The sequence below is a fragment of the Helianthus annuus genome, chromosome 4 (genome assembly GCF_002127325.2).
Source record: "Helianthus annuus cultivar XRQ/B chromosome 4, HanXRQr2.0-SUNRISE, whole genome shotgun sequence".
Lineage (NCBI taxonomy): Eukaryota > Viridiplantae > Streptophyta > Magnoliopsida > Asterales > Asteraceae > Helianthus > Helianthus annuus.
Window position 1 is genome coordinate 27,900,776 of NC_035436.2, and position 64,467 is coordinate 27,965,242.

General features: G+C 37.7%; 4 protein-coding genes and 2 long non-coding RNA genes across 6 annotated transcripts; all 6 read left to right on the top strand.

Moving 5' to 3' along the window:
* Positions 1–240: 240 nt before the first annotated feature.
* LOC110926743 (protein STABILIZED1) lies at positions 241–1,131 on the top strand. Its single transcript, XM_022170444.1, has one exon. The coding sequence runs from the start codon at positions 241–243 to the stop codon at positions 1,129–1,131; it is 891 nt and encodes a 296-aa protein (XP_022026136.1).
* A 3,560-nt stretch (positions 1,132–4,691) lies between these two features.
* Positions 4,692–5,389, top strand: LOC110926744 (3-hydroxy-3-methylglutaryl coenzyme A reductase 2-B-like). The gene is made up of 2 exons (XM_022170445.2): positions 4,692–4,983; positions 5,122–5,389. Exons 1-2 carry the CDS (start codon positions 4,742–4,744, stop codon positions 5,387–5,389), a joined length of 510 nt encoding a protein of 169 aa, XP_022026137.1. The 5' UTR covers positions 4,692–4,741.
* A 29,011-nt stretch (positions 5,390–34,400) lies between these two features.
* On the top strand, positions 34,401–35,132 carry LOC110902294 (protein STABILIZED1). Its single transcript, XM_022148994.1, has one exon. The coding sequence runs from the start codon at positions 34,401–34,403 to the stop codon at positions 35,130–35,132; it is 732 nt and encodes a 243-aa protein (XP_022004686.1).
* A 4,893-nt stretch (positions 35,133–40,025) lies between these two features.
* On the top strand, positions 40,026–41,206 carry LOC110903542. The gene is made up of 3 exons (XR_002572045.2): positions 40,026–40,900; positions 40,998–41,065; positions 41,148–41,206. It is a non-coding gene; the product is annotated as an uncharacterized LOC110903542 (long non-coding RNA).
* Positions 41,207–41,284: 78 nt separating this feature from the next.
* On the top strand, positions 41,285–41,740 carry LOC110903543. Its single transcript, XR_002572046.2, has 3 exons — positions 41,285–41,434; positions 41,532–41,599; positions 41,682–41,740. It is a non-coding gene; the product is annotated as an uncharacterized LOC110903543 (long non-coding RNA).
* A 19,637-nt stretch (positions 41,741–61,377) lies between these two features.
* LOC110902295 (3-hydroxy-3-methylglutaryl coenzyme A reductase 2-B-like) lies at positions 61,378–62,085 on the top strand. The gene is made up of 2 exons (XM_022148995.2): positions 61,378–61,680; positions 61,818–62,085. The coding sequence occupies exons 1-2, from the start codon at positions 61,439–61,441 to the stop codon at positions 62,083–62,085; spliced, it is 510 nt and encodes a 169-aa protein (XP_022004687.1). The 5' UTR covers positions 61,378–61,438.
* The last annotated feature ends 2,382 nt before the right edge of the window (positions 62,086–64,467 follow it).

The following is a 64,467-nucleotide window of genomic DNA, read 5'->3' on the forward strand; positions in this document are numbered from 1 at the left end:
TAAATCCTTATCTATTATAACCACTTTTTCAGTATTCTTTTTTTTTTAATTATCACATCACCGACTTTGCATGAAACTATATGAAACCTTCTATCATGCATTCGATCAACTCCCAAATTACGAACCACTAAGTCATATTCATAGGTTTTATATCGTTTTAAAAATATTGTTCTTCTACAATCATCAAACTCCCATTACAAATTTCAATTTAGATTATAAGTTTCCATATTATTATCAATCATGCAACCACTTGCACCGAAGAATCGATTAAACTTAGTCAATACAAAGCCTCCGTCTAATTGCGTAGCCAGTTTTAGTCGTGGTGCAACCACTCACTCAGATATCGGCCATGCCCGTGTTGCGCCTGACCTTCTTGACTTTGAATCTGTGATGCTGAATATGATGAGGAAGATAAAGAGGCTGATGTTGTTGAAGTCTGTGATTCGAACAAATCCAAAGGGTTGGATTGAAGCTGCGAGATTAGAGGAAGATACTGGAAATATTCGGAAAGCAAGAGAGTTGATAAGAAAAGGTTGTGAAGAATTTCCAAAGAATGAGGATGTATGGATCGAGGCATGTCGGTTGGCGAATCCGGATGAAGCTAAGGGTGTTATAGCAAAGGGTGTTAACACGATTCCCAATTCGGTAAAACTTTGGATACAGGCTGCAAGATTGGAACATGATGATTACAACAAACGTAGGGTTTTGAGAAAGGGTCTTGAAAAGATACCAGATTCTGTGAGGCTATGGAAAGCACTTGTGGAACTTGCTAATGAGGATGAGGCAAAGCGTTTGCTTCAGAGAGCGGTGGAATGTTGCCCGTTGCATGTTGAGTTATGGCTTGCTTTAGCTCGGTTGGAAAAGTATGATGCGGCTAAGAAAGTGTTAAACAAGGCGAGAGAGAAGCTTACTAAAAAACGAGCGATTTGGATCGCTGAAGCTAAACTGGAAGAAGCTTTCGGAAACACATTTATGGTTGGGAAGGTAATAGAAAGGGGTATTCGGGCTTTACAGAGAGAAGGGGTGGAGATTGATCGAGAAGCTTGGATGAAAGAGGCTGAAGCTGCTGAATGGGCTGGTTACGTGTGGACATGTAATGCTATCATTAGTAACACAAAGGGGTTCCACTGAAACTGCTAGAGCAATTTATGGCAAAGCGGCCCAACTTGAAGGCTCATGACTGATAAATATTTTGACAGTTTATTTTTCATGTTTTAAATTTTGGGGACCAAAATCTATATGAATATTTTGTAAAGGGTGTGTGTTTATGATCATCTTTCGAGATCCGTTCCCTCTCTACTTTCTCGTTGAGTGATTTCGTAATTAAACTACAGATTTGATATCATATTGCCAATTATATTGAACTTCATAGTTTAAACATAAAGTTTTGCTAGTGTAAAAATTTTAGTAAAATTGAGAATATGACTTCTGGTAGTACAATTCTTTATCTCGGAGCTTTGAATCCAACGCTTAGCTTTCAGTGATGTAATATCTGTTAGATAATTGTGTGTGGAATTGGGTAATTATCCAAGACAAACTCAGATAAAATTTTGAATCGCTTGGCTTGGTTCGAGCCTATAGTTTATAACTGAGCTCAGCTTGTTTGTTTGTTGAGTGTAAACGAGGTAAAGCTTGGATCAAGCTAGGCTTTTAAGTAGTATTAATCTAAGGTTGTATGTTTACTTAGTGCTCCTTAGTTATGAACTAGTTTAAAATGGTAAATGACACTTAAGAAAAACGATTTGAATTTTGGTGGATCATGACAGTAAGGCAACTTGGGTTGCTGATGCAATGCCGTGTTGTTCCCTGATTCCTATTGGAATATGGTGTCGTCTCTAAACCACCGCCAAAAGTTGCTGCTAATGACTTCAATATCCTCAAAGTTGCTACCTCTAAACAAGATACAAGCGGTCCTCTTGGTTTATTTGAGTGTTGCATCAGTGGGCTAACTAAACAAGCAACACACAATGGTTTTATTGGATTACATTGTTTGACTCAACCCAACCAGGTAGGCGATCTCTTTCACCTTGACATTGTGAATTTCAAAGAAGTAATGTTACGAATCATCCATGGCAGGGGCAGAAGTAGTGTATTAGGAGCCCACTTGCGTAGATATCCACTGGCACGGGCAGGTGTAGATATCTTATCGTATAGAACGGGTTTCTAAACTCGTTTTATTTAACAGAAACTGTCTTGGTATACCTACCTCACATAGTTTTTTTTTTGTTATTACTTGTGTACTCTATCCAACTCACGCCTACTTGCGGGGGGACCATATGCACGACACTACAACATCAATTTCTTGATAACCGCACCATAACCGCTATTAACCAATACTTTAACCAAAAGTGTAGTATTGGTTATCTTGTAAGCCCAAACCATGCATGCCCCAAATGCACACCCCTATTTATTTCAAATGTTGCTTGGTTAATTAACTGAAATTAACCATAACTGAAGCTAGCCGTTATGGTTATTGGTTAAATAAAGATGTGAGTATGGTAATGTATATTGTTAATAAAATCGTATTCTTCGTTTTTTATAATTAGACGTGGCACACTATAACAGTATAACAGTAATAAGAACGAAATACATCAATGAATAAATAATACAAACATTACACTATTACATTAATTACAAAATCAATTTCATCTAAGAAAATCTTTGTATCTTGAATCTCTCTTAAGTTCATTCCTAAGTAATCCTGGATAATCTAGGGTTAATGGATTTAAACACCCCCAACTATTGTCATTTGGCCGCTGGCACTCTCAACTTTGACTTTGGCTCACACCACTCCCAACTTGGCATATTGTTTGTAATGGCACCCCTTCGTTAAATAATCACTAACCTGGTTATTAAAATTAGCCCACGTGTCAATTTAAGCTGATGTCGCATGTCCTACGTGTCATTTAAACTGATTCATCTTTAAAACCCCCAATCCCTAACAACAGAACTTCATATCAAAAATGAGTAAACTGCAATTTTACCCCCTGGGGTTTAGGCCAATTGGCACTCTGACCCCCCTAACGAAATAATTGCAATTTTACCCCCCAACGTTTGGTGTTATGTCGCAAGTTTACCCCCGGGCGTCAATTTTGTTAACAAATCTGTTAACTATAACTCGAAATAATTATAATGCCCTTTCATATTACCCTCTGTGTTTTGTTCTACCCATAATATTACCCCCTGGGTCTCTTGTAACCTTTTCAGGCTTACCATCCTCTGTCTTGTTCTTCCCACCAATAAAAGTAGGCAATCTACTAAACACCTGCCCTAATTTGTTATGAAACTGATCCATGTTTGGCAGGTTTTTAGCCTCTTTGACCCATATATCCAAATTCCCATGTAGCAACAGAACTTTGAGAGATCAAATCGCCATGCGGTGATCCACCATCATATCCCACTTCACACTTCAGCCATATCACACTTTTACCATGCTGTGATCTTGTTAGAGGTCTTGAATGGAATAACTTGCACACTTTGACCATGCCGTGATCCACCATCATATCCCACTTCAGCCATATCACAGCAACAAGATCAGACAATCAAATAACCTAGATTCGATAAATTCAATGGTTTTATAACACAATCGAATCTGAATTACAAGATCAAATCGCCTTAACCAATACCCACTTCACAAGATAGCTAAAAAACAAGTTTTTCAAAACCTTTACTTTACGGAGGCATTTAATTAAACACCTGGTGGTCAAGTTTTCTTTCACAAAAGAACACGTTTACAGAGTGAATCAAACGCTACCCAGATGAGAATAGCAATCTGTATAGAGATATAATGGGTAGAAGAATTGAAAAGGTGGGTCTTTGCGTGTCGGCGGGTGGTATACCCAGATATTTTAACATTAAGCACGTAGACCAAAGTTGAATTTGGGAAATGTAGGAGAAAAATGGTGGTGAAGAAAGAAGATTAGGGTGCCATTTATTACTTTATATCAGGAGACTGATTCCTGTTAAAAGTCTTTGTATTCTAATAGGTCTGCCAAATTTAATAAAAAAAAGTGTTCTAATAATGCAGGCGAAGTTGATGTAACGGCAGCGTATTTGGAAGTTTATTTGGTTGTTGTTCGTTCAATCGGATTTTACCCCCAACATGATTTGAGATTTTGTTAATAAACCATGATTTCATCGATTATATGAACAGGATTTGAGATTTCATCAACAACAATAGGGCTTTGAACAACTGAACAGGTACGTTTGATCGCCACGAGCAAATACAACTTTGAGAAGCAGTTTTATGGTGGCTGGAGGTGGCAGTGGTGGTTGTGGTGGTGAATGGCGGTGACAGTGGTGGCAGGGGGTAATATCATAGAGTGGAACAAAACACAGGGGGTAATATGAAAGGGCATTATAGTCATTTCAAGTTATAGTTAACAGATCTGTTAACAAAATTGACGCCGGGGGGTAAACTTGCGACATAACACCAAACGTTGGGGGGTAAAATTGCAATTATTTCGTTAGGGGGGGGGGGGGGGGCTCAGAGTGCCAATTGGCCTAAACCCCAGGGGGTAAAATTGCAGTTTACTCTATCAAAAACCGTATAACTCAGTTAACAATTTGTTAGACGCACCTTGGAGCACAACACCTCAACATACGATCCGGCCGAAGATGCCAGATACATAAGTCGCTTGACGGTTTGCCTCTAGAGGGGTTTGATTACGAGTCAATATTGGGACAATGTTATGAAATGCCGGTTGGTTATGTTTAGATACCCGTGGGTATTGCAGGCCCGATGTTGTTGGATGGAAAGGAGTTCTCGGTGCCTATGGCCACCACTGAAGGTTGTCTTGTTGCTAGCACTAATCGGGGTTGTAAGGCGATTTATGTATCTGGTGGTGCTACCAGTGTATTACTCAAGGATGGGATGACTCTAGCTCCCGTGGTTAGGTTTGGAACCGTAAAGAGAGCTGCTGAGTTGAAGTTGTTCTTGGAGGAACCACTCAACTTTGATACTCTTGCTTCCGTTTTTAACAAGTAACACTTCTCCTTTCCACTACCTCTTATTTAAAAAAAAAACTACTTAATTTTATCATCTAACATTTTCTATACGGTGTTCTAAAATACCTTTTGCATAACAGTTTGAATAAGTTTATATGAATGCCATCATTGCAGATCAAGCCGGTTCGGGAGGCTTCAAAGAATCCAAAGTGTGATTGCTGGGAAAAATCTTTACATAAGGTTCACTTGCAGCACAGGTGATGCAATGGGGATGAACATGGTTTCCAAAGGTGTTCAAAATGTTTTGGACTATCTGCAGCTTGACTTCCCGGATATGGATGTTCTTGGCATCTCCGACAACTATCGTTCTGACAAGAAACCGACAACCGTCAATTGGATAGAAGGAAGAGCACAACACCTAATTTTGTTAACTGATTTCTAGGGTTTTTGATATGAAGTTTCTGTTGTTAGGGATTGGGGGTTTAAAAGATGATGAATCTGTTTAAGTGACACGTAGGACATGCCACATCAGCTTACATTGACACGTAGGCTAATTTTACTAACCAGATTAGTGATTATTTAACGAGGGGGTGCCATGACAAATAATGTGTCAAGTTGGGAGTGGTGTGAGCCAAAGTCAAAGTTGAGAGTGCCAGCGGCCAAATGACAATATTTAGGGGTGTTTAAATCCATTAACCCAATAATCTATGGGACAACTATATATATATATATATATATATATATATATATATATATATATATATATATATATATATATATATATATATATAGGATTAGGTTAATCTTAACCCTTGATCATTTTTTAGATTAAAAGGGTAAGAATGACATTAACTAAGTATGTTTAATGAAAATCTCTTAATTTTCTCATATCTTAACTCTCTCTCATTTTTAATTATTTCTCCATTATTTTAATTATAAGAAATTGAATGTCTTTAAATTTTGGTAGACCATCATGGATTACGGCATTATCATATCACATATGTGTATACAGGTCAGTATATACAAGATTTATACACTTGTGTATTATTACATCTTATTCCCATAGGTCGGTATAAACCAGATTTATACATATGTGTATTATTCAAGTACATATATGTATACAGGTCGGTATATACCAAACGTATACACCTGTGTATTATTCAAGTACATAGTGTATACAAGTCGGTATATACCAGATTTATACACTTGTGTCTTATTACATCTTGTTTCCACTATGCATCTTTTCATCAAACATTGATCTAATACATATATGTATAGAGAATGTAATTAAATATTTTTAATTATGTTCTAGATGGAACAATATTTGATAATGTTTGTATTTTTTTTTTAAATTATCAATGGGGTAGGCTAAATATACCCCCCTTTTATTACTTTTTATACCCCATTTCTATAAAATCACATTAAAACTTTTAATATTTACCCCCTATACAAATCATCATATTAAAAAATATTCTTTTTGTTACAAAACAAATTCAAAAGTGTAAAAAAAGATTACTGACGTTTTTTTAAATATTTATTTTTTAATTTTTGTTTAAATCATATTTTTTAAAAGTTTTCTTATATTGTTTCTAAAGACACTTTCTCAAATGGTATTTTGATTATGTTTTTTATTGAACATCTTTACAAATAAATAATAACATTTTTTCTTATAAAAATAATAAAAAAGGTTTTGAACTTTCTTTTAAAAAAAAGTCTATATTATGTTTTTTCCTCGTCTAGTTTGTATTTTAAAGGTCTTACTTTTATATTTTTAATACTTTAGACGTGTTTATAAAATAATTAACAATTTTTATTTACCAAAAAAGTAAAAAAAATCTTTTAAAATAGCGTTTACAACCCATCTATGTATGTAAGTGAACAAATAAACAATAGATACTAAAATTATTTTATCAAACTATAAATTAACAGTCTATATAAATTCAAATTTAATTAGTGTAAAGAATATGTTATAAACAAGTTAAAACCAGTTTAAGACTTGGATCGAAGTGAACACTTTTCTAAAGCAAAACAAATGGATAAGGTTGATTCACAAATATTTTTCTCTTCTTCATTTAAAAAATATATCAAACTAGTTGATTTAAAAAAATATATGTGGATTTTCTTGTAATGAAAAGTAGGTCATTCGAAACCAAAAGTCACGTAAAAGCATAAACTTAATTACGAATAATCATCGGCTTTCGACCATGCATCAGATACCCACTTCAAGTCGTTCAAAAATAAAAAAAAAACATTTTAAAATATTAAAAATAATAAATATAAGACATTTAAAATACAAACTAGGCGAGGAAAAAAATATAATGTAGACTTTTCTCAAAAATAAAATTCAAAACTTTTTTATTATTGTTTTTATATGAAAAACGTTATTAGTAATTTGTAAAGATGTTCAATAAAAGAAAACATAATCAAAATACTATTTGAGAAAGTGTAAAAAAATATCTGAAAACCTTTTAAAAAAATATGATTTTTTAAATAAACATTTAAAAAAATCTATAATATATTTTTATACTTTTGAATTTGTTTTGTAACAAAAAAGAATACTTAAAAAATATAACTTGTTTATTGGGGCAAATATGACAAGTTTAAATGTGATTTTATGTAAAGGAGGTATAAAAAGTAACAAGTGGAGGTACGTTTAGTAGCCCCCTCATCAAACATTAAGTTAGGTAATTTGTGAGAGAAAAAAAATATAGAGAATGTTATTAATTACTGTTTTAATTGGAAAGAGAAATCAGGAGAGAGAGAGTGAGGGAGAGAAAAATTAATTAATTAAATAAAAAGAGAAAAATACAATTATACTCTTTTGTTTATTAAAATACATGTAAGTTACAAAAGTTAATTACAATCTTACCACTAAAGAAAAAATCTAGATCTACAAAATCAGTGGTTAGGATAAGTTCATTTTGTTTACAAATAAATCATTGTTCACACATGAACCGTATATATATACGGGGTGTAAAAAACGGCTCGTAAAAAAATCGGATGATAAAAAGACGAGTAAATACGGGGGCGTAAAACGGCGCGTAAAAATGAGGCGTAAAAAACGGCTCGTAAAAAACCGGCTCGTAAAAACGTTTTTTGTAAAAAAATCCAAACAAAAATTGTTTTTTGTAAAAAATCATATTTTAAAATGTTTTTTAATTAAAAAAATCTGATTTTAATAAAAAACAATTAATTTAATAAGACAAAAAGGTACTAATAAAAACAAGGCAAATTGGATTTAAATAATCCCAACTCACTGTTATTGGCCAATAATAATCCTAACTCATTTAATCACCAATAATAATCCGAACTATTCACTTTTTTTTGTAAAATACTCCCAGTTAAAAAAACACTAACTAGGTTAAAAATTGCTGACGTGGCATGTGACGTGGCATGCCACATCAGCAAATTTGCTGACGTGGCTGTTGATGTGACATTTTTTGATGATATGGCAGCTGATGTGGCTGTCTATGTGGCATTTTTGATGACGTGGCAACTGATGTGGCAGGTGACGTGGCATGCCACATCAGCAATTTTTAACCTAGTTAGTGTTTTTTTAACTGGGAGTATTTTACAAATAAAAGTGAATAGTTCGGATTATTATTGGTGATTAAATGAGTTGGGATTATTATTGGCCAATAATAGTGAGTTGAGATTATTTAAATCCAATTTGCCTAAAAACAATATATACAATAAGACAAAATAAGCAAATTTACTAAACTGCCTTTTTAACATTAAAATATTAAAAACATAATAAGATAAAAAGAATTTAATATTGGTTTTATAACTTTTTATCTTATCCATCCATCTTCAAAGATCAATGGTTCTCAATTTGTCCGGTAAACTACTAGGGGCCCCCATGGTTTATTAAAAGGGAGGGGAGATTTGCTCCTCATCCGGGGTTTCATTTCATTCATTATGCACTCAAAAGTGAAGGTCTTAAAAACTTCATAGAATTCATGATCGACCATTCCATTTGTGCTTTCAGCAAGTAGGCGACGCGAATCCATTTCTATGCTTCAATCGGATACCAGGAAAGTGATTCTCCGGTTTTCATTTTAGGGTCCTTAATATAATAAATAGATTAAATTCTTATCTATTATAACTATTTTTTCGGTATTCTTTTTTTTTTAAATCATCACATCACCGACTTTGCATGAAACTATATGAAACCTTCTATCCGCATCGTACCATTGCGTTCGATCAACTCCCAAATTAACGAACTAGTAAGTCATATTCACACTCTAGGTTTTATATCGTTTTAAAATATTGTTATTCTACAATCATCAAACTCCCATTCCAAATTTCAATTCAGATTATAAGTTTCCATATTATTATCAATCATGCAACCACTTGCACCGAAGAATCGATTAAACTTAGTCAATACAAAGCCTCCGTCTAATTGCGTAGCCAGTTTTAGTCGTGGTGCAACCACTCACTCAGATATCGGCCATGCCCGTGTTGCGCCTGACCTTCTTGACTTTGAATCTGTGATGCAGAAATGATGAGGAAGATAAAGAGGCTGATGTTGTTGAAGTCTGTGATTCGAACAAACCTAAAGGGTTGGATTGAAGCTGCGAGATTAGAGGAAGATACTGGAAATATTCGGAAAGCAAGAGAGTTGATAAGAAAAGGTTGTGAAGAATTTGCAAAGAATGAGGATGTATGGATCGAGGCATGTCGGTTGGTGAATCCGGATGAAGCTTGTAGGTCCCTCTCGGAGGATCGAGAACAAACCTAAACCTTGTTATACAAACTCACTAGCGAGTGCGGAATCCAAGCTAGCGAGCAAACCGGGATAATGCAAGAACAAACACAAGAATACACAAGACTCAACGATTAACACCACTTGTATTAATGCGTAGAAAGTTTCCGGTTACAAGCACAATGTTTACAATCAGTTTGCAAACTCTCAAAGTGTGTGTGTGTGTTTCGGACAGAATGCTCTCAACTTCCTAACTTTCTGTCTATGTGTGTCTCTCTTCAAACACAATACACTGCATGGGTATTTATACCCAGCCCATGATGTCTGGTCCGAAGGATCCGATAGATGGTCCGAAGGATCATCTTTCGGATATAATGCTTTCGAAGGATCAGCAAGGACCTCGAAAGATCACCTTTCGAGGTCTATCATTCGAAACATATCTTTCGATGAGATCGAAGGATCCACATTATCCTTCGATCTCCTATCCTTCGAGTCAGACAAACAACAAACATATTCTAACCGTTGGCCAAGTCAATCCGGAGGATGGTTGACTTGGTCAACTTACAGGCTACCAAGGACATCGTTTACATACAGACCGAATACAGACAAAGTACAGACACAAGTGCACCAACAAACTCCCCCTTGGCTGTAGCTTTGTCTTTATCTTCTATAGTTGTAGACTCGTCTCGAACTTCGACGGTCTTTGGTCTTCGAGTTACCAAAACTCTGATGTCCTTTCAAGTCTTCAATGTCGGAGGATCTTTAAAGTCTTCACGTCTTGAAAGCAGAGAGTGTATCAACAAACTGCCCGTATCATGTAGGAAGTGTGTTGACAAACTCCCCCTTAACATAAGCTCCCCCTTGAGCTGTGCTCGTGAATGACTTGATCTTTATGAAGTGAGATCCTTGTGGTGTTGATGATGGTCAGCGGCTACTCGATCATCTTCATCTTTTGAGCGCCTTCTCGTCGTGTCTTCATTCCAAAGCTTGTCATCGACCATGTTCTCCTAGCCTTTAGAATCTGCACATGCAAGAAATCTAAACGCGTAATGAGAACAACTGCTTGGAACATAGTATAAGCAAATGACACACGAATGACCATGTCACAATCAAACACCGTCCGACAGTTTGAAAGATTAATAAATTTGTCAATTTTAGATTTAACTTTCAAAACTTGCAAATTTTGACCGTTTATGAAGATTTAGTCAATTCGGTTTTCGTTCAGGTTTCAGGTAACGAAGACTCGAGCTCCAACATCGTACGATCGAAAATAAAGAAGAAATAAAATCTTTTTGGCTTTTATAAAGTTTATATTAAAACACGCCTAAAATCTTTTTGGTATTTTTGAAATTAAAAGACAACAATTTAAAATCCTTTGAGTGTTATCAAACGACATCACCGCTAATGTCGTGCTGATATGCACCAAACGACGAAACTGTTTAACAGAAAGACAATAAAAGTTAAGCAGTAAATAAATAAATATATACAAACATTCTTTTTGCGAGTTTCGAGGGTAAGAGAATCATATCAGTGTACGGTCATGCCAAAACACTCTTGTTGTTCAGTTAGTTAACATTAAGATAAGCATCCTATAACAATTATCGGTATTGTTGTCCACTTAAGCTCAACTTATCAGATGTAATCATGGCGAGGGGATACGTTAAGGTATGATTTATACTTACCGACCGGTGTTCATCCACATCACGACACATTCCCGTATCAAGGTATGCACGAGGGTTCATCTTACCGGTGAGTATACCGATTATCATCTGTTTGACCGTATAAGCTGTGAGATACTCACTTATTTTGATTTGAAAACAAGCCCTATGTGATATAATCACTTATTGATGAGGAACTTGATTTTCGTATGCATGAGGGCACAGGTGCAAGTCCGTGAACAGGTCAGTACTTCCGTACAGCAGAGAGACGAACTTGACACCCGGATAAATGTGATATTTTTATCACTTATTTGTTTTGGACATGTGATTGTTTATCACTTATTGAGGTCGAATGCAGTATGTAATATGTACACGTATGTATAGTATCATGGAAGATCTAGACTTGCGTCCCCGTTATTTTTCGGTAAAAGATACAACCATGATACCCAGATGATAAGCAGCATAAAGACCGAATATCTCAGAACCTCGGCAATCTATCAAACGAAATTTCGGTACTAAGACCATATGCCAATGAATGGTTCCCACCTGATCTTCAGTCGATTAAGATTTATATCACCCTGCACACTTTAAAATGATTGTGAGCCTACCGATACATCTTATATAGAGCTGCTTATCGTTTTTCATTTAAGGTTTAAAGAGGTTTGGATAGACCACTGATGTACTATCATTTTCTCTTTTGCTCGCCAGGAAACTCATTTTTGTTTTTCTATGTTTTTGTGTTTTTGAAATTTTTCAATGTTTTTGGATTTTCAGATTTTCGGATTTACTCCCCCTAAAATCAATAAACTAAGATAAATTTAAAACACAAAGATATTTACAAAAATGATTTTCCGATGTTGGTTTTACTCTTGCTTGACCTTAATGCCGTTTACCAATAATAAGAAGTCAAATCTGGATTTGTCAAAAGCTTTGGTAAATAAGTCGGCACGTTGGTCATCGGTGTGGACCTTAACAACATCGATTAGCCTTTTCTCAAAGCAATCACGTATGAAGTGATATTTGATTTCGATGTGTTTGGTCTTTGAATGCTGCACAGGATTTTTAGTGATATCTAAAGCAGCAGAATTATCAACGTAAATAGGAGTAGTTAGGAATTCAAAACCGTAGTCCCGCAATTGTTGTTGGATCCAAAGAACTTGTGAGCAACAACTTGAGGCAGCAATGTATTCAGCTTCGCATGTTGATGTAGCTACACACGTCTGCTTCTTGCACTGCCATGTGACTAGGCGATTTCCTAAAAACTGACATCCAGCCGTTGTTGATTTGCCGTCGATTTTGCATCCGCCAAAATCAGAATCACTGAATGCGACCAAGTCAAAGTTATTATCCCTAGGATACCACAGACCGGTGTCGGGGTAAGCCTTCAAATAACGAAAAATCCTTTTGACAGCTGCGAGATGTGAGGCCTTCGGGTTAACTTGATATCTGGCAAGCAGGCACGTTGGGTACATTATGTCTGGCCTTGATGCTGTGAGGTACATAAGAGATCCGATCATCGCGCGATAGTATGAAGGGCTAACAGGTTCACCCTTCAAGTCTGGAGTAATTCCGTGATTAGTTGGCAGTGGGGTACCAATGGGCGTTGCATCGGACATCTGGAACCGGCTCAAGATGTCACCAACATATTTAGTCTGATGGATGAATATCCCAGACTCCGTTTGTTGTACTTGTAGGCCCAAGAAGAAATTCATTTCCCCCATAGCACTCATCTCGAACTTATCCTGCATGATGCGCTCGAAATTCCTACACAAAACATCATTAGTAGAACCAAAAATAATATCATCAACATATACCTGTACCAGAAGAAGATCTCCATCTTGTTCTTTGATGAAGAGAGTACAATCGATAAGACCTCTTCGAAAACCGTTCTCCAGCAGATATGTAGATAAGGTTGCATACCAAGCTCGTGGCGCTTGATGAAGACCATAGAGAGCTTTGTTGAGCAACCAAACCCGATCGGGATGAACAGGATCTTCAAAACCTGGAGGCTGTTCGACATATACCTCTTCTTCAACCACACCATGTAGAAATGCACTTTTGACGTCCATCTGGTAAACCTTGAATCCTTTGAATGAGGCATAAGCCAAAAAGATCCGAATAGCTTCCAGACGTGCAACTGGTGCATAGACTTCGTTGTAGTCGATCCCCTCTATCTGACGAAAACCTTGAACGACTAAACGAGCTTTGTTTCGAATAACCACTCCACGGTCATCTTTCTTGCATTTGAAGACCCATCGAGTGCCAATCTTCTTGTAATTCTCAGGCTTTTCAACAAGCTTCCAAACACCAAGCTTGTGAAATTGCTGTAATTCTTCCTGCATGGCTTCAACCCAAGCACTGTCTTTCAATGCTTCTTTCCACGACTTTGGTTCTTCTTGTGACACGTAACACGCGAAGGACCAGTCATTTTGTTGACCAGATTCTCTTATAGCTGAATACAAACCAGCATTCCGGTTGTTTCTCAGCTGATTACGCGTCTGCACACCGCGATGGACATCTCCTACTATGTTCTGCTGGGGATGGGTATCGTGAATCCTCATTTCAGGATTATCTGGCACACGAGCGTTGATACCCAAGTTGGTAAGATTAAGATCAACAACCAACTCCACACCAGGAATGTGTGTAGAGGTGGATGCATTCCCTTCAGCAGTGTCTACATTCTGCGTATGAGGTGTATCTACAGAAGCACCTTGAACAGGAGCAGCTGGAGCTGAAGATCCTTCGGCTGCATCATGATATTCATCATCTTCAGAAGAGTCATTATAATCAGCAGCATCTTCATAAACCTCATTTTGAACCATATTGTTGACTGACGAAGAAGCTTGAGGGTCAACAACAATAGGTCTAACCAATGGCGAGACAGCAGCGTTGTCACTTTCCAACAACATCCGAGCCGCTGCTGATTCTTCGTCAAAGGTTGGCAGATTGAAGGACTCAAATAGCCCATCATAATCGAACATCCACGGATCACCCGGAGCCCTAACAGGACTCGTGTACCTTTGAACCCTAACTTCGCTCCATAGCTCAATCTTCTTGGTAGCTAGATTCCAAACACGAAAATTTGGAGTAGCATATCCAAGGAAGAAACCCTCGATAGCTCTTGCACCAAACTTTCCATCTGGCTCAATCATAGTACACGGAGCACCAAACGGTTCAAGGTAAGAAAGATCCGGTTTCCTTTTCTGAAGAAGTTCGAAGCAAGTCTTGCCATGTCTCTTAACTGTAAGAACTCTGTTCAACGTGTAGCAAGCAGCCGATACAGCCTCTCCCCAGAATTGAATAGGGAGTTCCGACTCTACTAACATTGTTCTTGCAGTTTCTATAATCGTCCGATTCTTCCTCTCAGCGACACCATTTTGTTGTGGAGTATAACGAGAACTGTACTCATGAAGAATCCCTTTAGAAGTACAAAACTCATCCATAACTTGATTCTTGAATTCGGTTCCATTGTCGCTTCGGATCCTTTTTACTTTCAACGAATAGAGATTCTCTAACATTGTAAGAAGATCCTTGAGGATGCCAGGAGTTTCACTCTTGTGTGCCATAAAAGATACCCAAGAAAATCTAGAGTAGTCATCAGTAACTACTAAACAATAAGCATCACCAAACGTTGTCTTGTGCTTCATAGGTCCAAAAAGGTCCATATGAAGACGTTCGAGAGGCATGCTGACAGTGTTGATTTTCTTCAAAGGGTGAGACTTCTTTGTTTGCTTCCCCTTTTGGCACGAGACACAGATATCTTGCAAATGAAAACTTCTTACAGGCACACCATTCACAAGATTATTTTTCACCAAATGGTTCATCTTTCTCAAGTGAATGTGTCCCATTCTTCTGTGCCAAGATATAGACTCCTTTTCCGTGGCTTTTGAGACAAAGCAAGTGACTTGTGCAGATGTAGTAATCGCCTGGCTCATATCGAGAATATAAAGATCATTAACTCTCGGAGCCGATAAGAGAATCCATTCTTGTGGAATTTTGAATCCAGGTTTCAGCACATAGCAGCCAGCGTCATCAAAAATCACTGAGAACTTTTTATCGCAGATTTGCGACACACTCAGAAGATTGTGATCAATTTGCTTCACATAATTGATCTTATCAAAGCACACGATACCATTGGAGATACTTCCTTCTCCAGTGATGTACCCACCTTTATCACCCGCAAAAGCAACATACCCTCCTCTAATATTTCTCACGTCGTATAGGAGCCGTAAGTCGCCAGTCATGTGCCTGGATGCTCCACTATCAACAATCCAATGACTATTAATAGTTCCTCCTAGAACATCCTGCACATGTCAATTAAACACATCAGTTGAGAATGGGGACCCAAGCCTTAGTGGTCTTGGGTCGTCCCTTAGCATCACGAAACGTGAGCTCGATCTCTTGATGATTTTCAAGAACAACTGCTCCCCCTGAATTGTCACCCGGGGTTGTCTTGCTACCAGTTTTTGAAGATTCTGGTTTTACAGGTTGTGACACACTTGGTACCTTTTGCACTGTTTTAACTTCAGATTTTAAAGCTTTTTCAACAGTTTTCATGTTTTTACGTCGTTGTTTAGTTTCTTGTTCTTTTACAGTTCGTTTATCATGTTTAGGTGAAACTGACCGACGTTGAGGGTGAACTGTTTCAGGTGGAGCTTTTTCAACAAATTTCTTCTTTGGAGCATTTGGGCAGTTTCTGATAATGTGCCCAATTTCTCCACATTTGAAACAAGTTCTCCTTTCAACAGACTTAGGAGAACTTGATCGACTACCAGATGTTGAACCTGTAGAACCTGAGGTACTTGCTCTTTCATCACACCCGTTTGTGTGTTGGGTGTAATTGTTATCACTGTTACGTTTCAAAATCTTGACTTGTTGTACAAAATCAGTGTTTGATTTGTTTTCAAAAGTCTCAATTTTATCTGTACCTTTTGATGCTACAAATTGAACATCTTTTCCTTTCTTCGTGTAACGAGCTCCTTTTGATTCAACCTTAGCCTTAGGCTTTGGAGCTCGTTGTAGTTGTTTACCCTTAGAAGCAGTAGGTTGTTGAGTGGTTGGAGATTTTTGATTACCAAACTGTTTTCTAATCTCAGCCTTAGGAATTGGATCACATTGTGTTACCACAATTCCCGGAAGTGTTTTTCCCAAAAATTTGTTTGTATTGTCTTCAAAGACTTTGTCAATCAAAGATTTATTTACATTTTTAATTGGAAAAACATGATCTGAGTAGATTTTATTATCTCCAACCAAAGTGTACAACACATTACTGCTTTTAACAGTAGACACACCTGTCTTATCAACTTTGACAGGATCAATCACTTGCCTCTTGACAAAAGGAACCTCAGGAGTATCAGGATCACAAAGGATGTGATTCTCTCGTGGAATATCTACTCCTTTCATCTTGCTAAGTGATTTATCCTGATCACTTACAGCCACTTCTGATTCATCATCCGATGTCTCATAGTCCTCGATAATTGGAGGACTTTGCTTCATGGATGGTGAAGTTTCTTGTTCCTTAGAGGCTGTGTTTGAAGAATTGTCCGGTTTGAACCCAAGGCCAGTAGCAAACTCCTCAACATCAAGAGGCACACCGGGTTCATACCGAGGCATTTCCTCCTCATCAGGCATCTTGGTATAGTTGTTCATCAAGGGGGGCGGACATTTATTATACCCTATGCCTTTCTGATTTCCCTTTAGTTGTTGAACATCGATGATGTGATCAAGCACAAATTGGGAGTTAGAATAACTATCCAATTTCTGTTTGATCGCATCATGTTCGCATTGGGCAATGGCTAATTGCTTTTTAGTTTCTTCCACAATGTTAATATATTCATTTATACTCACTTGCTTGTGGTAAACTACTTTGTTAACCTCGGACACATTTTTCTTTAATGTTTCTATTACAGATTTAAATTCTTTTTCATTCCGGGTTAAAGCCATGTTTGCCTCTTTGCATTCCGACAGTTCAATAACCAAATTCTGGTTATGACTATGAAGCTTTTCTGATTCAAGCTTCATCTCAGCACATGAGCTACAAATACTAGGAGCAGGAGGTTCAGAATTTACCTGACTAGTAGAGGCTGAGCCGTTTGCCATAAAGGCAGTTTGAAAAGAAAAAGCTCCATCTTCAGAAAATAGCTTCTCCATTTCCTTTGATGCAGTAGCAGCCTTCCTAATCAGAATTGATTTCTGACATTTAAGCTCATCAGCTTCATTCAGTAGATCCTGAATATCATCATCTCCTTCTTCCTTCACATCAGGCTCTGAGTGATTATCCCCAGAAACAGAGCCTTCTTCATCCGAACTTCCAGAATAACCAGAACTGTCATCACTCCCAGAAGATTCTTCTTTATGAACCTGCTCGATGACCTTAGCATACAAAGCAGTTCCACTTCCCTGATCACCTTCACCAAACTGCACTGACCAGTCACATCCTTCATCAGCTTGAACAGCCAAAGCCCGATTGTGATTTGTAGTTCCAGGCTGTCCCTGATTATTATTCACTGCCACCATCCTCCTCTCACGGTTTTCTTGTTGGGCATTCACATTCGTCTGGTTTCTGAAAGGGTTGTGATTGCCGTGTTTTGTTGGTCGAGTGCACTCACGTTTAAAGTGCCCTTTCTCGCCACAGTTAAAGCATGTGACAGCATTAATATCAAACCCATACTTCGTGTTTTTCTTTCCTTCCAACGAAGTTCTTCCAGTTCGAGCCATAAAATCTTTCGCCCTTCTAACCGCACTAGCAAAAGCCCATTTAATATCCATCAACTCCATTTCTTCCTTGTCGATCTGATCATAATCTTCATTGGTCATGTTGATGTTTCCAAGCTGACCTGCTACCAAACCACAGTAAGCACTGATCATGGTGTTGATAATTTCCATGTGTTCCTTAGCAACTTCAATGCTAAGGTGTGAAAGATTTGAGTTGTCGACTCGGATTGTGTTAGGATTTTGGGGTTGAGGTTGAGAATTGCTTGTATAATGAGCTTGCTGTTGTTGTTGTTGTTGAGGTTGTGGTTGTGGCTGTGTTGGGACAGGGATGTAAGACCTCGGATCAAATTGAGGTTGAGGTTGTGGTGGAGCAGCTGTTGACTGAGGAAATGGAAAGGAACTTGTGTTGGAGACAAATGCAGTCTGCAGTTTGGGTTGCTGGGCTGCAGCTGCTCTAGCTAGAGCATCGAAACCCGGAAGATACATTTCTGTATTTTGAGGGGCGGGGGCTCTCTTGGCTTTCCTGATTTCTTCATCATTCTTGTGTTCCAGCTTTTGAATGAACTCGTAGATATTAACCGTGTCTAGAGTTCCAGTGTGCTTCAACAACTCAATGAAAGAGCTCCACTTTGGAGGTAAGGCGTCAGCAAACCTACTCACCATGTCTTGTTGAGTAGAGACAACTCCATAAGCACACATTTCACTAATCAAATGATAGAAACGTGTGATCATATCATTCAGAGTCTCGTTTTCCAAAAACTGAAAAGATTCAAACTCTTTCTTCAACAAATCATGCCGAGACTTTCGAGCAGCTGCATTGCCTTCTCCTCTAGCTACTAAACAATCCCACAATGCTTTCGTAGTCTTGCAGTATGAGAACTGATGGTAGATGTCTTTGTTGAGTGCTTGAGTAAGTGTGGCAAAGGCCTTTTTCTCCAATTCATAAGCCTTCTTGTCTTTTTCAAGCATATTGGCATAACCCTCAGAAGTGGACGCAGCAGTCTCCAGATTTTCATTGAATGCATTGATGAAACACGTCCAAAGATCGGTGCTTTGTCCTTGGACATACGTGTGAAAACGGTTTTTCCATGATGGAAACTCATTCATATGATTTAGCTTTGGTGGACGATTGTTACTGCCCGTTTCGCTTTCACTGATCAAAAGGTTTTGAATACTTTGACTTTGATTGGATACCAAAGCCCATTGACTTGGACTGATTGATGATTGAGGAAGCATACTCTTTGCCCAATCTGCAGCAGTGACTAGCTCTTGATTGGATCGTGAGTCCAAACTCCAATCCCATGGACTTGTACAACTCATTTTTAATCAGATACTAATAGAAGAGCTGAAAAACCACAAACTGTTAGAAAAACACAAGCAAATAAGAATCGAAAGATACTGACTTGTTCGAAAGATCAATGCTTGTTCGAATGATCAACAAGGTTCGAAAGATCCCTGTTGAGTTTCGAACAAAGACTTCGAAGGATTGATTTCGAAAGATTGATCACACGAAGGATCCTTATCTGTCGAAAGATGATTTCGAAAGATTCTCCTTATGTTTCGAACACAGATCTCTAAAGATTCACCAACACGAAGGATCCTTATCTTTCGTAGAGAAACAGTAGCTCGAAAGATGTATCCTACGACAAGATTCCTTGGCTCGAAAGATAGAACACAGGCTTCGAAGGATATTCGAAGGATGGGTATCTGTCGAGCTTCCTTGATCGAAAGATGATCTGTCGAGGTCGAAGGATATCTTTCGGAAACTTCTGACACTACTGACACAAAGTTGACTGGTAGGTGAAAAAGGTGATGGGTTGGTGCACAACTTTCGGCAGAAGGTATGTGCAGACACAACCTTTTCAACAACTTTGAAAAGTTTACCCAAAATGGACACAACCTTATCCAAACCAGTCACCGGAGATATGACCGGAAAAATGGCCGGAAAACACAAAGTTTCACAAAAACAAAATTTTATGTTACCCAAACCGACCTTGAACACTCCCGAAAGGTTTAGAACGCGTTTTTATGCAGAAAACTACCAAAAACGGGTGCTAAACCAAGTGTCCAAACACACCAAGAACTTGAACAAAACCCGGTTTTAAACAAGGTAAAGAGCCAAAGCTCTGATACCACTTGTAGGTCCCTCTCGGAGGATCGAGAACAAACCTAAACCTTGTTATACAAACTCACTAGCGAGTGCGGAATCCAAGCTAGCGAGCAAACCGGGATAATGCAAGAACAAACACAAGAACACACAAGACTCAACGATTAACACCACTTGTATTAATGCGTAGAAAGTTTCCGGTTACAAGCACAATGTTTACAATCAGTTTGCAAACTCTCAAAGTGTGTGTGTGTGTTTCGGACAGAATGCTCTCAACTTCCTAACTTTCTGTCTATGTGTGTCTCTCTTCAAACACAATACACTGCATGGGTATTTATACCCAGCCCATGATGTCTGGTCCGAAGGATCCGATAGATGGTCCGAAGGATCATCTTTCGGATATAATGCTTTCGAAGGATCAGCAAGGACCTCGAAAGATCACCTTTCGAGGTCTATCATTCGAAACATATCTTTCGATGAGATCGAAGGATCCACATTATCCTTCGATCTCCTATCCTTCGAGTCAGACAAACAACAAACATATTCTAACCGTTGGCCAAGTCAATCCGGAGGATGGTTGACTTGGTCAACTTACAGGCTACCAAGGACATCGTTTACATACAGACCGAATACAGACAAAGTACAGACACAAGTGCACCAACAAAGCTAAGGGTGTTATAGCAAAGGGTGTTAACGCGATTCCCAGTTGGGTAAAACTTTGGATACAGGCTGCAAGATTGGAACATGATGATTACAATAAACGTAGGGTTTTGAGAATGGGTCTTGAAAAGATACCAGATTCTGTGAGGCTATGGAAAGCACTTGTGGAACTCGCTAATGAGGATGATGCAAAGCGTTTGCTTCAGAGAGCGGTGGAATGTTGCCCGTTGTATGTTGAGTTATGGCTTGCTTTAGCTCGGTTGGAAAAGTATGATGCGGCTAAGAAAGTGTTAAACAAGGCGAGAGAGAAACTTCCTAAAGAACGAGCAATTTGGATCGCTGAAGCTAAACTGGAAGAAGCTTTTGGAAACACATTTATGGTTGGGAAGGTGATCGAAAAGGGTATTCGGGCTTTACATAGAGAAGGGGTGGAGATTGATCGAGAAGCTTGGATGAAAGAGGCTGAAGCCGCTGAATGGGCTGGTTACGTGTGGACATGTAATGCTATTGACGAGGTGTGACCCGCATCGGTCAATCCGACCCGGTTACAACCTATTATTTTAATATAAATATCTCATCAGCTATCATTAGTAACACAAAGGGGTTCCATTGAAACTGCTAGAGCAATTTATGGCAAAGCGGCCCAACTTGAGAAGGCTCATGACTGCTGATAAATATTTTGACAGTTTATTTTTCATGTTTTAACTTTTGGGGACCAAAATCTATATGAATATTCCCACAAGATGGTGCAATATCTTGTTGATAATGTTTTATTTTGAGTAAAAGCTTTGACGAGAAGGTTAGTTTGTCAAATGGTAATGCATGCTTGGAGTTACTAGCGAAGTAGCTGAGCATTGTAGAATTCGTTAATTATTTTCAAACAGTTAATATCAAATTATATAAACAATTACATATCATCCAATATCTGATCCAAGCACTTGTTAAAATCTATAAAAAGACCAATTACTTTTTAAATCAACTCCATTTTCATTTTTATGCTCACGAGCACAAGTTATTTGAGAAAAAATCACGTTAGATACAATAATAAAAATTAAAAAAAATTGTCTAAGTGTCCATGATTTCATTGGCTGACTTATTAAAAAAAAATCAATCTTTCTTATCTCTTTCGGTCTCTCCTCGACGATGTTACTCCATCCACGTACACGCATTTAACGATCACACGACGCACCATCGACTTGATGTGCTATGATTGTGGTGCCTAGGTGACAAGGTAGGATTGGATTCCCTCACATTCACGGACCACAACAAATGGTCTAAACTACAACTTTTAAAACCTATTTATTAGGATAACATAATAAACTAGGATTCATATAGACACACGTCTAATAGATAAGATATTGGTTACGTTACATGTCACAACTATGTGAGCACACATTTTTTTTTCAGCTTCCCTTGTTTTGCTAATTCGTATTCTATTTTTTTTATTTTAAATTCTAACTAAAAAATTGTAACGACACATAATATTTTAAATCACATTTATAATTCCTGAAAATACTTATTACTAACGATTTTTAACTTAATCTCTCTCTACATCTATGCTATATTATAATGCATAAGAGAGGGGTATTTTAAGATACCCAAAAAATAAGAATTTCTTCCCTCTTTATTTATAAAACCACCCTTAAAATGAGGGTAAATTGGTATTTTAAACACTATTTGTATTATAGTCTCTTATTACACTTAAATCCCTTTATTTTAACAAAATTATGGTTACTTAGTTACACTTTTCCCCCTCCACACAAACTTATAATTCTTTTACATATTATTGTCATATCTTATAAACTATACTCTTTAAAAAAAATCCACAGGTACCAGGTACCATGATGACTTACTCATTTTTGTCGACGTTTCGATAGTTGTCTTGGTCAGTATTGTCGTGCGGATTAAAATGTACAAGTAGATGATGCATTAGTGTACAAATGATTAAAGCAATGTTTGGTCAGTATTGTCATGCAGATTAAAATGAACAAGTAGATGATGCATTAGCGTACAAATGATTAAAGTAACGTGTCCTATCACATTTCAAATGCTCAAGACCCTCTACATTGTTGTCATTATTATCAATTTAATAATATTCCAACCATTTTCACTCCGATTTTCGTTTAATTAAGATTGTTCACCAATGTGTTCAGGCGACTAGATAAAATTTCGAAACCTTGCACATACAGGTTTGATGTAAGCTTGGTTCGTATTCTGTATGTTTGTGTATTTACTTGATTAAGTGCACACACTTACATGGGTTAGCAGGTAGTAAATTGACATCAAACAAGCTCACTTGTTTTATTTAATTGGTTATATTAAAATAACGTTTTATTAGTTTCTCCATCTAATAATGTTTTATACCTAATGAACTGGTATGTGGCCGTAATGAAAAAGAGAACCTTTAATAGGCTAAAACACACTTGTTTGAATTAGATGATGTCCCCTAAATAATATAATAACCTTTTTTTGTCGATTTTAGCAGGTTATTTGCATTGCGATTTTTTAGTCGAAGATCCACATGTGTATGCAAAAAATATTGTTATATGTCCATAATATTTTATTTTAAAGGATAAGCATGTGGAACAGAAGTGTTGCAGCCCCCGACCCCTACCCCGGGAGCGGGCGGCCGCGAGGACAGTATCAGTGGTGTATCAGTGTTTATTAATTTGGCAGCGGAAATTAACATCAGTGCCGTAGTTAGGAAATAGTTTATCAGAGTTAAACACCAAACTTTTATAATAATAAATTCATGGGAAAAAACCCAAGTTTACATTACAATATGTTTATAGGGATAAATCCTAATTTATTAATATAAAACTTTTTTATTATTTAGGTAACTTTTATAGCCACTTTTTCAAGTCTCAGTGCTCTCCAGCTGGCTTCTATTTGGCTTTCACATTTTGTTACCTGAAACACGTTTTAAAAAGTTTATCAGCAAGAAATACTGGCGAGTGCATTTCAGTTTAATCAAGTCAGGATTTTATACTTTTACAGTATTGAGAGCGATTAAAATGTTTATATCTACCCAATTACCACCCACGGTACTGTCAATCCTGACTTGTGATCATGCTACTACTCAGAGTGTAGTAACAATTAATGTATACAAAACCCCAACTTACCGACAGTACTTGTAGAATACATAGACTCAATCACTCCTAAAAATACTTTAAAACAATTAAGGTTTTTTTTTTTTTTAAAAAAAACAGTTTACAAAAAGTGAATGTACTCACATTGCTATTTTAGACAATACTACTGCTTTCTGGTGACTTCCTGATTATAATCTATTAAAATTAAACAATGCAAACGTGTTAGTAAGATAACCCAATTTACATTAGCTATACCCTCGAGACAGAATTCCAACGACTGAGTCAGGCAGAGCCTTGACATGCGTTACGGAGCTCTAGATCAATCTGGCAGAGTAACTAATACGTAACCGAGGGTTATAATACTTACAACGAGGCAGAGCTTCGCTTTTTAGGGGGTATAATACTCGAGCAATATTACAATATATGTGTCGAGAGAGAAAAGAAATTGAGCGAATGCCCACTGAGGCCGATTGCCTCCATTTATAGGCTGGAAACAGGGGGCCTCGCGGCCCGCGACCCATCCTTCTATCTCTCTCGCGGCCTGCGAGGGACCTAGACTAGGTTTTAGCTTTGGCCAGTCACGAGTGTAGGTTGTCTAGGTGTCGTGCCACATGGCACACTGTGGTTTCGCCAGGTTATACTTGGTCGCCCCCCGCGAAGCAAAGGGTGAACCCTATCGCGGCTTAATAATATAAAAGTATATTACATATCATCTGATATTTCCAAGCACGTGTTAAAACCGATAACAAGAACAATTATTTTTTAAATCAACTCCATTTTCATTAAAATTAATGTCGGAATGTTAAGGAAAAAAAGCAAGATTGTGTATTTAGTTTGTTTTATGCTCACTAACACAAGTCATTTGAGAAAAATCACATTAGTTCCTATAACAAAATAAAAAAAAAAGGGGCAATTACATGTATCCCTCTACAAACTTCATAAATTACATATTTACCCAACCTAAAAATTAAATTACATATTTCCCCTTACCAAAACATAAAAATATCATATATACCCATTTTTCTTAAAATGGATTAGAGTATGACTATTTTACCCTTTAATTTACTAATTCATAAAATTCTCAAACCTAGTGAGAGTAATTTTTGAACCAGATTTGTTTTTTTTTTTTCATTGTTGAACCATTAAATTCAACTTAGATATGGACAATTTCCAATACTCCATCGTTGAACTGTTGAAGTAATTCAAACGAGAAAAAAAAAAGCAAACTATTTATCAATTTTAAATTGTTAACGACTCTTCATCTCTCTCACAGATTCCATTTATATAATATTAATTTCAAATAATTCAATATTGATTTATGCATCCATGTCTTTAAAGAACCTACAGATTTTGAAAAGAGAAACCACACATGTTCTCTTCTCCGTTACGGTTATTGTTACGGTTCTGAATTCTCTGAATACGATGGTTTATTGCCGTTTATCATCGCCGATTCTCTTCCCCTTGTCGGTTCTTATCACTGCATCTTATTGTCGATTAAGATTGGTTGTTCATTTAACTATCATTGTCTCCAGAGAGGGTGGGAAGAAAGGTTGTAGGTTTTTATGTTTGGAAGGGTATTTGTGTCATTTTGCTACAAGAAGGGGAAATATGTAATTTAATTTTTAGGTTGGGTAAATATGTAATTAAGATTTAAAATAGGAGGATATATGTAATTAAGATTTAAAATAGGGGGATATATGCAATTTTTGTCTAAGGGTCCATAAATAGATAAGATATTGGTTATGTTACATGTCACAACTTAAACTTATGTGAGCACACAATTTTTTTTAAAGCTTCCTTGTTTCGCTAAGTCGTATTCTATTTTTTTTTATTTTTGTAGGTCCGGCTAGGAGGATCTAGTCGCCTAATCCTTGTGTACAAACCAACCCGGTTGTGCGGAATCCAACCGGAAAGGCAAACCGAGATAGAACACGCAAATACACGACACGCAATATTCACCGATTAACACCTCTGTATTAATACGTATGAAAGGTTCAGTTACAAAGCAATGTTTACAAATATATTTTGCAAACTCTCTCAAACTCTCGTGTGTGTGTGTTTGCTCTCTGTGTGCTCTCTGTGTTCTCTTGTCTGATATCAGACTATTTATAGCACTACACACTACGAGACAGAACTATCTTGGCAAAACAAGACCAAACTCGATGAAACACATTTGATATTGACGAAACACAGTTGAGGTTGACGAAACAGACTTGTTTCGTCAACTATACACATGTTTCGCCAATGTTGGGCTTGGGCCCAAGTGTGTTTCGCCAAAAGTGTGACAAGCCCATGTCTTGATTTGTTTGTTTTAGCCGATTGTTTAGCCCAAAGATCATGTTCACAGCCTTTATGTCTTCTTGGCCCGATATTCGATCTTTTACACGACGGAGGAAAGCCGTTGCTAAACCGAATTACGTCGCGTCGAGTAGCGTCCACAAACATGTATCAACAAACTCCCCCTTGGACGCTACTCACGTGATTCGCCTTTAATGTCTTCTATGTCGGAGGATCTTCAAAGTCTTCACGTCTTGAAAGCAGAAAGTGTATCAACAAACTACCCGTTTCATGTAGGAAGTGTGTTGACAAACTCTCCCTTAACATAAGCTCCCCCTTGAGTTATGCTCGTGAATGACTTGATCATTAGTACTTGAGATCCTTGTGGTGTTGATGGTGGTCAGCGGCAACTCAATCATCTTCATCATTTGAGTGCCTTCACGTCGTGTCTTCATTCCGAAGCTTGTCATCAACTATGTTCTCCTTGCCTTTAGAATCTGCACATGCAAGAAATCTAAACGCGTAATGAGAACAACTGCTTGGAATATAGTTAGTATAAACAAATGACACACGTATGACCATGTTTCAATCAAACACCGTCCGATAGTTTGAAAGTTTAACAAATTTTTCAATTTTAGTTTTCAACTTTCAAAACTTGCAAATTTCGACCGTTTATGAAGATTTAATCAATTTGGTTTTCTTTCAGGTTTCAGGTAACGAAGACTCGAGATCCAACATCGTACGATCGAAAATAAGATAGAAATAAAATCTTTTTGTCTTTTATAAAGTTTATATTAAAACACACCTAAAATCTTTTTGGTATTTTTGAATATTTTGAAATGTAAAGACTGAAAGCAGTAAATAAATATTTACAGACATTCTTTTTGCGAGTTTCGAGGGTAAGAGAATCATATCAGTGTACGGTCATACCAAGACACTCTCGTTGTTCAGTTAGTTAACATTATGATAAGCATCCTATAACAATTATCGGTATTGTTATCCACATAAGCTCAACTTATCAGATGTAATCATGGCGAGGGGATACGTTAAGGTATGATTTATACTTACCGACCGGTGTTCATCCACATCACGACACATTCCCGTATCAAGGTATGCACGAGGGTTCATCTTACCGGTGAGTATACCGATTATCATCTGTTTGACCGTATATGATGTGAGATTCTCACTTATTTTGATTTGAAAACAAGCCCTATGTGATAGAATCACTTATTGATGAGGAACTTGATTTTCATATGCATGAGGGCACAGGAGCATGTCCGTGAACAGGTCAGTACTTTCGTACAGCAGAGAGACGAACTTGACTCCCGGATAAATGTGATATTTTATCACTTATTTGTTTGGACATGTGATTGTTTATCACTTATTGAGGTCGAATGCAATATGTACACGTATGTATAGTATCATGGAAGATCTAGACTTGCGTCCCCGTTATTTTTCGGTAAAAGATACAACCATGATACCCAGATGATAAGCAGCATAAAGACCGAATATCTCAGAACCTCGGCAATCTCTCAAACGAAATTTCGGTACTAAGACCATATGCCAATGAATGGTTCCCACCTGGTCTTCAGTCGATTTAAGATTTATATCACCCTGCACACTTTCAAATGATTGTGAGCCTACCGATACATCTTATATAGAGCTGCTTATTGTTTTTCATTTAAGGTTTAAAGAGGTTTGGATAGACCACTGATGTACTATCATTTTCTCTTTTGCTCGCCAGGAAACTCATTTTTGTTTTTCTATTGTTTTTGTGTTTTTGAAATTTTTTGATGTTTTTGGATTTTCAAGTTTGGATTTACTCCCCCTAAAATCAACAAACTAAGATAAAATTTAAAAGACATAAAGAGATGAACAAAAATGATTTTCCGATGTTGGTTTAACTCATGTTTTACCTCAATGCCGTTAACCAAAATTAATTTTAATCAGAAATGATTTATCGAATTTTGGAACAATGAGTTGGCACGTCGGTAAGCGGTGCGGACCATGACAACATTGACGAGTTTCATAGTGAAACAATCACGTGTAAGGTGATATTCGAGATCAACGTGTCAGGCCAAAAAGTGCTGTACGAGATGATATAGTTCATAAAGCAGCTTAAACATCGACAAGTATAGGAGAGAATAGAAATTCAAAACCGTATCCTGCAACTGCTTCATGCATTGCAAGGAACCTGAGTGCTCTCCAAAACTGGATATCCACCCGGTGTGGACTTGAAAGCCGATTTTTGTAGCTACTGAGAAATCTCTTCACAGCAACAAGATCAAACACCTCCGGGTCCGGCTGGTCTTCCATATTGCACCAGCGAAGGTCTTTGTCTTTCTCTTTCAGAAGTGGTGTGCGGATGTTCAATCCACGCCAAGGCATCTGCACACATTTCATTGTATTCTTTCCTGAGGACCCGATCAAAAACCACAACAACCAAATTTTGGCACATTTTTCATCTGTTCGAATTTTGCAACTTCATTCAACCACATTCTTTCACCAACATATTCTTCTTCATTTCTTTTTATCTCTCTCTCTCCATCAATGGCAACAACATTCTCCTAGATGTAACAATAGTTCGGAGCCTTTTGTCGCCGATCTTGTGCATGGACGCTCCACTATCAACAATCCTAAGACTATCAATAGTTCCTCCTGGAACATCCTGCACACTCATTCAGAGATTAGTTGGAGAGGGGGACCCAAGCTATTGTGGTCTTGGGTCTTCCATTTTCATCAACAACAATAACTTCTATTCTTTGATGATTCGTAAATTGTGATGGTCCCCCTGATTCGACAACCGTTTTTGGTTTCCAGGTCTGTTTTGTTTTACCAGTGTTATTCTTTAAAATCTTAACTTCATGGTTGTCTGAAGTTTTTGAATTGTCTGGTTTGACAGAAACAGATGTTTTGTTAACCACATCGGTTTTAATCGCCTTTTCAATTTCCTTGACCTGTTGGCGTTTCTGTTTCTTCTCCCTTTCTTTTACAAGACGGGGATCTTGTTTTACAGAAACAGATCGCTTACGGTCAGTTTGGTCACTGGGAACATCAACTTTGCCTTTTAGTTTATGAAGATATGGACAATTTCGAATTACATGTCCAATTGTACCACATTCAAAACATGATCTTCGTTCAACAAACCCCAAAGTATCATGTGATCGTCTTGCTGATGATGATGAACTTTGTGATCCCGAGGTACTAGGTTTCGAACTGTTTGATTCATTTCTTTTCAACACAGTTGCTTTCTTAACAAAATCCAAGTTAGATTTGTTAAGAGGTATATCCTCTTCTTTGAATATGATTCTCAAGAGGTATATCCTCTTCTTTGATTTCCGCATCAGACTTTGCTGGGTTAGTATCATCGGATTCATCATCAGAAGAATCAGCATCCTCAATAATAACTGGAGGATCCTGATTCAGTTCAGCAGAAGACACACATGCATCTGCTGACACATCTGAATCGGATGATACTTCTTTCTTGTATCCGAGTCCTGTTGCAAATTCCTTGATGTCTAAAGGAACAGATGGTTCAAAGAAAGTTCTATCCTCCTCGTCAGGCATGGCATCATAATTGTGTCTCACTGGTGGTGGACATTTCTTGTAACCTATGCATGTGACATACCGTTTCTCTTTCTGAACGTCGATGATGTGATCCAACACATAGCTAGAGCTCAAATAACTGTCTAGCTTGAGCTGGATCGCCTCACTTTCCGTTTTCACACAAGCCATTTCTTTTTGCATAATCTCAAGGCGAGTTATATACAAATTAATGTCAGTTTGTTTTCTGGAAACCATTTTAGTTAATTCGGTTTTATCTTTCTTTAATTTCTCAATTATCGATTTAAACTCCTTTTCATGGTTTTCATAAAACATGTTGGCTTCAGTGCACTTTGAAAGATCCACGGTCAACTTCTGGTTGTGGATAAACGTCACATCATATTTTTCTTGCAAAGCCTCGTGTTTGCTTTGCAACTCACACCACTTATCATTCAATGCAACATGTTTGTCTTGCAAATCAAACAAACTAGCTTGTAAAGCATCATGTTTGCCTTGCAACTCAGACATGTTTGCCTCTAAATCAGCATATTTAACACGCAAACTATCACACTTATCACAATTAACAGCAGTGGGTTCATCGACACATACCTAACTTGATGAACTGTCGACATTCGCCATAAAGGCTGAATGGAGAGAAGACGAAGAATAAGCAGCTTGATCCACCAAAATAGATCTTCTGTTTGTTCCTGCTGCAGCTTCCTCCAAAAGCTCATCAATATCTGCATCAATATCTGCATCAGCTGACGCACTAGACGTCTCACCCACATGATCATCGCCTGAACTCGAGGATTCTTCATCTGAACTCCTACTATAACCAGAAGAGTCTTCATCCTCAGAAGATTCACCACCATTGGCGAAAGATTCTCCACCACTGGTGTGAATTAAATCCTTCACAACTTCAGCAAAACAGGCTGTTCCATCTGGAGCATCACCACTCAACTGGATTGACCAGTCACAACCTTCATCTACTTGAACCACAAGTGCCTGGTTGGCATTTGATGGTCCTGCTTGGCTTTGGTTGTTGACAGGTATCAAGGTACGCTCATTGTTCCTGTTCTGGTTCTGCTGATTGCCTTGATTTCTGAAGGGATTCTGGTTCCCATGTTGTGCTGGCCTTGTACATTTCCTTTTGAAGTGACCCCGTTTACCACAGTTGAAGCACTTTACTGCCTGTTTATCGAACCCATACTTGGTGTCTTTCTTGCTCTCCAAGCTGGTTCTGCCCGTTCTCTCCATGAAATCCTTTGCCCTCCTCACAGCACTAGCAAAGGCCCACTTGATGTCCATCAAGTCCATCTCTTCTTTGTCAATCTGCTGATAGTCTTCCTGTGTCAGATTAATGTTCCCAATCTGACCTTCCACTAACCCACAGTACGCGCTCACTAAGGTGTTAAGCAGCTCCATGTGTTCCTTTGCTACTTCCACACTGACCTTTGAAAAGCTTGAAGTGTCGAGCCGTACTGTATTTGGCTTAGATTGCTGACCAGCAGATGATGTACTTCCATAAAATGCCTGTTGTTGAGCAGGAAGTGGATTCCCATACAAGTCTGTGGCGGGAGCTGGCTTAACAGGAACTTGTATCTGATTGCCATACAAATCGGTGCTTGTGATAAACGCCGTTTAAGTGGAGTATGTGAACCGAGTCTTGCAGACGAAGAACTGGAAGTTCCATAATACATCTCAGGATTGCATGGCACAATGGATTTTGCAGAAGAAGTACTTGAAGTTCCATAATACATTTCAGGATTTTGTGGCACTGGAACTCTTTTTGCCTTTAAGGTTTCCTCCTGATCTTTGTTTTCCAAGAGCTGAACAAAGTCATTGATGTGTGTTGTAGCCAAGACTCCATTATACTTCAGAATTTCCAAGAAACTATTCCACTGAGGTGGCAATGCATCTGCAAACTTTTTCACTACCTCTGGTGGAGTGGTTAATACCCCAAAATTACCCAACTCAGTAAGCAAATGATAAAACCGACTTGTCATGTCTCCCAAAGATTCCTTTCCATACATGTGAAACCGTCAAATTCTTTCTTGAGTAAGTCGTGTCGCAATTGGCGAGTTGCTTCATTTCCTACCCCTCTGGTCTTCAACGCGTCCCACAATTTCTTTGTCGTCTTGAAACTGACGAATTGATGGTAGATATCTTTGCTTAATGCCTGAGTAAGAATAGCATAAGCCTTCTTTTCCAGATCATACGTCTTCTTTTGATCTTCAGGAAGATCGGCAAACGTAGCAGCAGATGAAGCGGCAACCTCTATCGCTTGATCGAAATCTATGGTGAAACGTAACCACAATTCTGTATTTTGCCCAAGCACGTATGTGTTGAACCTCTCTGCCCATCCTGGATATTCATTTAAGTGCATCAACTTTGGAGGTCGATTCAAACTTCCGGTTTCGCTTTCGCTCAATAAGATACTTCGAATGCTCGGAGTTTGATTTGATACTAATGCCCATTGACCGGTAGAAATGGCATTGGCTTGTGAAGATGTCGATACGGGAGATTCGGCCCATGAGGGAGATAAACTTGTATTTCTATACTTTCCCTCATCCGGAGCCGGAGTACCCCACCATGAGGGAGATGAACTTGTATTTCTATACTTTCCCCCATCCGGAGTCGGAGTACCCCACCAACTTGGATTCATGTTTGGTATGGAAAACCGAATACCTGAAAATCACACTCAGATCAAACAGTTAAATCACACTTACAAACCTTCTGTTAAAAATAAACAAGTGTTTCGACGAAATAGATCTGGACAATACGCGTCGACGAAACAGGCCCAAGATATTCTAAGGCCCAATGATAATAATTGGCGAAACAAGTCTTTTAATTCAAATCGGCGAAACCAAGAACTCAAAACATTGCGACGGAACAGGCTTTTGCTTTGGGCTCCCTTTGTCGACGAAATTGATGTTAAATAAAGCCCAGTTAGTAAGCCCACTTTAAAAATGACGAAACATAATTCCTAATGTTGTTGGCGAAACAGGAAAAGTCCTTTTGGGCTTTTAATGTGACGAAACAAGTTTACTATAGGCCCACTTTACTAGTCGACGAAACAAGTTTTTATAACTTGGGCCTATTAGTTTGACGAAACAAAAGTTGTTTAAAGGCCCAAATGAGGTTGACGAAACATAATTCCTTTCGTCGAATGTGTTTTGATGAAATGAATTGTGTTTCATCGGATGCGTGTTTCGTCGAAAAAGGTGACTGAGGGGTTGGTAAACTTTTTGACTTTATCCTCTACTGACACACAAGAACTGCTTTCGGCTAGACCTTATCTGTTCTGACACAAGATACAACCTTTTCAACACATTCCCATACCCATCATACCAACCGGTAAAGTATGTAATATTATAATTATAATTCTATTACAAATTCCAACACAAACAACTTTCACATCTAATCTTCAAGGATCAAAAAGTGTAGAACTTGAAGAACACTTTGAATGTCACAAGAACACAATGAATTTTCCGGTAAAACTATGAGTTTTCCGGTGACCTCACAAATTTCCGAAACCCGGTTTTGCTTGAAACTTCACTAAAAATCAACTTCTAATATGTGAACATGAAAGAAAAAGTGATTTTTATAAGAACTTCCAACAAAACAACAAGATTTAAAACCGATTGACAATGTTTTTTAGAAAAATATAAACTTTTCAAAACCCGAAAAACAAACAAGAACACCTCGGTTTTAACAAGGAGAAGAGCCAAGGCTCTGATACCACTTGTAGGTCCGGCTAGGAGGATCTAGCCGCCTAATCCTTGTGTACAAACCAACCCGGTTGTGCGGAATCCAACCGGAAAGGCAAACCGAGATAGAACACACAAATACACGACACGCAATATTCACCGATTAACACCTCTGTATTAATAAGTATGAAAGGTTCAGTTACAAAGCAATGTTTACAAATATATTTTGCAAACTCTCTCAAACTCTCGTGTGTGTGTTTGCTCTCTGTGTGCTCTCTGTGTTCTCTTGTCTGATATCAGACTATTTATAGCACTACACACTACGAAACAGAACTATCTTGGCGAAAGAAGACCAAACTCGATGAAACACATTTGATATTGACGAAACACAGTTGAGGTTGACGAAACAGACTTGTTTCGTCAACAATACACATGTTTCGCCAATGTTGGGCTTGGGCCCAAGTGTGTTTCGCCAAAAGTGTGACAAGCCCATGTCTTGATTTGTCTGTTTTAGCCGATTGTTTAGCCCAAAGATCATGTTCACAGCCTTTATGTCTTCTTGGCCCGATATTCGATCTTTTACACGACGGAGGAAAGCCGTTGCTAAACCGAATTACGTCGCGTCGAGTTGCGTCCACAAACATGTATCAACAATTTTAAAAATTTAATTAAAAAATTGTAACGACACATAATATTTTAAATCATATTTATAGTTCCTAAAAACACTCATTACTAACGATTTTTAACTTAATCTCTCACTACATATAATATATAATATAATAAATAGATTAAATTCTTGTCTATTATAACTATTTTTTCGGTATTCTTTTTTTTTCTAAATCATCACATCACCGACTTTGCATGAAACTATATGAATCCTTCTATCCGCATGATACCATTGCATTCGATCAACTTCCACATTAACGAACTAGTAAGTCATATTCACACTCTAGGTTTTATATCGTTTTAAAAATATTGTTCTTCTACAATATGATGAAGAAGATAAAGAGGCTGATGTTGTTGAAGTCTGTGATTCGAACAAATCCAAAGGGTTGGATTGAAGCTGCGAGATTAGAGGAAGATACGGGAAATATTCGGAAAGCAAGAGAGTTGATAAGAAAAGGTTGTGAAGAATTTCCAAAGAATGAGGATGTATGGATCGAGGCATGTCGGTTGGTGAATCCGGATGAAGCTAAGGGTGTTATAGCAAAGGGTGTTAATGCGATTCCCAATTCGGTAAAACTTTGGATACAGGCTGCAAGATTGGAACATGATGATTACAATAAATGTAGGGTTTTGAGATTGGGTCTTGAAAAGATACCAGATTCTGTGAGGCTATGGAAAGCACTTGTGGAACTTGCTAATGAGGATGATGCAAAGCGTTTGCTTCAGCGAGCGGTGGAATGTTGCCCGTTGCATTTTGAGTTATGGCTTGCTTTAGCTCGGTTGGAAAAGTATGATGCGGCTAAGAAAGTGTTAAACAAGGCGAGAGAGAAGCTTCCTAAAGAACGAGCGATTTGGATCGCTGAAGCTAAACTGGAAGAAGCTTTCGGAAACACATTTATGGTTGGGAAGGTAATAGAAAGGGGTATTCGGGCTTTACATAGAGAAGGGGTGGAGATTGATCGAGAAGCTTGGATGAAAGAGGCTGAAGCTGCTGAATGGGCTGGTTACGTGTGGACATGTAATGCTATCATTCGTAACACAAAGGGGTTCCGTTGAAACTGCTAGAGCAATTTATGGCAAAGCGGCCCAAGTGCTCAACTTGAGAAGGCTCATGACTGATAAATATTTTGACAGTTTATTTTTCATGTTTTAACTTTTGGGGACCAAAATCTATATGAATATTTTGTAAAGGGTTTGTGTTTATGATCATCTTTCAAGATTCGTTCCCTCTCTACTTTCTGCTTGAATGATTTCGTATTTAAACTACAGATTTGATATCATATTGCCAATTATATTGAACTTCATAGTTTAAACATAAAGTTTTGCTAGTGTAAAAGTTTTAGTAAAATTGAGAATATGACTTCTGGTAGAAAAATCTTTATCTCGGAGCTTTGAATCCAATGCTTAGCTTTCAGTGATGTAATATCTGTTAGATAATTGTGTGTGGAATTGGATAATTATCCAAGACAAACTCAGATAAAATTTTGAATTGCTTGGGTTGGTTCGAGCCTATAGTTTATAACTGAGCTCGGCTTGTTTGTTTGTTGAGTGTAAACGAGATAAAGCTTGGATCAAGCTAGGCTTTTAAGTAGTATTAATCTAAGGTTGTATGTTTACTTAGTGCTCGTTAGTTATGAACTAGTTTAAAATGGTAAATGACACTTAAGAAAAACAATTTGAATTTTGGTGGATCATGACAGTAAGGCAACTTGGGTTGCTGATGCAATGCCGTGTTGTTCCCTGATTGCTATTGGAATCTGGCGTCGTCTCTAAACCACCGCCAAAAGTTGCTGCTAATGACTTCAATATCCTCAAAGTTGCTACCTCTAAACAAGATACAAGCGATCCTCTTGGTTTATTTGAGAGTTGCATCAGTGGGCTAGCTAAACAAGCAACACACAATGGTTTTATTGGATTACATTGTTTGACTCAACCCATCCGGGTAGGCGATCTCTTTCACCTTGACATGGTGAATTTCAAAGAAGGAAGTAATGTTAAGAATCATCCACGGCAGGGGCAGAAGTAGTGTATTAGGAGCCCACTTGCGTAGATATCCACTGGCACGGGCAGGTGTAGATATCTTATGGTATAGTACGGGTTTCTAAACTCGTTTTATTTAACAGAAACTGTCTTGGTATACCTACCTCACATAGTTTTTTTTGTTATTACTTGTGTACTCTATCCAACTCACGCCTACTTGCGGGGGGACCATATGCACGACACTACAACATCCTTCTTGATATTAGAGGTGAGCAAATTAACCGTCATAACTGATAACCGCACCATAACCGCTATTAACCGATACTTTAACCAAAAGCGTAGTATTGGTTATCTTGTAAGCCCAAACCATGCATGCCCCAAATGCACACCCCTATTTATTTCAAATGTTGCTTGGTTAATTAACCGAAATTAACCATAATCGAAGCTAGCCGTTATGGTTATGGTTAATGGTAAAAACCAAACCAACCCGACCCGACCAATGCACACCCTTACCATTCGTGACGGTGAGCCAAGATCATGATGTCTCGTATGTTTTATATAAAGGTGTACATGTAACATGTCATATGGTTCAAAGCATATTGATCAATTCTAACATAATATTACTTAGCTGGTGAATGAATTGTATGAAGGCTCGCTACCCATGTTTCTTACCATTACACATAGGTACACACAGGCCTATGTTTCTTATCTAAATGGGTTCAAATGATATTTCTTATAAATGAACTTCTGAGCCAAATCGTTTCCGATACACTCGGTTAAACCGTTTCTGAGCCCAACAGGTTTTAAAAGGATTCTTTCAGCAGCAAACAAAATAGAGAAAACAGTAGCAGCACACCAGAGAGTTTTCTTAGAGTTTTCTTGTTCAAACATTGTAAACAAACTCTCTGATAAATACATTTGAAGCTGTAAACGTTATATCTTGTTATTGTGCTTACTCTCTCGCTCGGTTTGTGTCGCAACGAGGATTCCGCACTCGTTACGACATTCGAAACAAGAAATAATCTAAGTCCGACGATCCGTATCGGGACCTACAAAAAAACCACATATGGGAAACCTCGTTTCTTCTATATTGAGTATTGAATGAAGTTTCACTGAATGGATTCTTCTCTGAGGTGAGTATCTCTATAAACTTTTGCCGAATGAGATGGACGAATATTCAAGATGATATGTCATCATGTCACTTTGTTCTTGATTGATATATTGATGGCATGAAGTGATCAATACATTCAAGCAGGCGTTGATCTTCAAGATGTCACCAAACAAGTATATATCAAACTAAAATACAGGATGCCACGAAAAATAAGCTTATTCTAAAGACGGGCATTATGTAGGAAAATTAGCATCTAGGTAAGGTATTTAAAAAGGTTCAAAACGCCAAAAAGGTTAAAGAAGAAGAGGCTGATGACAGTGAATAATTGAATGAGAAATTAGATTAGAATTTTTAATTTCTATTTTCATTCTCGATTGTTTGTTATCTAATTCTATGTTGTTTATTATCTAATTCTCTACTAATAAAAAAATTGAGTATAAAACGCCAAAAACTACAGACACCAAAACGCCAGATAGTATGAAAACTGTGAGAACGGATGCTAGCAAAGCACGTTGTTGCTATATAAAACGCAAAAATGCCAAGCAATGTATTACTGGAAAACAACACTAATTGACAGATGAAACTGAACGAAACAGTAATTGCAAAAGAGTAAATTGAAGAAACGGTAACATTATTGCTAAACATTTATTATATTAAAAGCCACTACATGGGAAATTGAATTTATTTATCTTTTCAAAACGCCATAATTGTCTGTCACATTATAGGTCTGCATCCTACATGTCACAACAATTGATAAAAAAAATAAACATAAAAAAAATATTACTGATGTTTTTTTACCGCCAAAAACAAATATCTACCTGGCCCTAAAAAAAGAAAAAAAAACTCATTATATAAGTACATCAGCTAAACAAAAGCTTCACACTCCACACATTCACTAAAAATGCCACATCTTGTCTAAAACGCCATTTAATTTAAAAAAATTGTACATGTTATTGCATGGAGGTTTGAGAGGTCAGGGGATGTTTCGTCATTAAGTTCTCTGACAGTAGAAGGGTGAAAGTCAAAACAATCAAACCCATACTTAGTTAAAACGTCAAAATATTTACTATGCTCCTGATCTAAAAAAACTATAAAAACGTCGCTTAGTTGTTAAACGCCAAAAAATAGAGAGGTGATGTGAGACGCGTTTAAAAAAAAAGAATATAAAAGGACAAAAAAGCTCCTCCGCCCTTCACTATGTCGCGTGACACGTGTTACGCCAGGATCCGTTCTCACACTTTTGGGCGTTTTCTCCTGATCTCGTACATATATATATATATATATATATATATATATATATATATATATATATATGGGAGGGATAGAAAACTCACTTGAGTTAAAAAAAAAAAAAAAAACTCAAGAAAACCTTATGTAACAAACTTTTTTTTTCTAAAAAAAATAGGGAATCTAAGTTACGTGTTATCGAACGTTTTGTAACAAAAACAAAAAGCGCCGACGGGATTCCTTTATAAAAAAAATTAAAAATTCAGTTTTTTAGCATATATATATAGAGAGAGAGAAAGTGTAAAACATAATTAGGTTTAACGTACGCTTGTAAATTGTAACATGCGCATTCTGGGTATACAACATTCGGTTTTCTGGATGGGAGGTAAATTCGCATGTACATGAAAAAAACAAAATCCCGCATATTAAAAAAAGTTAGACGCCTGTTGGAAATTTGTCTGTTTATGAAGAAGTGTCAGTATTTGAGAAGAAGTGTCAGAGTTTGTGAAGAAGTGTCCGAGTTTATGAAGAAGTGTCAGAGTTTGTGAAACCGCATGTTGAAAGTGTCCGAGTTTGTGAAATCCGCATACTGTAATCGTCCGGGTTTATGAAGCTGCATGATGAATCGTCCAGGTTTGGGAGTCTTCCGAGTTTATGACCTCAATTCTGCATGTTATGTTTCACAGGGTACACATCGTACGTTAAGACTAATTGTACGTTAATCAACCCCTATATATATACTTAATTTAAAAAAGATAAAAAAACACTCGACACTTTTTGGTTTTTTTTGTTACAAAATGTTCGATGATAACATGTAACTTACATTCCCTAATTTTTTTTTTAAAAAAAAAAAGTTTGTTACATAAGGTTTTCTTGAGTTTTCTTAACTCAAGTGACTTTTCTCTCTATAATTCCCCTATATATATATATATATATAGGGGAAGGTTCATTTGAGAAGAAAATTAAATTAAGAAGAAAAAGAACAAATGGTACAAATGTAAAACATTAAATAGTTTTTCTCTCAACTCATTTATTATTATCTTTGACTAATTAATTAGTCATAAACACTATCATCCTCCATACTTAAACTTTTGCTTACACACATCAAAATTTATCCGACACGTTTTGCAATTTATCCTACATATATTGAAATTTATCTTACACAGCTCGTAATTCCTCCTACACACCTTGTAATTTATGCTACACTTTAAATTATATATTTTTTATTTTTTTTTAAAAATATGTGTTTTTTTTTTTTGAAAATAAGTTACAAATTTAGAGTAGTTAGCTATTAAAAAGGAAGACTACCAATTAATGATTCATTTAAGTTTACCAACATACCCTTACACTAATATTAAATGCAAAAATTAAATGAAGTAAAATAAAGCATCCTTATTTGTTGAAACTTCTTCTTTTTTCTTCTTAAAAAAAATTCTTCTCATTTGAACTCTCCACTATATATATATATATATATATATATATATATATATATATATACTACTTTATAAAGCATATAGGAAGGATAGAATGGTCTTTTGCCACTTTACAACTCTTTAAAGCCCATTGTACAAACCTCTTAAGCACAAGTGTTGAAAACTTGTTTTCAACACCTGATGATACCACGCGGATCTTAGCGGATCTACTTGACCCGGTTTTTGTTTGATGGATCCAATATATTCGTATTATCACAGTTTACAACCACAATTTCATCCGCCGCTCCACATTTCTTTCACTTTCTAAACCCTAGATCCTCCACCGCATAACTGAAGCACCTCCACCGCATAACTGAAGCACCTCCACCGCACCTCCACCGCACCTCCACCGCACCTCCACCGCTCATCCATGGAACCTGTCTTTGCCATCACCGTCTTCTCCCCTTTCATCCATGGAACAGGTCATGTTTTTAACCCTATTTTGTACGTTTTTTTTTAATCTTTGTCAGATCTGTGATAATACTTTTAGATCTGTTTTAATACTTTTAGATTTGTGATAATACTTTTAGATCTGTGATAATACTTTTAGATCTGTGATAATACTTTTAGATCTGTGTTGGTTTTGTGATTATTTTAATGTTCTGTGAATGGATCAACATTAGGGCTTTTTGTTTGATAATTAGGGCTTTGTCAGATCTGTGAATGGACCAATTTTAATTTCTTGCATTAGGGCTTTGTCAGATCTGTGATAATACTTTTAGATCTGTTTTAATACTTTTAGATCTGTGATAATACTTTTAGATCTGTGAATCTGTGATAATTCTTTTAGATCTATGATAATACTTTTAGATGTGTGATAATACTTTTAGATCTGTGTTGGTTTTGTGATTATTTTAATGTTCTGTGAGATTTATAGAGAAAACGTAATTTCTGTTTCATAATTAGGGCTTTTTGTTTGATCTAATCGGTTACTGAATTATGGTTTTGTTTGTAAGGAGAATCCGATTGCAAGCTCACCGGCGAAGGAAGCATACAGGAATCGGCTGGCGGACAGCCTCAACATGGGAGTTATGGTGAGTGCATGCACATACCAAATAGTCATCGCTTAATATGATTTAAATTTGAATCTCTCTAATTAAAAGTAGTTTTGCTGTTACTTTGTTTTTTTAGGATTGGTTTGATCCAATTGCTGATTCGACTACTAGCCATCTCGATCTGATTCCCCACATGGTTTAGGGGTAATTGATTTTGTTTTTGACGTTTAAAGGTTTTAAAAATCATTGAATTTTGTATTAAATGGGAATTTCGACATCATTTCAGGAGAAGTTTAAAACAACAGGACTATGGAAGGATATACGGTGCTACATTGACAGTCAAGTGAGACCCCATCTCTTTGTTTAAAGTTCAAACACATAATTTGTTTTCAGTTTTTAATTTTCAATGAATTATACGAAAACGTAATTTCTGTTTCATAATTAGGGCTTTTTGTTTGATCTAATCGGTTACTGAATTATGGTTTTGTTTGTAAGGAGAATCCGATTGCAAGCTCACCGGCGAAGGAACCATACAGGAATCGGCTGGCGGACAGCCTCAACATGGGAGTTATGGTGAGTGCATGCACATACCAAATAGTCATCGCTTAATATGATTTAAATTTGAATCTCTCTAATTAAAAGTAGTTTTGCTGTTACTTTGTTTTTTTAGGATTGGTTTGATCCAATTGCTGATTCGACTACTAGCCATCTCGATCTGATTCCCCACATGGTTTAGGGGTAATTGATTTTGTTTTTGACGTTTAAAGGTTTTAAAAATCATTGAATTTTGTATTAAATGGGAATTTCGACATCATTTCAGGAGAAGTTTAAAACAACAGGACTATGGAAGGATATACGGTGCTACATTGACAGTCAAGTGAGACCCCATCTCTTTGTTTAAAGTTCAAACACATAATTTGTTTTCAGTTTTTAATTTTCAATGAATTATACTAATTGTGATACTCTTATTGTGCAGCGCTACGGTTTGTAGGTTGAAGTTTGCTTAACACGCTTCAACCGTCGAACTTGGTGCGGCTCAATTGAATAAGGAAAGCAGGGAGGTCATGGACCTTAAAGACTTGTATCACGTGACCTTTGTTATGTGCGGTATTGGCGCCGAAATGATGATGGGAGTTATGGTGAGTGCATGCACATACCAAATAGTCATTGCTTAATATGATTTAATTCCGACTATGTCTGAAGTTTGAAAATGGGTTTTGATATCATGACTTTTTTGTAGGGTAAATATGATATTATATAATGTTTTAAGGGAGATATATGAAATCATCCCTTTTTTCATTATTTTTTTAGTGGATGAAATACAAGTTGGCAAACATATGGAATGAAGTAGGTAATGTAGCTAGAATCTTGGCAGAAGGAAGCGACTGGAGTTTGTTTTTTAAGGTATTTACCGATTTTATTTACTTAATATTTAATGCATCTTTCCTGTTGTCATCATATAACGTATTTATTTGTTCATGAGCTTTTTGTTTCTTGCCCCTTCTCCTGCAGGTAGTAATTTCAATCTATCTTTTCAAGTTGCTTGTGGTGAACAACTTTCCCACATCAATGGGAGTAGGTATGATTTTTGCTCTTTTTCTCATTGCTTCATGCTAGGTGCTTGGCCGGTTAGGCGGGCTGTGTAACGGGCCAAAACTACGGGCAGGTCGACCCAAAACACGTTTCGAATGGTTTTGATAAATAATTAGGGTGTCCAATATAAGCACAGATTTTGTATCATTATTATAATATACTCCTTTGAATAAACTGATTCAAAAATTTTATGTACTAAAAGTACACTTTGCACGGCTGTCGACCTATTTGACTTGCTTGCCACATTTTTTTAGCTAATTTATTGTTTGACCCGTTAGATATAAACATAGTCGGAATTGGATCGACCCGTTTGTAAGTGTTTGACCCGTTTGCTGTTACTTTGTTTTTTTAGGATTGGTTTGATCCAATTACTTTGGTAGTCTATATAGTTTGTGTGCTTTATAATGGTCTTTTTTGTATTTAAAGAAACTAACTTTGTTATTCTATTTTAACCATGAAGCATGATGGTCTGTTTTGGTTTCTTATGTGTGTTATATTTGTATTGGATGTGAAGTGTGTTTAGTTAGAATCCAACTTCAACTTATAATCCAAAGACAATTCAAAAAGCAAGTCATGTCAGTAGCTTTTCTTTGACTTTTGTCCTTTTTGTTTTTTTACTACTTACCACTGGAGATAAACTAAAAACTGAAATGTGGAGCGGCGGATGAAATTGTGGTTGTAAACTGTGATAATACGAATATATTGGATCCATCAAACAAAAACCGGGTCAAGTAGATCCGCTAAGATCCGCGTGGTATCATCAGGTGTTGAAAACAAGTTTTCAACACTTGTGCTTAAGAGGTTTGTACAATGGGCTTTAAAGAGTTGTAAAGTGGCAAAAGACCATTCTATCCTTCCTATATGCTTTATAAAGTAGTATAGATACATATGTTGGTGTTACGGTGGGTATACTTTTTTTTGCGAAATACATACAAGAGTCGCCATTATGAATTCTTATATTGCTTAACATATTGAATCAATAGCATGCTCAGTTAGGTGGGCATTATGAACTCTCAGATTTGATTTACTGACTGATATTGATCTTTTTTTTATGGTCAAACACTTAAGACAGCTTGCTTGCTTGCTGCAGTCTCTATAAACACTGTGTGAAAGACCACATGCTTGCTTCAGTCTCTATAAATACTTCAGATGTATCAACACTCTACAAACACTCAACTACACTCAACTGAGACGAATTAAACTTTCAAATTGTAAGTTTATCTCAGTTGAACTAACACTCAACTACACTCAACTGTGAGGCTATGATGCATAAGCTGAGCCTGTCGACTCTATGATGCATAAGCTGAGCCTGTCGACTCTATGATGCATAAGCTGAGCTTGTGTTCTTAATATGTCTGAACTGAAACTGTTAAGGCTATGATGCATAAGCTGAGCCTGTGAGGTTACATATGTGTTTCTTGTGCTTAAAACAGCTGTACATCATGCTTTAAAGGTTGTTTAAGTTTAGTGGAAAATTACTCTTGTACATCATGCTTTAAAGCGGGGTTACATAACACAATAGACTGTGATGATTGTATTTTGAGGGTACATAGGAGATCCGAGTAGCATCTTGGCGGGGCAATATCCAAGTTGCATAGTTCTCACTTTGCAACCGTGTGTTGCAGCCATGGCTTTACCCGTAGTTGTGTTCATCTCTCAATTACATGTCTGAGTCTTCCAGTTGTAAAAGTATTAATCTGTCTGAACTAAAAGTGTTTTGAGGCTGTGATGCAAAAACTGAGCCTGTGTAATCTATCTGAACTGAAAGTGTTTTGAGGCTGTGATGCAAAAACTGAGCCTGTGTAATCTATCCAACAACTCAAGCAAATGTTTTCTTTGCATTTTAGGGGGAACATGGGTGTGATGCAAAATCTGTTAACTATAACTTGAAATAATTATAATGCCCTTTCATATTACCCTCTGTGTTTTGTTCTACCCGTAATATTACCCCCTGGGTCTCTTGTAACCTTTTCAGGCTTACCATCCTCTGTCTTGTTCTTCCCACCAATAAAAGTAGGCAATCTACTAAACACCTGCCCTAATTTGTTATGAAACTGATCCATGTTTGGCAGGTTTTTAGCCTCTTTGACCCATATATCCAAATTCCCATGTAGCAACAGAACTTTGTGAGCTCAAATCGCCATGCTGTGATCCACCATCATATCCCACTTCACACTTCAGCCATATCACACTTTTACCATGCTGTGATCTTGTTAGAGGTCTTGAATGGAATAACTTGCACACTTTGACCATGCCGTGATCCACCATCATATCCCACTTCAGCCATATCACAGCAACAAGATCAAACAATCAAATAACCTAGATTCGATAAATTCCATGGTTTTATAACACAATCGAATCTGAATTACAAGATCAAATCGCCTTAACAAATACGCACTTCACAAGATAGCTAAAAAACAAGTTTTTCAAAACCTTTACTTCACGGAGGCATTTAATCAAACACCTGGTGGGTCAAGTTTTCTTTCACAAAAGAACACGTTTACAGAGTGAATCAAACGCTACCCAGATGAGAATAGCAATCTGTATAGAGATATAATGGGTAGAAGAATTGAAAAGGTGGGTCTTTGCGTGTCAGCGGGTGGTATACCCAGATATTTTAACTTTAAGCACGTAGACCAAAGTTGAATTTGGGAAATTGTTGATACACTTTTTGTGTCTGTCACTAGTCTTGTTATATGTTTTTGTATTTTGTACGGTCTTTATTAATTATCGAGTCTGTATTCGCAGTCGACCAAGTCGGATATCCTCCTATCCGCTTGTGTCTGACTTGTTTGTCTCTCTTTGTATGTATTTGTCGTAAAACAATGCATGTGGCATTCTAAGGGTAAATCTGTCATGTTTTTAGTTAATCTGTGCCATCTGTTTCTGCATAACAGTTTGCAGAAACAGTTTACAATGTGCAGGCCTTGGCGAAACAGGTCTGTTTCGTCAAATGGATGTCGACGAAACAGACTTGTTAACTTTGGTTGTGTTTCGTCAAGGCAGTCAACGAATCACACTTGATTCGTTGACTGTTGGGCTTGTTACTGGGCTAATTCCTGTTTCGTCGGCCCATGTTCAGTTTCGTCAAAGACTTAAGCCCACCTGCTATATAAGGCACAGAATGTTCACAGTTTCATCAGAGATGAGAGTTTACCCTTTGTGCTTGTAAGAACTGTGTTTGTATCAGTTGCTTTATCTCATCCAGTTAATCAAAAGATTGTGCTTCTTTGGTTAGCCTTTGTGTTCTTTGTGTTCTGTGTTTGATTGGCTAAGTTAAGTGGTTTCCGCAAACTTAGCTTTGTTTGCTATAAACAAGGATTTTGTAGTGAAAATCGATCCTCCGATTTTGGGACCTACAAGTGGTATCAGAGCATTGGCTCTTATCCTTGTTTAAAATCAAACATAGTTCGGTTTGGTTGTTTTGTATTTGTGTTGTTTTGCTCAAAAAGTTTTCTTGAGAACTTCATATTTTCTGGAAAAAGAAGCCATAAAAAGTGTAGTTGTTACTTGTTTGTTAAGAGTTTTGACAAAAACCATACTAGTTTAAGTACACACATATGAACGGTTGGTTTTGGTAGAAAGTCTTAAACAAAAATTAATTTTCAGAAAGTATAAAATTCACAGGTTGTTCAAGTGTTCTTCATATCTTCATCCTATATTCAAAGTGTTCTTGTGAAAAACATCCATTTAATCTAAAAGATAAGGATATCTTTATTTGAAAGGTGTTTGACCAACTCTTTTATCCACCATACTTCTAAGTAGGTGAAAAAGCAGGTTGAAAATCGTGTGAGTTAGACAGCTTGGGTATAAACTTTTCACCAACTTTTACCAACCTCTGACAATCTCTTTTTGACGAATCAGGATCTCAACGAATCACAAAGTCAACGAAACAGGAAGCATCTCGCCAAAGGTCTCTTTGACGAAACTAAAAAGTGTTTCGCCAAAGATCCCCTCGACGAATCACATCTAATTCGCCAAAAGTCCCTTCGACGAATCAAAGTCTGTTTCGCCAAAGGTCCTTTTAACGAATCACATATCTGTTTCCTCAAACTTCTGTTTCGCCAAAGGTCCCCTTGACGAATCACATATCTGTTTCCTCAAACTTCTTTGAAGAAACAGGATCTGTTTCGTCGTGTGTTGTTTCGTCAAAAGATTTTTCAATTTCGTCAAGAAAGTTCAAATTTTTCAACAGAAGGTTTACAATTTAACCATAACAGTGTGTTTTCAAGTGATTGTTCAGGTTTTCAGGTAGTAGTCATTGAAAATGAGTTGTACAAGTCCTTGGGACTGGAGTACTGACCCACGACCAGGTCAAAGTTCAAATCAGACATCTATGGCATCTTACTTAGCAAATTCCATACCTCAACAACAATCGTCCATAAGTGCGAGTCAATGGGCTTTGGTTTCAAATCAAAACCAAAGTATTCAAAATCTACTGTTGAGCGAGAGTGAGACGGGTAGCAACAATCGCCCGCCAAAGCTAACTCACATGAATGATTATCCATCATGGAAAGGACGTTTCCATACCTATGTTCAAGGGCAAAGCACCGAACTTTGGACGTGTTTCATCAATGCATTCAACTCTAATCTTGAAGTTGCAGCATCCACTTCAGCGGGTTATGCTAACATGCTTGAGGATGATAAGAAAGCTTATGACTTGGAGAAAAAGGCGTTTGCCATACTTACGCAAGCACTTCACAAAGAAATCTACCATCAGTTTGGGTATTGTAAGACCACAAAAAGCCTATAGGATGCGTTGGTGGCGAGAGGAGAAGGGAATGCAGCGTCTAGGAAGACTCACCATGATTTGTTAAAGAAAGAGTTTGAATCATTTCAGTTCTTGGAAAATGAAACCTTAAATGATATGACTTCACGTTTCTATCATTTGATTAGTGAAATGAGTTCTTACAATGTTAATGCTACCCATCAAGAAATGATTGCACGGTTTGCTGATGCTCTACCTCCTAAGTGGAGTCCATTCATTGAGCTTCTGAAACATACGGGTGCACTGGATGCAGCTAATGCTAGTCTCTATGAATTCATTCAGAAGTTAGAGGACAAGAATGAAGAAGAAATTAGGAAGGCTAAAAGAATTGCAGCTGCACCTCCTCAAAATACAGAAATGTATTTGCCTGGTTTTGGTCCTTCAGCTAGTTCTAGTTCCGTTCAACAACCGAAGCTTCAAACGGCGTTTGTATCCAATACAAACTCTTCTCCGTTTCAACAGTTCAATCAAGCACAACCACAATGGGATCAAAGTGCCTATCTTTCACAAACCATTCCTACACCTCAAGTTACAACGGCTCAACCACAGTTTGATCAAAGCACCTTTCTGTCACAGTCAATACCCACACCACAGTCTCAACCACAACAACAAGCTCATTATGCCAACAATCCCCCACCCCGAACACGATCAGAGTCGATACTTCAAATCTCTCACAGTTTAGCGTTGAAGTAGCAAAGGAACATATGGAAATCATTAATACAATGGTCAGTGCTTACTGTGGGTTGGTGGCAGGTCAAATTGGAAACATCAATATGACCAATGAAGATTATCAACAGATCGACAAGGATGAAATGGAGTTGATGGATATCAAGTGGGCTTTTGCTAGTGCGGTTAGAAGAGCGAAAGACTTCATGGCTCGAACTGGAAGAACTTCGTTGGAAGGCAAAAGGGATACGAAGTACGGGTTTGATATAAACGCTGTAACATGCTTCAATTGTGGTGAGAAAGGGCACTTCAAACGTGAGTGCACTCGACCAACAAAACAAGGCAATCATAACCCTTTCAGAAACCAGACAAGTACTTCGAATGTGAATGCCCAGCAAGAAAACCGTGACAGGGGGATTGTGGCAGTCAACAATAATCAGAGCCAGTCTGGACCATCAAATCCCAATCGGGCTTTGACTATTCAAGCTGATGAAGGATGTGACTGGTCTGTGCAATTTGGAGAAGGTGATCAAGGAGGTGGAACAGCTTGCTATGCAAAGATCATCAATCACATCAAGCATGTTCATAAAGAAGAGTTTTCTAAGAGTGATGACAGTTCTGGATATTCTGGAAGTTCTGATGAAGAAGGCTCTATTTCTGGGGATAATCAATCTGAGCCTGATGTGAAAGAAGAAGGAGGTGCTGATGTTGAAGATCTACTGAATGAAGCTGATGAGCTCATATGCCAGAAATCAATTCTGATTAAGAAGGCTGCTACTGCATCTAAGGAAATGGAGAAGTTCTTTTCTGAAGATGGAGCTTTTTCTTTTCAAACTGCCTTTATGGCAAATGTCTCAGCCTCTTCAAGTCAGGTTAATTCTGAACCTCCAGCTCCTAGTGTTTGCAAATCATGTGCAGATATGAAGCTTGAGTTAGAAAAGCTTCATAGTCATAATCAAAATTTGGTTGTTGAACTTTCAAAATGCAAAGAGGCAAATATGGCTTTAACTCGGAACGAAAAAGAATTTAACTCTGTAATCGAAACATTAAAGAAAAGCGTGTCCGAAGTGAACAAAGTGGTTTACCATAAACAAGTAAGTATAAATGAGTACATTAACATTGTGGAGGAAACCAAGAAGCAACTAGCCATTGCCCAATGCGAGCATGATGCGATCAAACAAAAATTGGAAAGTTATTCTAACTCCCGATTTGGGCTTGATCACATCATCGATGTTCAACAACTGAAGGGAAATCAGAAAGGCATAGGATATACCAAATGTCCGTCCCCTTTGAGGCATAACTATACCAAGATGCCTGATGAGGAAGATATGCCACGGTATGAACCTAGTGTGCCTCTGAATTTTGAGGAATTTTCTACTGGCCTAGGGTTCAAACCGGACAATTCTTCAAACACATCCTCTAAGCAACAAGAAACTTCAGCATCCATGAAACAAAGTCCTCCAATTATCGAGGACTATGAGACATCGGATGATGAATCAGAATTGGATGTAAGTGATCAGGATAAATCACTTAACAAGATGAAAGGAATAGTTATTCCACGAGAGAATCACATTCTTTGTGATCCTGATACTCCTGATGTCCCATCTGTTAAGAAACAAGTGATTGATTCTGTCAAAGTTGATAAGAAATCTGTGTCTACTGTTAAAAGCAGTAATGTGTTGTATACGTTGGTTGGAGGTGATAAAATCTACTCAGATCACGATTTCCCAATTAAGAATGTAAATCAATCTTTGATTGATAAAGTCTTTGAAGACAACACAAACAAATTTTTGGGAAAAACACTTCCGGGAATTGTTGTAACACAGTGTGATCCAATTCCTAGGGCTGAGATTAGAAAACAGTTTGGTAATCAAAAATCTCCAACCACTCAACAACCTAGTGCTTCTAATGGTAAACAACCAGTCAAGAGAGCTCAAAAGCCTAATGTCTCTAAAATGAAATCTGAAACAAGAGGAGCTCCGTTCCAAAAGAAAGCAAAAGATGTCAAATTCGTGTCATCTAAGGGTACTGATAAGATTGAGACTTTTGAGAACAAATCAAACACCGATTTTGTGCAACAAGTCACGATCTTAAAATGTAACAATGATAACAATTACACTCAACATACAAATGGGTGTGATGAAAAGGCAAGTACCTCAGGTTCCACAGGTTTGACATCTCATTGATCAAATTCTCCTAAATTCGTTGAAAGGAGAACATGCTTTAAATGTGGAGAATTTGGGCATATCATCAAAAATTGCCCAAACGCTCCAAAAGAGAAATTTGTTGAGAAAGCACCACCTGAAAAGATTCATCCTCAACGTTGATTAGTTTCACCAAAACATGATAAACAAACAATTAAAGAACAAGAAAAGAAACTGCGACGTAAGAATATAAAAACTGATGAGAAAGCTTTAAAATCGGAAGTAAATACAGTTAAAAAGGAACCAAGTATGTCACAACCTTTACAACCAGAAGCTTCAAAAACCGTTTACAACACTCAATCTGGTAGGCAAAAACAAACTTGGAAACCTAAAGCAGGTGATAATTCAGGGGGAGCAGTTGTACTTGAAAATCATCAAGAAATTGAGCTCACGTTTCGTGATGCTCAGGGACGACCCAAGACCACTAAGGCTTGGGTCCCCATCCTCAACTGATTTTTAAACGATATGTGCAGGGTGTTCCAGGAGGAACTATTAATAGTCATTGGATTGTTGATAGTGGAGCATCCAGGCACATGACTGGCGACTTACGGCTTCTATACGACGTGAGAAATATTAGAGGAGGCTATGTCGCATTTGCGGGAGACAAAGGCGGATACATCACTGGAGAGGGTAGTATCTCCAATGGTATTGTGTGCTTCGATAAGATCAATTATGTTCGTCAAATTGATCATAATCTTCTCAGTGTGTCGCAAATCTGCGATAAAAAGTTCACCGTGCATTTTGATGATGCCGGTTGTTATGTGCTGAAACCTGGGTTCAAAATTCCACAAGAATGGATTCTCTTATCGGCTCCGAGAGTTAATGATCTTTATATTCTCGACATGAGCCAAGCGATTACAACATCTGCACAAGTCACTTGCTTTGACTCAAAAGCCACAGAAAAGGAGTCTATATCTTGGCACAGAAGAATGGGACACATTCACTTGAGAAAGATGAACCATTTGGTGAAAAACAATCTTGTGAATGGTGTGCCTGTGAGAAGCTTTCATTTACAAGATATCTGTGTCTCGTGCCAAAAAGGGAAGCAAACGAAGAAGTCTCACCCTTTGAAGAAAATCAACACTGTCAGCATACCTCTCGAACGTCTTCATATGGACCTTTTTGGACCTATGAAGCACAAAACAACATTCGGAGATGCTTATTGTTTAGTAGTTACAGATGATTATTCTAGATTTTCTTGGGTATCCTTCATGGCACACAAGAGTGAAACTCCTGGCATCCTCAAGGATCTTCTTACAATGTTGGAGAATCTCTATTCATTGAAAGTGAAAAGGATCCGAAGCGACAATGGAACCGAATTCAAGAATCAAGTTATGGATGAGTTCTGTACTTCTAAAGGCATTCTTCATGAATACAGTTCTCGTTATACTCCACAACAAAATGGTGTCGCGGAGAGGAAGAATCGGACGATAATCGAAACTGCAAGAACGATGTTAGTAGAGTCGGAACTCCCTGTTCAATTCTGGGGGGAGGCTGTATCGACTGCGTGCTATACATTAAACCGAGTTCTTACAGTAAAGAGACATGGCAAAACTTGCTTCGAACTCCTTCAGAAAAGGAAACCGGATCTTTCTTACCTAGAACCTTTTGGTGGTCCATGTACTATGATTGAGCCGGATGGAAAGTTTGGAGCGAAAGCTATCGAGGGTTTCTTCCTTGGATATGCTACTCCGAATTTTCGTGTTTGGAATCTGGCTACCAAAAAGATTGAGCTATGGAGTGAGGTGAGGGTTCAAAGGTACACGAGTCCTGTTAGGGCTCCGGGTGATCCGTGGATGTTCGATTATGATGGACTATTTGACTCCTTCAATCTGCCAACCTTTGACGAAGAATCAGCAGCTGCTAGAATGTTGTTTGAAAGTGACAATGCTACTGTCTCGCCATTGGTTAGACCTGTTCTTGTTGACCCGCAAGGCTCTTCATCGGTTAACAATACGGTTCAAAATGAGGTATTTGAAGATGCTGCTGATTACAATGAGTCTTCGGAAGATGATGAATATCATGATGCAGCAGAAGGATCTTCAGCTCCAGTTGCTCCTGTTCAAGGTGCCTCTGCTGATACACCTCATGTGCAGAATGTAGACACTGCTGAAGGGAATGCATCCACCTCTACACACATTCCTGGTGTGGAGTTGGTTGTTGATCTTAATCTTAACAATTTGGGTATCAATGCACGTGTGTCAGAAAATCCTGAAATGAGGATTCATGATACCCATCCCCAGCAGAATATTATAGGAGATGTCCATCGTGGTGTGCAGACGCGTAATCAGCTAAGAAACAACCAGAATGCTGGTTTGTATTCAGCTATAAGAGAATCTGGTCTTCAGAATGACTGGTCCTTCGCGTGTTATGTGTCACAAGAAGAACCAAAATCGTGGAAAGAAGCCTTAAAGGATAATGCTTGGGTTGAAGCCATGCAGGAGGAACTGCAGCAATTTCAAAAGCTTGGTGTTTGGAAGCTTGTTGAAAGACCAGAGAACTACAAGAAAATTGGCACTCGATGGGTTTTCAAATGCAAGAAGGACGATCGTGGAGTGGTTATTCGTAACAAGGCAAGATTGGTCGTTCAGGGATTTCGACAAATCGAGGGGATTGACTACAATGAAGTCTATGCACCAGTTGCTTGTCTGGAAGCTATTCGGATCTTTCTTGCTTATGCATCATTCAAAGGATTCAAAGTCTACCAGATGGATGTGAAAAGTGCTTTTCTTCATGGGATAGTTCAAGAAGAGGTATATGTCGAACAGCCTCCAGGTTTCGAAGATCCTGTCCATCCCGATCGGGTTTGGTTGCTCAACAAAGCTCTTTATGGTTTACATCAAGCACCGAGAGCTTGGTACGCAACCCTATCCAACTATCTTCTGGAGAATGAATTTAGACGAGGCCTTATTGACTGCACCCTATTCGTCAAGGAACAAAATGGAGATCTTCTGCTGGTGCAGGTATACGTTGATGATATCATTTTTGGTTCTACTAATGAATCTTTGTGCAGGGAATTCGAGAATATTATGCAGGAAAAGTTCGAGATGAGCGCTATGGGGGAGATGAACTTCTTTTTGGGCCTACAAGTTCAGCAAACCGAGTCTGGGATATTCATCCATCAGACAAAATATGTTGGTGACATCTTGAGCCGGTTCCAGATGTCAGATGCAACGCCCATTGGTACCCCACTTCCGCAGAATCACGGGATTACTCCGGATTTGAAGGGTGAAAGCGTTAACTCCTCCTATTATCGTGCTATGATCGGATCTCTCATGTATCTTACTGCTTCGAGGCCTGACATAATGTATCCAACGTGCCTGCTCGCAAGATATCAAGCTAATCCGAAGGCCTCCCATTTGTCAGCTGCAAAAAGGATTTTTCGCTATTTGAAGGGATGTCCAGACACTGGTCTTTGGTACCCTAGGGATGATAGCCTTGATTTGACCGCATACAGTGATTCTGATTTCGGCGGTTGCAAAATTGACGGCAAATCAACAACAGCAGGATGTCAGTTCTTAGGAAGTCGCCTGGTGACGTGGCAGTGCAAAAAGCAGACATGTGTTGCTACATCAACCTGTGAAGCAGAATACATTGTTGCCTCCAGTTGTTGCTCCCAAGTCTTGTGGATACAACAACAAATGCGCGACTACGGTTTTGAATTCCTAACTACTCCTATTTTTGTTGATAACAATGCTGCATTACAGATCACTAGAAATCCTGTGCAGCATTCCAAGACCAAACACATCGAAATTAAATATCACTTCATACGTGATTGTTTTGACAAAAGATTAATCGATGTAATTCATATCCCCACCGAACACCAACGTGCCGACCTGTTTACGAAAGCTTTTGATAAATCACGGTTCGATTATCTACTTTTGGGCAACGGCATTAAGGTGATACCTGAGTAAACTACTTTGGCTAATCGTTTTTGTAAATATTTTCTTTCAAAACTTAAAAATACAAAAAAAATTTCCTTTTGTAATCTTTTAGCATTTTAGGGGGAGAAAATTTCAAGAAAATACAAAAACATTAGAAAATCTCAAAAATCCAAAAAGATGTTTTTATGTTTCTGTTTTCCAATTTACAAAAAAAAAATAGAAAACCCAAAAATGAGTTTCTTGGAAAAAGGAAGGTGATGATATTCACTGGTGTGGTCGGTCAACATGGTTTAAATCGTTAAACAAATGATAAGTATCTCTTCTAACGATGTATCGGTAGGCTCACAATCAAACTAAAATGTGCAGGATGATACAAACCTAACAGACTTCAAGTCAGGTGGGAACCATTCATTGGCATATGGTCTTGGTACCGAAATTTCGTTTGATAGATTGCCGAGGTTCTGAGATATTCTGTCTTTATGCTGCTTATCATCTGGGTATCATGGTTGTATCTTTTACCGAAAATAACAAGGACGCAAGTCTAGATCTTCCATGATACTATACATACGTGTACATACTGCATTCGACCTCAATAAGTGATCAACAATCACATGTCCAAACAAATAAGTGATAATATATCACATTTATCCGGGAGTCAAGTTCGTCTCTCTGCTGTACGAAAGTACTGACCTGTTCACGGACTTGCTCCTGTGCCCTCATGCATCGAAAATCAAGTTCCTCATCAATAAGTGATTCTATCACATAGGGCTTGGTTTTCAAATCAAAATAAGTGAGTATCTCACATCTTATACGGTCAAACAGATGATAATCGGTATACTCACCGGTAAGATGAATTCTCGTGCATACCTTGATACGGGAATGTGTCGTGAGGTGGATTCACATCGACTTGTAAGTATAATTCTTACCGTAAAGCGTATCTCCTAAGTGTGATTTCGTTTGATAAGCATGAGTTTATGTGGACAACAATATCGATAATCGAGATAGTATACTTATCAAGAACTTAAACAGAAATGAAATTATGTTGACTAAGACCGTAAGCTGGTATGATTCCTTATCCTTGAAACTCGCAAAAGTTGCATCTGTACAGTTGTTTAACTTGTCATTTTTTTTAGTTGCATTTAGTTAGTTTTCAGCATTTTAAGAATTATCTGTAATGTAGTGTTTAAGCTTGTTCTTGATTATGCCAAAGATGTTACTTGGTGTTTATGACCGGAAGCCTGAAACCTACTTCATAAATCGTTCTTGTTTTTGAAAACTAAAACAAATGTCAAAATGGTAAATTGCTAAAACCTTGTGTGCAGTATGCAAAATGTTTCATGCCTTGGTGTTTTTGGAACAAAAGTCGACGAATCAAAAATAGGTTGACGAATCACACTGCTGTTGACGAAACAGAACTGGTCAAAGTCAGCCTTAGGTCAATCTGTTTCATATTGACGAAACAGACTGTCTCGTCAAGATGTTGACGAAACAGAAGCCCGAATCTGTTTCGACAATGGGCTTACTTCAGAGGCCCAAGCTCAGGCCCACTGTCTGTTTCGTCAAAGCCCACACCAGATTCGTCAAACCTCAGTTTCGCCAAAAAGTGGAGGCGGTGTATAAAAGTCTCTGATGTCAGAAAAGTTGGTTATCTTTTTCAAACCTCTCAAGTGCTCACTGTTCATTTTCTCTCCAAACACAAAACCCCTTCTACAGTTGAATCACAAAACCCCACATTCCTTCAGATTTTCATCGAAAACTTACAAAAATTAAGGTGCAATGTTGTTTACTTTCATCTTTTTTAAGTTTTGGCTCCGTCGGATTTCATTGGAAATCGTCGGAACCCTCATCGGTGACCGGATTTTCCTTGATATTGAATGTCTTTGATATTGAACTTGTTTTGTTTGTCTATTATCTGTAAAATCTAAGTGTATGAATGTCTGTTTTGCCTGTGTTTCGGTTTGAACTTTGAAATGAAAAACAGGGTATTGTGAAGCCATTCGAATATTGAAGCCTTAAATGGGTTTTAACCAAAACAGGGTTTTTGTAACGATTAGGATAAAAATTTGTAACTCGTTTTGGATATCCACTATATTGTTGATGTGTTTGTATCATCTGCACTTGCTTTGATGGATGTTTGGCGAAACACCCAATTTCAAACCCTAACTCCGGCGAATCTGAAAAGTCGGTGAATCAGACTTGGGGAAACAGACAGTCGGCGAATCACATTGTTGACGAATCAGATGGTCAACGAATCAGATTCGTTGACGAATCACAATATCTTCTGTTTCGTCAAAGGCTTGTTTTGGCGAATCAAAATGGTCAACGAATCAGAACTGGTCAACAACCAAGTTCTGTTTCGTCAAGAGCATTTCTGTTTCGTCAAAAGATCTTTTGACGAATCAGAATGGGTCAACAAAACAGATCTGGTCAACAGTCAGACTCTGTTTCGTCAAACCACTCTCTGTTTCGTCAAACGATGTCTGTTTCGCCAACCATGCCTTAGTAAATTTTACAGTTTGCAGTGTTGTTCACAGTGGACATGGTTTGACAGACTGTATGTCAAATGGATACATGAACTTGTATCCATACATGTCCATAAGTATGTGTAAGTGATTATTACTTATTGTGGACGTTTTAAACTTGCAGATGGCACCTAAAGATGGTAAACGGAAGCCGGCGACAAAGAAAGAAAATAAGACGGAGGAGGAAATCATGTCTGAAAAACGCCACAATCAGGTTGCATATTTGGATCCGGAGGAGAAACTTGCTGAGCTTAAAGACATTACTAGATGGATCCGGGAATCACGTATCAACTATGCTGTTACATTCTCAACGCCTGTATACAAGTCCCTCATCAAAGCATTCTGGGATTCGGCGAATGTTGGTCAAGTGGATGGCAAGGAAGTTATCAGTGGCCGGGTAGAGAATGTGGATGTGATTGTGTCACCGGATATTCTCAATGAAGTTCTTCAGTTGCAGGATAGTCCGGACGCTCCACTTTCTGTTCCTATTCTGTGTATTCGAGGCTGTTTGTTACGGATGAAATGCACCGGAGATATCCTTAGTATGCAAATTAACAAGGGTGATCTGCCGCTAAGATACAAGTTTCTTCTACACGTTTTGATCCAATGTTTGAGCAACAAACGGGTCGGTTACGACATGGCTAGCAACGAACTCATGGGTCTTCTGGTGGCCTTAGTACTAAACAAACCGTTTAGTATCTCAAGGTTCATCTTTGAGAACATGAAGGAGAATCTGACACGTACTGGAAAGAACAAGACCATTGGAAGCAAGTATTGGATGTATCCACGGTATCTGCAGATGATAATGAATGTTCAGCATCCAAGTCTTCCAAAAGCAGACAACGATGTGCTGAAGATGGAAGCTATGAACTTCCACTCATTACGACTTATCAGGAACTTAGCTCATAAAAGATACAAGGAGAGCGATCCTCTAAGGAAATTATTTGGTGCTCTTCATAACACAGCATATGTTGCTCCTGCAGACAACAAGTGGCGTCATGAAGACAGTCAATCTGATGATGAAGAACCTGAATTAAAAAGGATGATGAGTGAGAAGTTTGGTCCAGAACCAGAAGTGTCCGATGAATCTGACAGTGATGATAATGGTGGTGATGGTGGTGATGCTGGTGATGCTGGTGCCGTTGGTGCATCAAGTGTAGGAACCACTGGTGGCACATCAGCTGGTGGTACTTCAGCTGGTGGTACCTCAGCAGGGGGAGTGTCAGCTGGTGACACATCAACCGGTGGTGATGATGAGGCTGATTCAGACTCTGATGATGATCTCTTGCATGAACCCGGATACGAGATGTATCTGGATGAACGCGGGGTACGAAGATACAGAAAGATCAGACAGGAAAATGATCCGGAATATATTCCTTCTGATCCTGAAACGGAACATGCAAGAAAAAGGAAAGCCGGAAAATCAGCAGAGCATCAGAAGAGAAAGAAAGCTCGGAAATACTTGAGTACCTCTTCCCGAGGTTCTGTGCCACAAACTCCTATTCCAGAACCACCTGTAGTCACTTCTCCTCCTGCAGCTCAAACTGTATCTCCGCAGCCTACTCCACAACGATCCATGGCTGCTGCAATCAGGGCAACCACTTCTCAACAACCGAGTAGTGAACGTCGAAGGATCTACTCGGAGATGACTCAAGAAGAAAAGAATGATTTTCTGTTCCTTCAATATGAGGCTGCAGCAGACTGCATTCAAAGACAGACTGATTTTGTTCGTATCACAAAGAATGATCAAATCCATCATCAGGTAGAGATTGATAGGTTGAAAGCTACCGTTGGTGAACAGCAAGCTACTATCCAACAACAACAAGCAGAGATCGATCTTCTTAAAGCTGAAAATGAACGGATGAAAGCTTCCGAAGCTGAAAGGGATAGAAGGAGTTCGATTCTTCAAAAATTGGCTGAAGACCTGAGAAATAGATGCGACGAGATGAAAGAGTGGTATGACTCGCGTAATACCACAATACTTGAAGGGGCCAAGAAGATGAGTGCTAACTTTGATTTTCTCCGCAAACGAGTTGCTACTTTGTGGGAGGATAGGTGCAAGCAGCAAGAAATTCTGCAGAAAAAGGATGAAGATCCTGAGGATCAAGGGAATCCTGATTCAGCTGCTACACCACAACAGCCCCCAGCAGCTGGTACTTCATCTGCTGTAGTCGTTTATCAACCGTCAGTGATAGGGTCATCTGAAGGAGCGTCCAGTGGTACAGTCGGTGAAGAACAATTTCTTGAAGCTTTAGCTGGTACACCTCCTGTCCCTAGTTCAGCTGATTTAGCATTGCAGGTTCTGCATCCTATTACTGGAGAATCTCTTGAAGAGGGTGAGATTGTTGATGATCTCACGCCTCAACAATTGATCACTTTGAAAGCAATGCGAGACGTTGATGATGAGGAAATTGAGAAGATGCCGAGTGAACCGGAATCTGCGAATGTTGAAAATGTTGAAGAGATTGTCTTTGAAGGTGGTGTGAAGAAATCATCATATGTGAGACAAGATGGTACCGAATTTGCTCCATTTGATGAGGACTGGTTGAAAGACAACGTTGAAGACATTGATGAACACCTGAAAAACCGTGATACTTCAGAAAATGCCACAGACGCGTTCGCTGCGTGGCGTCAACGGTTTTTGTCAAAGGTTTCAAAGCCAGTTCCAGAAGCTACACAAGTTGATTTCTTACAGCTAGAAAAGGCTAAGCCAAGTGGGCGGATTCTGTGTTGGATGTTTGTTAAGGAAATTCACTGTGTTGCGATCAAGAGGGAGTTCGGGATTCAGTATTTTAGGTCGCTGCTGAGCATCTTATCTTTGCCATTTTATAATGTGGCTACCTTGACAAAGATAGATCTCATTAATCGCTCAGGATTTGATGGTGCGACGCTATTTGAACGTTTGATTCGAATGAACAAGAAATCGGGGTGGAAAGACAAGTCTTACAAGCCTCAGTTCCCCAGACATCAGCAGATAAAGTTCACGCTTGATCTGGAAACCAACACCGGGAGATACAGGCTTGTGTACGAGCCGGTGAGAGTGGTTGAGAAGATTCCGTTAATGCCAATGCAGCAGGATTTTCTTGGTGACATGCGTTTGTGGTGCTACGATTCAGATACGCATGAGGCTGTGATTGTGTTCAACGATGATAAGAACTTCAGGATACTAGATCCAAGGTGGCTGGTGAATATGTCTGCATCCGACATCGCAAAACTGTACCGACACGACATCTTTTACGAAGACAAGGATGCTCACCAAGCACTGAAGTTTCAACGTGTTGCTTGCTACTGCTATTACCGGGGGATACATTCAGGCAGTTCGTGGTCCGAACGTCACTGAAGAAGAACAAAATGAAGAACGAAGACGAGTAACAGACAAGGGGGAGTTTGTTGATACACTTTTTGTGTCTGTCACTAGTCTTGTTATATGTTTTTGTATTTTGTACGGTCTTTATTAATTATTGAGTCTGTATTCGCAGTCGACCAAGTCGGATATCCTCCTATCCGCTTGTGTCTGACTTGTTTGTCTCTCTTTGTATGTATTTGTCGTAAAACAATGCATGTGGCATTCTAAGGGTAAATCTGTCATGTTTTTAGTTAATCTGTGCCATCTGTTTCTGCATAACAGTTTGCAGAAACAGTTTACAATGTGCAGGACTTGGCGAAACAGGTCTGTTTCGTCAAATGGATGTCGACGAAACAGACTTGTTAACTTTGTTTGTGTTTCGTCAAGGCAGTCAACGAATCACACTTGATTCGTTGACTGTTGGGCTTGTTACTGGGCTAATTCCTGTTTCGTCGGCCCATGTTCAGTTTCGTCAAAGACTTAAGCCCACCTGCTATATAAGGCACAGAATGTTCACAGTTTCATCAGAGATGAGAGTTTACCCTTTGTGCTTGTAAGAACTGTGTTTGTATCAGTTGCTTTATCTCATCCAGTTAATCAAAAGATTGTGCTTCTTTGGTTAGCCTTTGTGTTCTTTGTGTTCTGTGTTTGATTGGCTAAGTTAAGTGGTTTCCGCACACTTAGCTTTGTTTGCTACAAACAAGGATTTTGTAGTGAAAATCGATCCTCCGATTTAGGGACCTACAGAAATGTAGGAGAAAATGGTGGTGAAGAAAGAAGATTGGGGTGCCATTTATTACTTTATATGAGGAGACTGATTCCTGTTAAAAGTCTTTGTATTCTAATAGGTCTGCCAAATTTAATAAAAAAAAGTGTTCTAATAATGCAGGCGAAGTTGATGTAACGGCAGCGTATTTGGAAGTTTATTTGGTTGTTGTTCGTTCAATAGGATTTTACCCCCCAACATGATTTGAGATTTTGTTAATAAACCATGATTTCGTCGATTATATGAACAGGATTTGAGATTTCATCAACAACAATAGGGCTTTGAACAACTGAACAGGTAAGTTTGATTGTCACGAGCAAATACAACTTTGAGAAGCAGTTTTATGGTGGCTGGAGGTGCCAGTGGTGGTTGTGGTGGTGAATGGCGGTGGCAGTGGTGGCAGGGGGTAATATCACAGAGTAGAACAAAACACAGGGGGTAATATAAAAGGGCATTATAGTCATTTCAAGTTATAGTTAACAGATCTGTTAACAAAATTGACGCCGGGGGGTAAACTTGCGACATAACACCAAACGTTGGGGGGTAAAATTGCAATTATTTCGTTAGGGGGGGTCAGAGTGCCAATTGGCCTAAACCCCAGGGGGTAAAATTGCAGTTTACTCTATCAAAAACCCTAGAACTCAGTTAACAATTTGTTAGACGCACCTTGGAGCACAACACCTCAACATACGATCCGGCCGAAGATGCCAGATACATAAGTCGCTTGACGGTTTGCCTCTAGAGGGGTTTGATTACGAGTCATTATTGGGACAGTGTTATGAAATGCCGGTTGGTTATGTTTAGATACCCGTGGGTATTGCAGGCCCGATGTTGTTGGATGGAAAGGAGTTCTCGGTGCCCATGGCCACCACTGAAGGTTGTCTTGTTGCTAGCACTAATCGGGGTTGTAAGGCGATTTATGTATCTGGTGGTGCTACCAGTGTATTACTCAAGGATGGGATGACTCGAGCTCCCGTGGTTAGGTTTGGAACCGTAAAGAGAGCTGCTGAGTTGAAGTTGTTCTTAGAGGAACCACTCAACTTTGATACTCTTGCTTCCGTTTTTAACAAGTAACACTTCTCCTTTCCACTACCTCTTATTTAAAAAAAAACTACTTAATTTTATCATCTAACATTTTCTATACGGTGTTCTAAAATACCTTTTGCATAACAGTTTGAATAAGTTTATATGAATGCCATCATTGCAGATCAAGCCGGTTCGGGAGGCTTCAAAGAATCCAAAGTGCGATTGCTGGGAAAAATCTTTACATAAGGTTCACTTGCAGCACAGGTGATGCAATGGGGATGAACATGGTTTCCAAAGGTGTTCAAAATGTTTTGGACTATCTGCAGCTTGACTTCCCGGATATGGATGTTCTTGGCATCTCCGACAACTATCGTTCTGACAAGAAACCGACAACCGTCAACTGGATAGAAGGAAGAGCACAACACCTAATTTTGTTAACTGATTTCTAGGGTTTTTGATATGAAGTTTCTGTTGTTAGGGATTGGGGGTTTTAAAGATGATGAATCAGTTTAAGTGACACGTAGAACATGCCACATCAGCTTACATTGACACGTAGGCTAATTTTACTAACCAGATTAGTGATTATTTAACGAGGGGGTGCCATGACAAATAATGTGTCAAGTTGGGAGTGGTGTGAGCCAAAGTCAAAGTTGATAGTGCCAGCGGCCAAATGACAATATTTAGGGGTGTTTAAATCCGTTAACCCAATAATCTATAGGACAACAACTATATATATATATATATATATATATATATATATATATATATATATATATATATATATATATATATAGGATTAGGTTAATCTTAACCCTTGATCATTTTTTAGATTAAAAGAGTAAGAATGACATTAACTAAGTATGTTTAATTAAAATCTATTAATTTTCTCATCTCTTAACTCTCTCTCTCTCTCTCTCTCTCTCATTTTTAATTATTTCTCCATTATTTTAATTATAAGAAATTGAATGTCTTTAAATTTTGGTAGACCATCATGGATTACGGCATTATCATATCACATATGTGTATACAGGTCAGTATATACAAGATTTATACACTTGTGTATTATTACATCTGATTCCCATAGGTCGGTATAAACCAGATTTATACATATGTGTATTATTCAAGTACATATATGTATACAGGTCGGTATATACCAAACGTATACACCTGTGTATTATTCAAGTACATAGTGTATACAAGTCGGTATATACCAGATTTATACACTTGTGTATTATTACATCTTGTTTCCACTATGCATCTTTTCATCAAACATTGATCTAATACATATATGTATAGAGAACGTAATTAAATATTTTTAATCATGTTCTAGATGGAACAATATTTGATAATGTTTGTATTTTTTTTTAAATTATCAAAGGGGTAGGCTAAATATACCCCCCTTTTATTACTTTTTATATCACATTTCTATAAAATCACATTAAAACTTTTAATATTTACCCCCTATACAAATCATCATATTAAAAAATATTCTTTTTGTTACAAAACAAATTCAAAAGTGTAAAAAAAGATTACTGACGTTTTTTTAAATATTTTTCAAATGGATAGGATTGATTCACAAATATTTTTCTCTTCTTCATTTAAAAAATATATCAAACTAGTTGATTTAAAAAAATATATGTGGATTTTCTTGTAATGAAAAGTAGTTCATTCGAAACCAAAAGTCACGTAAAAGCATAAATTTAATTACGAATAATCATCGGTTTTCGACCATGCATCAGATACCCACTTCAAGTCGTTCAAAAATAAAAAAAAAAACATTTTAAAATATTAAAAATAATAAATATAAGACATTTAAAATACAAACTAGACGAGGAAAAAAATATAATGTAGACTTTTTTCAAAAATAAAATTCAAAACTTTTTTTATTATTGTTTTTATATGAAAAACGTTATTAGTAATTTGTAAAGATGTTCAATAAAAGAAAACATAATCAAAATACTATTTGAGAAAGTGTAAAAAAATATCTGAAAACCTTTTAAAAAAATATGATTTTTAAAATAAACATTTAAAAAAAATCTATAATATATTTTTATACTTTTGATTTTGTTTTGTAACAAAAAAGAATACTTAAAAAAATATAACTTGTTTAGGGGGGTAAATATGACAAGTTTAAATGCGATTTTATGGAAAGGGGGTATAAAAAGTAACAAGTGGAGGTACGTTTAGTAGCCCCCTCATCAAATATTAAGTTAGGTAATTTGTGAGAGAAAAAAAATATAGAGAATGTAATTGATTACTGTTTTAATTGGAAAGAGAAATCAGGAGAGAGAGAGAGTGAGAGAGAGAAAATCAATTAATTAAATAAAAAGAGAAAAATACAACTATACTCTTTTGTTTATTAAAATACATGTAAGTTACAAAAGTTAATTACAATCTTACCACTAAAGAAAAAATCTAGATCTACAAAATCAGTGGTTACGATAAGTTCATTTTGTTTACAAATACATCATTGTTCACACATGAACCGTATATATATATACGGGGTGTAAAAAACGGCTCGTAAAAAAAACGGATGATAAAAAGACGAGTAAATACGGGGGCGTAAAACGGCGCGTAAAAACGAGGCGTAAAAAACGGCTCGTAAAAAACCGGCTCGTAAAAACGTTTTTTGTAAAAAAATCCTAACAAAAATTGTTTTTTGTAAAAAATCATATTTTAAAATGTTTTTTAATTAAAAAAATCTGATTTTAATAAAAAACAATTAATTTAATAAGACGAAAAAGTACTAATAAAAACAATATATATAACAAGACAAAATAAGCAAATTTACTAAACTGCCTTTTTAACATTAAAATATTAAAAACATAATA

Bases quoted from the DNA above. Each gene is read 5' to 3' on its own strand.
- LOC110926743 (XM_022170444.1), top strand. From the start codon at position 241: ATGCAACCACTTGCACCGAAGAATCGATTAAACTTAGTCAATACAAAG.
- LOC110902295 (XM_022148995.2), top strand. From the start codon at position 61,439: ATGTTGTTGGATGGAAAGGAGTTCTCGGTGCCCATGGCCACCACTGAA. The intron at 61,681-61,817 runs GTAACACTTCTC...CCATCATTGCAG, and splicing joins CTTGCTTCCGTTTTTAACAA to ATCAAGCCGGTTCGGGAGGC.
- LOC110926744 (XM_022170445.2), top strand. From the start codon at position 4,742: ATGTTGTTGGATGGAAAGGAGTTCTCGGTGCCTATGGCCACCACTGAA. The intron at 4,984-5,121 runs GTAACACTTCTC...CCATCATTGCAG, and splicing joins CTTGCTTCCGTTTTTAACAA to ATCAAGCCGGTTCGGGAGGC.
- LOC110902294 (XM_022148994.1), top strand. From the start codon at position 34,401: ATGATGAAGAAGATAAAGAGGCTGATGTTGTTGAAGTCTGTGATTCGA.